The sequence below is a fragment of the Dryobates pubescens genome, chromosome 12 (assembly GCF_014839835.1).
Source record: "Dryobates pubescens isolate bDryPub1 chromosome 12, bDryPub1.pri, whole genome shotgun sequence".
NCBI classification, from domain to species: domain Eukaryota; kingdom Metazoa; phylum Chordata; class Aves; order Piciformes; family Picidae; genus Dryobates; species Dryobates pubescens.
In genome coordinates, this window is record NC_071623.1 from 24,623,426 (window position 1) to 24,695,514 (window position 72,089).

The window sequence follows — 72,089 nt, forward strand, 5'->3', positions numbered from 1 at the left end:
AGTTAAATTTGGTCTCATTTTTTGTCTTATTAGGAATTCCTTTACACAACCAATTTTAACTCATCTATTTACCATATAAAGCAAGCACAGGTCAGTTGGCATCACTAGAATTACATGGTTTTATAAAGTGGAAATTGTTACCTGTTTGCTAAAATACCTGATGATGCTATGGTTTTAAAAGGCGTGTGGCACGTGATGCCTGTGTGCATTTCTGCTCTAGCTAGCATTTTCATACAACATTCAGTTCTTAAATGTTATTGAGCAACAACCAATGAGATTTTTAAATAATCAAGAAAGAAAATGTTAGTGAGAAAAGCTGCATAGAGTAACACTGATAGTCCTATCCAGCTGATCAGGAATTGTGCTCTTCTACTTTGTAAGCACAAGAACAAGCCCAGGCTCAGAGGGAGCTCTTCTATGGGACTTCAGAGGTCTAAGGGAAGCAGTTTTCCTAGCTGCTTTCATTTATGCCTTTGAAGCCACATAATATGTAACCAGACTATGCTTCCCTTTGGGATGTCAGCCTCAGAAGTCCAGGAAGTCTCCTTCAATGCATGTCTCTTAACACCCATGGGATTAATCTGGGCACTCCCTGAATTAGCCCTGCTCTTACCAATGCACCATTGAAGAACAGCCATTGGTGGCCACATGACTTTGGCCATCAACTCCACCAAGCCTGAAATAGTCTGCATCTGCCACAAGCAGCTGGAGGACACTCTTGCACCTCTTGACACACTTGCATTTCACAGGAGGCACACAGATGTTCCTCAGCATACAGCTGAGGCAGGCAAAGGCAACTGCAACCCAGAGAATTTGAGATTGCCTCAACTGTACTCCCTGCAGATCCCAGGGAGCCAGAGGCCAAATTAGGCATCAGACCCAGATCCTTTCACAACGGGAGAGGGTATTGCTAGCATGCTTGTCTTCCAGTTATACCCATCTTATGATCAGAAATGACAGCTGAGTTTGTGCAGGCAATGAAATGAATTATTCTGCTTTAAAAAAAAATCCCTATGAAACTGTGATTCAGTTTTCTGTCTGCAATATTTTAACTGCATATTTAAATATAGTTTTAATTAAAACCTGTAATCCTCTAAATAAACAGAAGGTGGAACTCATTAGTAAAATAACCATAGAATCATAGAATCATAGAATCAATAAGGTTGGAAGAGACCTCAAGGATCATCAAGTCCAACCTGTCACCACAGACCTCATGACTACTAAACCATGGCACCAAGTGCCACGTCCAGTCCCCTCTTGAACACCTCCAGGGACAGTGACACCACCACCTCCCTGGGCAGCACATTCCAACAGCTAACAACTCTCTCTGTGAAGAACTTCCTCCTCACCTCCAGCCTAAACTTCCCCTGGTGCAGCTTGAGACTGTGTCTTCTGGTGCTGGTTGCCTGGGAGAAGAGACCAACCCCCTCCTGGCTACAACCACCCTTCAGGTAGTTGCAGAGAGCAATGAGGTCACCCCTGAGCCTTCCTCTTCTCCAGGCTAAACAATCCCAGCTCCCTCAGCCTCTCCTCATAGGGCTTATGTTTGAGGCCTCTCACCAGCCTCCTTGCCCTTCTCTGGACACGTTCAAGAGTCTCAATGTCCTTCTTAAATTGAGGGGCCCAGAACTGGACACAGTACTCAAGGTGTGGCCTAACCAGTGCTGAGTACAGGGGCAGAATGACTTCCCTGCTCCTGCTGGCCAGCGCTATTCTTGATGCAGGCCAGGATACCAAATGAGATTCATTGGTAGGTATACTATCAGGAAAAGCTTTCCTCATGATTACTTTACCTCTTCTCTCTTTCTTAGGCCCACATACACCTGCAAGATTCAAGACATTTCAAAACCTGTGATTTTTTGTTTTCCTTGATCAACCTTAATCATACAGTCTACTTTTGCTTTAAGTATAGCTTTTCATTTTGAAGCATGCATTTGGAAATCTGAACCACTCAGTGAAATATGCTGTGACTTCCCAGTGACACTCATGGAAGTAAGACTGAATTAAAAGGTTTCAGGAACATCCCATGCTCCCTGATTTTAATTCTTTATCACTCAAAACAATAACCTATCTTGTATCACAGTATCACAGTATAACTAAGGTTGGAAGAGACCCCAAGGATCATCAAGTCCAGCCTGTCTCGGTAGACCTCACGACTAGACCATGGCACCAAGTGCCACGTCCAGTCTCCTCTTGAACACCTCCAGGAACGGTGAATGCTATGCAAAACAAAAGGGGGAAAAAAAGAGTTGGTAGCACAGCAAAGGCAGCACTTCAACAGGGGTCTCAAGTATGTCTTGCAAATGTGCTCACACACTTTATACACCCTGGGAATCAAAGAGCCTCTCTACACTACAACAATGAAGGGTTTGTATACTGAAACCAAAAGGAGAAATTCAGAGATGTTAAATGGAAGTTAAAAAAGAAAAGTTTTTCTGATGGGCTTTTTTGGTGTTAGGTCTTAAGCAAGACCAAAGCTTTTCCAGAAGACCTACTGGTAGCAAGAGTGAAAATAGAAATCCAAGTATTAGTTTACCAGTGTATGTTTACTTCTTGACATGCTCTCTTAGAATGCCTACAAAATAAAGTGACACAGAAGATGGATGGAAGGGTGTTTTGTTTTAAAGTCTTCATTTCTTATAAGTGCCACATGCTTTGTCTTGATCTCATTTGTAAACAGAATCTTTTAGCCAACATTTTATGAAGTTTCAATCCCACAAACACTTGAAGGGTTAGCAAGACGCTAGAAGCTAAGCCTAACTATAAATATTTCCAGACTGGTGGACTACGTGTCTGCACCAGTTCTCTTTGTTAACATTACGTGATTGAGCTACGTGCTACATTGCTGCAACTAGGGTTGCTCACGTGGGTAAAGTGTATTAATAGTCCTAATATGGAGTTGTGCAAGCAAGGTTGTATGCCAGAGGAGCTGCTCACGTGAGCTGCTCCAGATTAGCCAGGCAGATAGCAAGTCCAGCTCCATGGTGAACTATGACAGCAATTTAAAACCTCCCAAAAACTGGAAGGCGCAGGGAGCAAAGGAGCAAAGGCAGGCCTGTGCTGCCCCTGTGCTCACACTCCTCCTGCTGATGGCTACCAGTCTGATCCAGCACTTTGGTGGCAGAAAGTAGCAGGTGCATATACACAGAGGAATGTGGAGGGCAGCAGGAGGCTTTTTCCTTCACGTTACCTGCACTCCTCGGAGAGAAGCAGATGAAGGGTCAGCAAGGGACAGACAAAAAAGGGTTATCATTAATCAAACTGGTCTAGTAAAAATGGTTTGCTCCTGCTCTGGCAGGGTAGTTGGACTAGATGATCTCTTGAGGTCCCTTCCAGCCCCTAACATTCTGTGATTCTGGGATTTGCTCCTCAACTCAAATGGAGTCTTTGCCACATCTAAGTCTGCCAAAATCTACAAAGATATCTTACACTGGTTTGGTATGGAGCAAATACTAAAGAAAGATACATAGAATTGTACTTAAAACATGACCTTGCATCATAATCTCTTGCAGCATTTCTGAACTATTTGCTTAGGTCATGTGATAAGCTGATGAATGCCTGGATTAAAGCATCTAAATAATGATCCTCATGCAAATCTCCAAATCTGCTGTTAAGTGAAGTGGCCTTTTAATGTTCTCTCTCTTGAAGCATGTATTGCTGAGTTTTTTACTTGCTTGCATGTTATTTCCATCAGTTCTGAATAAAAGAGATGCAGGCATGAGTATTTCACGCTTGGCTGGCTAGCACTTTCTCCACTTATGATACAGGTCCAGCTTGGCAGTAAGATAGAAGCTAACAGACAATCTCCATTACAGTTTCTTGCAGGTATTGCAGAGATTAATAACAGCACTAGGACTAGCAACTATTTTGGCTTTTTAAAAAGTTGCCCCCACATATCAAAAGCCCTCTTTTCACTAGAGGACAGCTTAGAGCTCTTGCAGCTTATTATTCTGTTGATGGATGCAGAAATGCATACCTGTTGCTTGATCTTGTACCCTTTTCTCCCCAGAGTTTCACTACCATTTGAATAACAAAGGCATTTACCCCTTTACTTGTCAAACAGTTACAGCTGCATGGTGGTTTGAAGGGTCAGACTTCAGAGAAAGAACTCAAACAGTAAGCTGAGGCGACTATAAATGTTGTTTTCCATTTGTGACACAAGTCTTGTGTGAGAGAGCGGCTACTCAGCCAGTATAGGCTCTTATTTAAAATCAAAACATTTAAGATAGAAAATATGAACTACAACCTAGTGTAGTTACTAAAAATATATATGTAAAAAATTTAAGACTGTTCATAATATCCAACTCTGTGCCAAATCAGAGAGAGTAGCATCTTATGATGCCACAAAATCTATAGATCTTAAAGGTATCACAGAATCACAGAGAATCACAGAATGTAGGGGTTTGAAGGGACCTCGAAAGATCATCTCGTCCAACCCCACTGCCAGAGCAGGATCACCTGGAGTAGATCACACAGGAACACATCCAGGAAGGTTTTGAATATCTCCAGAGAGACTCCACAGCCACCCTGGGAAGTCTGTTCCAGTGTTCTGTCACCCTCACAGTGAAATAACTCTTCCTCCTGTTTCCATGGACCTTCAGACCATGTGCCAGACCACAGAGACAGGAAGGCATTGTCATTTTATCAAAAAGCAGAGGAACCAAGGTCAGTGCATCAATAAATTCAAGGACCACGTCCTTGGTGTATTGAGGATCACAGAGGTTGCTCACATATTTGAAACAAATGAAATTATTACTCTTTTCTACCCTTTGCAGAAGGTGGCAGAGGGTTCCTGGCCTGCTCACGTAGCAAAATTTACCCTCGGCTGTGCTGAGCAGAGCTTTAGTTATGTGTCAGATATCTGCATGACACAAGTTGGACATTATTTACTGTAAGCAAAGGTAATAGAGTGATCTAAGCAAGATACCTAACTTTTATACAGGTAAGTGCAGAAACATGGGTAATAAAATCTCTATTTATATATTTTATCTGTAGTATTTCTGGCGGTGGTATCTTCGGACACCGCCGTAACTTATTTACAAAGCATATTTACAGGTCCTGTTATTCAATTGTGGGTAAGATATTCCACATATGAAGACAGCTAAACAATTTAAGCACAAATCTGAGAATTTACAACACAGCAATTTACACTGGAAATTCTGGTGCCACGATCTGCGGTTTCCCACAAGGGGAATTAGCTGTAGCGAATTAGCTGGGGACTCACGGCTTGCTCCTTTGTCCAGTATCTTCCCAGACGCTGTGACTATAATGCAAGTGGCTCTTGGCTCAGAGAGGGCTAAGGGGCCTCTCTCATCTCATGCCCAGTTCAAGGTCTGGAGCTTTTCCTTGGCTTGGAGAGTGCTAAGTGGCCTCTCTTGTGTGCTCCATCACCGGGCTGTAGCCTTTCCATGGCTCTTCTGGGACTCAGTTCTCTTGGGGCTTTTCCCCTTTCTGCCTCCAATGCAGGGCTCTTGGAGTGTTGGTTGTCTTGGTCCAAGTTCAAGGCCCAGGTGTGGTTTGCCTGTTAGGAGAAGCTCTTCAGCTGCAATTCCAGCAGCCTGTGGATCTTATTGCTTTCTAGGTGAGAACAAGGCAAACAGCCTACCTTCTCCTCTGGTTTAAATACTGTCCCAAAACAATGTAAGAGACTAAATCTTGTCTCTCTTGATGTGAGTCAACAAAGATAAAATCAACTTTGCACCCTGCCAAGACAATAGCTACCAAGGGAAGGGACGGTGAGTAGATGCCACTGGATAACAACTCTCTGGAATGTGCACAGACAATATCATCTCTACCCATCAGCTACCCTGGAAAAGGAGGATGGTGAAAAGGAAAATGGATTCACCACCTGGACACATACCTAAAAAACTGTATAAAAGACCTGAGCAATACCTGCTCAGGAGAAGTAAAACTGAGAAGAAAATACAAGGAGAGAAAAAGACACAGAATAAAAGACATCACCATGTAGCCAGGAAGCAGCAGACCAGGAGGAACCCCCTCTCCCTGTCCTAAGTACTACCTCCTGCAACTCATGGAGCTGAAGAGGCTGCTCAGAGAAGGATTTGGACTTTAGGATATCTCCCTCCCCTCCTCCAGCAGAGGACGGCACAGCCAACAAATGACATCTCCTCCACACCAAATGGGCAGCACTCTTCCTCCACAGACCCAAACCATCTTGCAGGGTGGGGAAGTGGTAATATAATTCCTTTCCTCTTCTCTTTCTCACTCACTCTATTTTTTCCCTCTCTCTCCCCCTTCTTCTGTTCTGTCCACTTTATTCTGTTAATAAATAGCCTCGCTGCTGATATTTTGGCTTCATTTGTGCCTCTAATTCCATAACACAGGAATATTCAAAAGAACGGAGTCTCTTACCCTCTCCAGACTGAGACAGACAATTAATGCCTATTCATACCAGAGAAACCTGATGGCTGAACCTATAGGATGGGGCATATTCAAACATGGCCAGGAGCACACACAGTTCACAGGTGTGTTACAAGGTTAATTACACATGCTACATGTTTACCTGGACCATTGGGACTCCAGGAAGTGCCCAGGTTTGCTCATTCACAGGTGTTTAACCCATTGTCTGGGTTAGGTTTTGGGGTTTGACCCTTCAGGACAACATTTCACAAGGTGTAGAAAAACAAGGCATGTTGTTAAAAAAGGGGGGGAGAGTGGAACATCAATCTAGCATTTTGAACACTACCTTGATTATTGCAGTTAGTGTAATCTCTGTTGTTTTAGATAACCTCAAGCAGGATATTGGACTATAATAGACTAGAAAATACACCAACCCCCCCACACACACACTTGATTCATAACTAAGAGTCTCATTTTTTTCCCTAGTTATTCAAGACAGATTAAAAGCTGTGCCAGGCATAAAGAGGCCATTTATCCAGCAAAAGCCATCTTCCAACACACATAGGAAAAGTGAGGAACTGCAGAAAGGGAGAAGGAGGAAAAGAGGAACCCTTTCAGAACAAGCAAACAAAGTGAAACCAAGAGGAGCCCCAAGAACTGCAGTTCTAGAAGGACAGTCCCATCCCTGCAAAACAAAAAGAAACCCCCATCTAATCCATATTTTTTAGTAAAGAATGGATCAGATGAGTCTTAACATGTACATAAATTGTTTGGGGAACGGTTAATCACTCCCCTTAATGTTTTTTGCCCTTTGTTAAACATGGTTACTGCCAACTCTTGATCATCCAGCCCGAAATTTAACTCAACTGAAAGTGTTTGTTGTTTATGTTCAAATTTCTTGACTCTTTTTTTAAGGGGTATCAGCATTATATAGGCTCTCATCACAAAGAATGACCATCACATGTCTGGGTAGAGCAGGAGGGCAATAAAAATACCACTGTTAGCAAGACATCAATCTGTTTGGAATCATCATGGCCACATCTTCTAAGTGATGGTAATTGTCTCCTACATGTCACATGCATCTTGAAGGGAAAAATTCATTAATAGGTACAGTAAAGAGATTTCATTAGGCAACTGTAACACTTCTTGCAGTACTTGTGAAATCCTCTGTCCAAAGCACACAGAGAAAGTGTGGTATCTGTTGAAACTGCAGCATGATAAAAATATCAAAATGTCAGTGGAGCTCAGGGTATGCACGAATGAGCTCCTTGCCAGCTGCTGAGGGACTCTGCAGCCAACATTACAGTTAAATTTAACATCTAAACCACTATTGCAGACATGCTATAATGCAACTTTCTGTTTTACCTAATTGCTTTTATTTTACCCCTTCTTCCCAGGGAGATTTTTTTGTATATTTGACACTAGCAGTTGCTTTGACCATGAAAATTTGGATTTAAGTCAGCTGTTCAGAAGAAATGTAGATGGTGACACAAATTCTTCAGTAAGAATACTTCTTCCACCAGAAAGTGAGATACCATGTCAGACCTCAATAGTCTTTTAAACCACTTGCCTGTGAATTTATGTGTGATACAGTCATGCCTGAAATCACATCCTTATACAGACCTCTCTCTTCAGACTTACCATGCTGTGATAACAGACTTTTGCTATGGTTTGTGACTGCTAATACCTGGAGGAGAGGTTGACATAAAACTAAATGCTAGGCCATCCCTTAGGTGCTGATCTAGCCAGAAAACTCATATTAAATATATGCACAGCTTTGCCTCCACTACTCTTAGAATGCACTTAAAATGCATTAGCTCACAGGTTCTAACAAGCACATCAATCAACAAACAGTGAAGAGGTGCTCACAGCCTTTTTTGATATCTTGGATCAGATGGGAATGCTGCAGTAGATGGTGGTACACACAGCTAAAAATGTAGCTAAGACTAAGACCTAGTCAAGACTAAGATCTGCTGTTCGCCATAGAGCTGATTTAGCTTAGGCACATGAGCCTGTGTAGACCATTACAGAATCACAGTCACAGAAGGCTAGGAGTTGGAAGAGACCTACAGAGATCATTGAGTCCAAGCCCTGCCAAAGCAGGTTCACCTAGGGCAGGCCACACTGGAACACATCCAGGTGAGTTTTGAAAGTCTCCAGAGGAGACCATGACCTCTCTAGGCAGTCTGTTCCAGTGCTCTGTCACTCTCACCATAAAGAAGTGTCTCCTCACATTGAGGTGGAACCTCCTGTGTTCTAGCTTGCCCCCCTTTGTACCCAGACAGTTACAGAGTGAAAGGTGCTCTGCATCAGTCCCATCACAACTCAGATCACCATCTTCATCACTGGATCTGACCTACTATTAGTGTCAGGAGATTAGGACTCATGCCTATAACATAAAAAGGACACTAAGAGCCACAGGTAACTAAGGCGATTTTTCAGCATTGGTCTCTTCTCCCAGGCAACCAGCACCAGAACAAGAGGACACAGTCTCAAGCTGCACCAGGGGAGGTTTAGGCTAGATGTTAGGAAGAGGTTCTTCATAGAGAGTGATTGGCCATGGGAATGGGCTGCCCAGGGAGGTGGTGGAGTCACCATCACTGGAGGTGTTTAGGAAAAGACTGGATGGGGTGCTTGTTGCCATGGTTTAGTTGATTAGATAGTGTTGGGTGATAGATTGGACTCGATGATCTCAAAGGCCTCCTCCAACCTGGTTAATTCTAGTCTAGTCTATTCTATTCAGTGGGCCTAATGCGCCATCTGCTGTTCAATTCTAAATTGTAACAGTTTCTGAAAGAAGTAATCGGTCTGCAGCATTTAAACGCATAGTCTGAAAAGGTGTAGCTTTGAATGTGTTGGTTTCCTGTTTGGGTTTTCTTTCGTTCGGTTGGTTTGGTGTGTTTGTTTAGTTGTTTGTTTGTTTGGGGGGAGGGAGGTTGGTTGGTTGGTTTTGCGGTTTCTTGAGCTTTTGTCGGTGGTGGTTGGCTGGTTGGTTCGGTTACAGCAGTTCAAGCAATGACTGACACAGAAAGGAAAGCCTCACTACGGTTAATACTGCTCAGATACTGAACGCTTGCGTGTAATCCCCACAAATCCCTGTTCTCGCACGGCAGACTAAAACGCGATCTCTTTGCTCCACCTGGTGGCTTATTTTGCATTACAACTCTTTGGTTTCTTCCTAACCTCTAGGAATGTATGGAAAAGAAAAGTTTTGCGCCTTTTCTAGGTTTTTATCCCGCTAAGTGAATTTCTGCAAAAGTTCAGCATGGTTTAGCTTTCTAAATCTTGATTTGCACAAAATATGACTGGAGTTGATATGGACAGTAAATATACACACACTTTCTTGCCTTGAATAACCCAGCTAAATTCACCGTGGTTACTCAGAGAAAGCAATTTAAGCACTTGCAAGACTAGACGTGTGACGTGTGGCAACAGTGCACATTTGTTAGGAAGCAAACCTTTTGTAAATGTTCCTTCATAACATTGTGTGCACACAGAGCAAAGCACTTAAGTGCCTGCCAGAGTGGTCACAGCAACACAGCTAGCAACAAGAATACAAGGCAGGTGCCAAGTCCTTCACTGAAACACTTTACAGGATATAATATAAAAGCCAGGAAAACTTCTGTCTTAATCACGGAGCAGTACTAAAATGCAAGCTTTACCACCGGAGCAGAGTTTGAACCCTCAGAGATGAACTGTGAAATACTCAAGAAAAATTTTTTATAGGAGAGTGCCACCTGGTGGATATGTGGAAGGCTTCTCAGACCAAAAAAAGCTTTTTTAAGGTGGCCAGGGCCTTTTCAAATCCAGAAATATCACATTCAAAAAGTAAAACCAAAATGGTACCGTAAAGGTGCACCTGGCAGCTGGTTGGATATGTCCTTGACAGATACCGATGTGGCCTAGCTCTGGTCCTCCTGATCTCTGCATTACACCATTACACTGACAAACCAAGAGGTTTTCATATTTCTAATTAGTATCTTCACAAGCATAACTACTTCAAACTGGAAAAAAAAAGTTTGAAAAATAGAATGTTTTCCCTTCAATTCTGTATCACATCCCATACTTCTAGACTTTTAAACTGGTAATTCCCTAAACATTCAAAATACCTACAACTGCTAGGTGTGTATCATATGCAGCGTGAAATTAGCAGCATGAATGAAATGCACCTTTGTTCTGAATTTTCTGTTCTAGGAAAAGCCTGGAGTCGGGTACACATTACCATATCTCAAAGATAAGGATGGCACACATCTTCCAATTCTAATGAAATGTTAGGCCTCTGTCATAAATTAATGGCTATTTCTGCTCCTGATGTATAAATGGGAGACAGTCACAGCCTCTTGAAACCAAGACTCTGTTCAAAATGTCAACCTAAACCCTCATCTGAGGCCCAGTTCTGATTGTGTTCATTACTACATGGGACAACAGCACTTTTGTGAAATAAGTAAAGGAAATTATGGTTCACCTTTTTATATTTTTAATTTTTTGCACAGCTTCAAAAAACGTTCATTTTTAAACTTGAATGACTTACAGAACCCCGTGGGAAATAAATCTATTACCACAACTTAGCAAACAATCAGGCAGTGCAGTTGACACAGAAGCATAGCTCCAAATTCATCTGGCAGGGTTTAAAACAGGAAGAAAATCCTCTAGTCTACATTTATTAGCGTAAATGGGGCGCTTCATCCTAACAGAACAGTGGATACATACAATGTTCCCTCTGTCACAAGGGTGATCTATTTTGTTACTTCCATTTTCAGGCTCCCAGTTTTGCGCTGGTGTAAAACACCATGTTGACTGACAGCAAAGCACCTTCATTTAATTCAGAAGCCCGGGAGCCTGCATCAACAGGTACATTGCTTTTGTTTCCATTCACACATTTGCTCACCACTTCTTTGCCCTCATTCTCCAAAAAGGCCTCAAGAAGAAGAAGGAAGTATTACCCAGGCTGCACACATATGTGTGTTTCACATAAAGAATTAAGTGGATTAACCGTACCACTACGGTTGGTTATGGCTTGAAAGGAAAATATTGGCTACGCCTACGTAAATGCCTCTGTTTAAGTGATTTGAAAGAAATCATTTCCCAGAAGTACAGGTGCACAGCTGACTGCAGCTATTGGCGCTGTGAAAGGGCAAGAATTGCTTTAAAGAAAGGAAAAGCCACGAACGGGACGAGGGATCTCCCTCCCCGCCAGGAGCTCCGAGACGTCAACCAGCCAATCCCCAACCGCGGGTGGACATCCACGACCCCGGCCGGCGGGGCAGGGGCCTGCGGTCGCCCACAGCCCGTCCAGCGCACCGCTCGGTGATGGCGAGGACGACGGCCCACCCCGTCCTACATCGCACAGCCCACAGCTGTCCTCGGGGCGCAGGGGGGTCGGTAGAAACGACTCTCCTGTCGCCGGGCGGGACCCGGGGAGGGGGAGCCGCGGGGGCGGGGGAAGAGGCCGGGCACCGGCAGAGCGCAGCCCGCCCCCAGCCCGGCAGCCAAGGACCGACCCTGGTCTCTGCCTGCCGCGCCCCGTCCCGCCTCGTCGGGGGCGGTTGGGGGAAGGGGCGGGAGGCGGGGGCTGCCCGCGGCCGCGTTACGCACACAGTGAGCTCAGCGGCCGGGAGCGAGGGGCGGCGCGGCGGGGGGCGGCGGGCCGCGCCAGGGGTGGGGGCAGCACGGGCAAACCCCATAAAGGGCGGCAGCGGCGGTCCCGACTGCCGCACTCACCTCGCACGGCGGAGGCGCCCTGAGTGCAGCAGAGGTAGCCGGCGCAGAGTGCTGGTTTTCGCTCCGCTCTGCAAGGACGGGAGACTTCCCGGCGCTCGCCTCCCGCTGCCCCGCCAGGCCGTGGAAGTGCAGGCGGAACCGTCCCGGGGCTGCCGGAGGGGCGAGTGGAGACTCGCCGGAGCTTCCTCCCCGGCGGCTGCTGCTGAGGACAGCTGAGGAGGCAGGAAGGAGAAACGGCAGCGAGAGAAAGAGGACTGATACAGAGAGAGAGGGGAACGGCTGCTCCCTTCGCAGCCCCTCCCTGCTGCCGCGCCCCGGCCATGGGGAAGCCGACGCCGCCTCTGCAGTGATCGCGGGACCCGGCGCCCGCCCGGCGATCCCCACCCCTCCGCCAGCAGAAAGAACTTTAGAGATCCCCAAAACCTGAACGCAAAGTATATATATTTATACAATTAAGCAAATAAAGAAATAAAAAGGGTTCTGTGAAGCCAGCGGCCGCAGCATCAAGTCCCCCGAGCTCGGCGGTCGCGATGAGGACCGAGGGGTGCCTGCTGGTGCCGGTGCTGGTGGTGCTGCTGGGGCTCTGTAGCGCTGAGCGGCAGGCGCTGGTGGTGCCGCGGCGCCTGGGCGCTGCCGGCGGCCGGGAGCGTTTCCGGCTGGAGGCCTTTGGGGAGCGCCTGACTCTGGATCTGGAGCCCGATAGCAGCTTCCTGGCACCGAACTTCACCCTGCAGTACTTGGGCAAGCCGCCACCTCCGCCGTCGGAGGACGACCTCTCTCGCTGCTTCTACTCCGGCACCGTCAACCGAGATCCCAGCTCCGCCGCCGCCCTCAGCCTCTGTGCGGGGATGCGCGGCGCCTTCTCCCTGCGGGGCCGCCAGTACCTCATCCAGCCGGCCCCCGGCACCGCGCACTGCCGCGGCGCCCACCTTCTCCGCCTCCGCGGGACCCGCCATGCTGCCCCCGCCACCCGCTGCGCCGTGGCCGAGGCGGGGACAGAAGCGGAGGCGACAATGACGGAGCCTGCCGCGCACGCAGGTACCGTCAGGGCACCGCACCGCCCTTCGCGGGGAGGGGGGGTCAGCCTCTCTCTGCCCAGCTACGCCCCCGCCCCGACTTGGGGCTGACGACGGGGCCACGGCTGGTGCTTCCCCTTCGTCCCCATCCTGAGAAAAGGAGGGAAGGATGCACTTACCTGGGTGCGGGTTTCTCCCTTCCGCCAGCAAGCGGTGTTGGGGGTTTATTCAGCCAGGGCTGCCGAAGTCTGGGGGCGGGAGTTAGGAGCGGGACAGTGGAGTACGTCCCTTAGTTGCTTTGGGTTTCAGGTTCCTTACGGTGGTACCTTGCAGCCGCCTTTCTGTTGTGTTCACATGCGCTTTCGCGCCTTCTCCCTCTCTCATTATAATTTTTTTTCCTCCTTAATGCAGAAACGAGAAGCAGAAGGAAGAAAAGGTTCGTGTCCAGCCCCCGCTACGTGGAGACCATGCTGGTAGCCGACCAATCCATGGCTGAATTCCATGGCAGTGGACTGAAGCACTATCTCCTGACGCTATTCTCTGTGGCAGCCAAGCTGTACAAGCACCCCAGCATCCGCAACTCCATCAGCCTCGTGGTAGTGAAAATCATGGTCATCTATGAGGAGCGGAAGGGACCCGATATCTCTTCCAACGCCGCTCTGACTTTGAGAAACTTCTGCAGCTGGCAGAAGCAGCACAACCCACCCAGTGACCGGCATGCGGAGCACTACGACACAGCAATCCTATTCACCAGACAGGTGAGGGAGGTGGAGATCAAATCCATCCCCACTCCTATTGCTCCCTACCGCTGGAGGCCCCCTCTGCCAGGAGATTTCCAAAGAAAGTTTTCAGAGGCAGTCCTGTGTCATTACAGCTTCAGCAAAGTAGGCTAAATGTGAAACGAACTGCTTTTTATTTAGTCAGGGTTTTTTTCTGGGCTTTGCACTGTCTCGGGTGAAATTCACGGTCCGTGCAATGGATTTCAGTCTCTCATACTTTTAAGCAGATTTAGTATGGAAATTCTGTGTTTGCTTTCTACGTGTAACTGTTGTGTTCCAAAGGCAGATTTTTTGCCATCATACCCATTGAAGTACTGAATATTTATGCTCTTTCCATAAGTAAAGGCGAACTGCCAGGGCTGGATGTTTCCTGCCAAGGTTGAGACTCTGATCTGATTAATAATGAAACTGCCTTTTTTTACAGGACCTCTGTGGTGCCAAGACATGTGATACTCTTGGGATGGCTGATGTGGGAACAGTTTGTGATCTAAACCGCAGTTGTTCTATCATAGAAGATGATGGTTTACAAGCTGCCTTTACAACAGCCCACGAACTAGGTACTTGAAATTTGAAAGGTGATTTCACGTGACTGATTGAAGCCAGCTCAGTGCCACGGAGTAAAGAGCTGCCTAGCCCTTACTGCAGGCTCACTCTGAGCTCCCTGTTGCAGTCAGGAGGAGGCAAAGCTTTGCCTTGTCATGTGGTTGAGCTGTGGAAAGCAAATCCTGACTACATGGCATTGTCTGCAAGAGCTGTGTATTTGACTGATTGCAGAAAAAAAGCATGAGAAGCCTGTGAGGGGAGCAAAGATACAGTGCTACCTGCTTAAAATTTGGCAGTGTTCAGGAGTAAGGTTATTTTTTAAAGGCCAGACTATGAGCAGCTGTAGACTCATATTTAAAATAGTATTGATAATGGATAGGACTGACTTCTTAAAATCACAAACTCTGTTCTTTCTTTAAGGCCACGTGTTTAACATGCCTCATGATGATGCAAAGCAGTGTGCTGGTATTAATGGAATGAGCCGGGATTTCCACATGATGGCATCTATGCTTTCCAACCTGGATCGCAGCCAGCCATGGTCTCCATGTAGTGCCTATATGATTACAACATTTTTGGATAATGGTCATGGTAAGATTATTAAGCTTTGCTTTCTCTCTCCTCTCTCCTCTCTCTCTTCTTTTTTCTTAACAGAGAGCGTTCTGCTGCAGCATAGTTGGCCTTTTGCAGGCTGTCAGTGCATTTAGAAGACCCATAACTCTACCAGAATGGTGGCACACACTCAAAAGACTTAGAGTACAAAGCAAGTGCAGTTCTCTTTTTGAAACCAGATTCACTGACAGCATTGTCTGCTTTTTTTTTTTTTCTCCTTAATTTTCAGGTGAGTGTTTGTTGGACAAGCCCCACAAACCAATTCAGCTTCCTTCTGACTTGCCTGGCACATTGTATGATGCCAACAGACAGTGCCAGTTTACATTTGGAGATGAGTCCAAGCACTGCCCTGATGCAGCCAGTACGTGTACGACACTGTGGTGTACTGGCACTTCTGGAGGACTACTTGTGTGCCAAACCAAACACTTCCCTTGGGCAGACGGCACCAGTTGTGGGGAAGGGAAGTGGTGCATGAATGGCAAGTGTGTGAATAAAACTGAGAAGAAGCATTATGATGTAAGTATGAAAAAAGAAATCAGAATATATCTTGGGTTGCAGAGGAGCACAGATAACACTTCAGTAGGAGTAATCAGTTAAAAGGGCTTGAATAAGTGGAGGCAGACAGCTGATAAACGTGGAGCTTTTTTATTTTCTGCAAGTAGCTTAGGTAAAACAGCATGGCTGTAGTTTTTGTGGTTTGATTTTCTTTTACTGTATTAACATTTTTGTTCTGCTTTTCCTTGTCATTCCAGACACCGGTGCACGGCAGCTGGGGATCCTGGGGGGCATGGGGAGAGTGCTCCCGGACCTGTGGTGGTGGAGTGCAGTACTCATTCAGGGAGTGTGACAACCCTGTCCCGAGGAATGGGGGAAAGTACTGTGAAGGGAAACGGGTGCAGTACAGATCATGTAACATCGAGGACTGTCCGGACAATGATGGTAAGCTTTTCCCCATTTTTGAGGTGGAAATAGGGTATTCTGTGGAGGAAGAGTATGTGCAGAAGATGATCTGACATCCACCTGTCTTTCCTCTGCCTGCAGGCAAAACCTTTAGGGAGGAACAATGTGAAAAGCACAATGAGTTTTCCAGGTCTCCCTTTGGAAGTGGACCTGCAGTGGAGTGGACACCCAAGTTTGCTGGTGTCTCTCCAAAGGACAGATGCAAGCTAGTCTGCCGAGCAAAAGGAACAGGATACTTCTTTGTTTTACAGCCAAAGGTATTTCAAAACTATACTTCTTCCACCTAGTCATGAATAGGACTTTTTTATTTTCTCTTTTTATGTGAAGTTGTGAAGCAGTGTAGAAATCTAAAATTCTTTCAGAATTCTTTTTCAAATAGAAGGGGGGTTTTGCGTTTAAGCTGGATTCTGCTTTCTTCTTCTTTCTTCTCTTCTGACACGTACAGCTTGACCAGTGCAAGCATGCATTAATCGTCCTGGCATGGTCCTCCCAGTTATTTCACACGTAACCACCTCTTCTACCCACTCCACCCTAGTTTCCTTTCCAGAGCTTCCACCAACTTGATTACATTGAAATGTGTTTGGAAAACTGAGGGGAGATCTTTGCCAAGACATTGGTGCTTTCTCATACTGGTTACTAATATGCTGACAACTTAAAATAAACAAAAGGAAAAATGTTTGTCTTGTATAGCTACTTGAATGCACTGTCATAAGATGTTGAGAGCCAATAACTACTGCAGCCATGACACAGATGTTTTTCGTAAAGCAGTAGTCCTAGAAATAAAAGATACATTGAACACTATTAAAAGCACTTTTGGTGCTATAGTTTGAGGACATGGCTTACCTTCTAGTGACATTAGAAACAATGCTCTTTCTTCATAAGAAGTAAGAAATGTGGTTTGTGGGTTTTTTTTAGAAGGGGCTGTTAATGGAAACTGAGATTTGGTTTTGCATCACTGTGGCACCATTTTTGCAAGTGAGATGAAGTAGCACTACATACCTGCAACTATCAGTGGGCTGCTTTGGTTTTTGCTTTAAAAAGCCCTGAAACTGTGTGCTGCAGGTCTTCTACCTGTCCATATTTTGCATTTTCTGTGTCTCAGCAATTTTAAAGCAATGTGCATCTTCTAATTTAACATCCTATTGCTTGTTTCCTGCAAAGGTTGTGGATGGCACCCCCTGTAGCCCTGATTCCACCTCTGTCTGCGTCCAAGGACAGTGTGTAAAGGCTGGCTGTGACCGTATGATAGGATCCAACAAGAAGTTTGACAAGTGTGGTATCTGTGGTGGCAATGGATCCACTTGCAAGAAAGTGTCTGGCACACTTGTTAGAGCAAAGTGAGTATATGACTGCTGCTATTACTTTGTTCTTGTGGGTTTAAGCTTTTGGTTTTCAAGTCAATGAGATGTTGCCCCAGTTTGTTATTGGTACTGTGATTTGATCTGTGAGAGCCATCTGACTGAAGACAGCTTACAGTTAGATCCCAGTGAAAGAAAACCCCTTAGATGTGGGCATGCCTCTGCCATAGCAATAACGTGGGATGTGGCTTTGAAATCCCTTAATCTATTCATTCCATTAAGTCAGCAGCTCATGAGCTTAACACTTCAGCTTCAAATGAATTTCAGTCTTGTGCCAGACAGCTTCTTCCCTTTCCCAGGGACGAGCAGAAAACTCAGCCTTTCTCTTTTCTCTTGAGCAGACCTGGCTACCATGATGTCGTCACCATTCCAGCTGGAGCAACAAACATTGAAGTGAAGCAACGAAACCACAGGGGCGCAAGGCACGATGGCAGCTTCCTCGCCATCAAAGCCGCAGATGGCACCTATGTCCTCAATGGCGATTACACCCTGTCAACTCTGGAGCAGGACATCACCTACAAGGGCAGTGTGCTGAGGTACAGTGGCTCCTCCGCTGCCCTGGAGAGAATCCGCAGTTTCAGCCCTCTGAAGGAGCCTCTGACCATTCAGGTCCTCACCGTGGGAGACCTGCCACAGCCCAAGATCAAGTTCACCTATTTCGTGAAGAAGCCCACGCAGCCTGGGTCAGAGAAAGCACCCAGTAGAAAGAAAGAGTCCTTCAATGCCATCAGGGAGATAATCTCCTCTGAGTGGGTGATTGAGGAGTGGGGTGAGTGCTCCAAGTCTTGTGGTTCAGGCTGGCAGCGGCGGACAGTGGAGTGCCGAGACCCCCAGGGGCGGCCAGCCACTGACTGCACCCGTGAGCTGAAGCCCAGTGACATCCGTCCCTGTGCTGACATACCCTGCCCTCAGTGGCAGCTGGGAGACTGGTCACCCTGCTCCAAGACATGTGGGAAAGGTTTCAAGAAGAGGTTGTTAAAATGTATTTCTTATGATGGCAATGTGCTGCCACAAGAAAGCTGTGAGCCCTCCAAGAAACCAAAACACCTAATAGACTTCTGCAATGTTACGGACTGCAGTTAAATACTATAAGTTGGGAAAGCTATTTTTTTTATTATTATTATTGTTACTTTGGTTTTTTCCTTCAGAACAATGCACTGAAAAAGAGGGCTAGAGGCAGTGCATGTGACTTTTTTTTTGGCATGCAGAATTCATGGTGAGGATCCATTGAGGTGGGGCAGTGCAAATGGCTCTAGTTGGCGTTGCATCCTGAAAGTCCCCTGCCAGCTGAAAATTGGATAGGATGGCAGATCCATGACACTTGTCTTCAGAAGATAAGTCCCTAGGGCATTTTAATTGCCTTCTTTTTTTAAGTATGTTACAAGCTAAGCAGTGCCCACAACACATTTAAGCAAACACTTTGGGGTTCAGTTACTTCTCCCTTCTTTTGGATTTATATTGTGGTACTGAGCAAGTCCCTGTCTCTAGGAAGGGGAGAGAAAGGAGAGCAGAAAACATAGCTAAAAATAATTGGTCAGGGCTTACCTACCTCACAAAGGGCAAAAAACAGGATTGGGAAAGGAGCTTTAATTATATCATTCATGGCTGCTATTCAGAGAATAGTTTTATATAAAAATAAAGCCATATTCTCTACCTGTAAAGAGTAAGAAATACTAAGAACAGTCAGTCAACTCCACAAATAACTATAATGTCTATTTCTTAAACCATATGTCATCCAAACGTGCCTGTCCGTTTCTCACAAGTACTCCAATGCCATTGTGGTGACATGTAATCCAGAGGCTAGAAAAGTAGAAATACTCCTGGAGTAGGTACCATCTCTTGAGTAGTTGCTATTTGTGCCTTCTGCATACTTTCCACTGGCTTTTCTGATTTGAGTTTGGTCCTACCATCCTGTCAAACAGACTGGTAGCTTTCGTGAGCATTTGAGTCATGCTTTCACAGTGAGATCTTTTACATAACCCCAGCCAATGGAAATTATTTGCACTTGAGTTAAAAAGATAGAAAGGAGGAAAAAAGAAAAAAAGCTCCCCACTATGAATGGGAACCTCTCTTTTATGGCCTCTGGTGGGTTTGTAGTGCTGAAATCACTGATAAGGCGGGAAGACAAAGCTGAAGGATAGCGGGTCCATCCACAGCAGTACGCCAGCATTCGCATAACTAACGTTTGTGCCAGTCCATAGACAATGAGAGAATATGGCTTTCCATATGTATATAGTAAAATATATTACTATAGATTTTTATATACTTCATAAGTATTATATATTTCTTTCCCTTCTGGGAAGGGTTCTAATTTGTAATAAATGCATCTAATGAGCGTATTTATTTTTATACTTCTTGTCTAATGTGACCTTCTAAGTTATCGCTTTTTTAAAAGGACATATAACAAGGATAGAGTATTTATACAGTATAATATGTTACTAGAGGTAATAAATGAAGCCTATAAATTTTGGAACTAGAGCGTCTTTATTTAACTGGAGTAAAACTGTTCCATCGAGCCCAAAGAGCTTTGCAGTCTAAGGCAAATGTTACCAAAAGAAGCTAAACTGCGTTTTTCAAAATGACTGGTAGCCTAGCCTACTAATTGACTGCCTTAGTGAAGGGGTTGGGAGAACTCTACCCATAATGTCATACACAGCGTTAAAAGGGGTAATTCTGTGTTTTATTACTTAACCACTAACAGGGTGCTCACCACTGTTGTTTCGTCTTTCACAATAAATGGGGTGCAACCAGATCGCTGCCACTGGTTTCAATAACTGCTTGCAGAAGGAGTATTGCTGTCAGTGGTGTTTCTAACCAACAAAACATGTATGGAAGCAGCAGTATACCTGCTCCACTTAACCTTACCCTATCGGGAAAGAAGCATTCACAATCCAAAAGCGTTGAGTGGCGCGTGGGTTTCATTCACACCTTTCTGGAGGGCCTTCGAATCATGCTTTTCTAATTAAAAGTACTGTGCGAATGAGCTGTTCTAATGTCATTGGTAATACGTCTTACAACGTGAAAATGCATATTAAACATGCAAGAAACTGATTTTTCACTCCCTCATTTCTGATCTCATGACCACTGCAGTCAAGGGAAAAAAATCTTCTGTTGCACTCGGTAGGATTTTTGCCATGGAATTTGAGACGTCAGTCATTTATGAATACTTTTGGCTTTGTGTCATGTAAAAATCTATTAAAACTTCCTTTGCCAATGTTTGGACTGTCTTGCAGAAATAGTTCCCACTTTATTCCACGGATAAAATCCTGGCCCCTCTAGAGCGCATAGAAAAATTTTCATCACGTCACACTTCATTGAGCGTTACTTTGTCTTTGACATGTAAAAATACTGGGGAACATTACTTAGGAGGGAGCCAACCACTTCCTGGTTTTATGAATGCTTAAGTATAGATACAACAAATAACAATGTATGGATGTGTATATGCATACACATTTTACTACAGCAAATGGATGTTTTCAAGTGGGGGAAAAAAAAAAAACAAACTCAGCACTGTATTTTTTGTTGCATTTTCTGCTGGTTTTCTTACTCCTTGTGGACTTTTTATCCTAACTTGTAAGGTTTTGGTTGATGTTGCCTGGAACGCTCAGTTTAAGGACCCAAGGAGCTACAGTCCTGAAAGCACAAGACCCTGTGATATCTACAGAATTAGTGAGGTCCCACACCTGCTGGGTGATAGTGATTGCCCAGATTTCCTCTCATCAACCTAGAAGAAACAGTCAAGGCTAAGAAAGCCCTGCAGAGGAAACATTTTCTCACAGGCTTCTCAATTAAAGCAAGCCCAAGGTTTTGACATCATCTAAGCCCTTGCAGGTAGTGCTTAAGGAGGCTTTTGCAAGAGAAAAATGGTGTTTCAGAGGCACTGCCTTTCATGCTGAAGAGAATTTGGATCAAATCAAACACAGCAATTACCCCTTTTTCAGCAGAAGGTGCTGAAGTGTTCTGCATTTCCAAAATGCTTTGGTTTGTACTACCTACATTACAACAGTCAGCCCCATAACTAACTAGACATAAATGAGGAGTCAGAGGAGTGTGAGTGATGAACTAATACAAAGTAATGCTATAATGGCAGTCTATTTGCTATGGTGTCATTCATTTCTTCGGAGCACAGACTGGGAGCAGAAAGTCAACTTGTTACCCATATTTGTAGCACAGCTAACCAAGACTGCATTTCCAAGTCATAGCTTAGTGACTACGTTTTTCATGAAATCATATTTTTAATAGAGCTGGGTTATAGAGAACATGCTCCAAATAATGTCACAGTGCAAAGAACTGCTTCCTTCCCCCCTTCAGTAACAAGAAAGTCTGCTGCTTGAGGTGACCTAGCAACAAGAAGTGAGCAAAAACAGTGGAGCATAGTTTAGCAGTGTAACAATCAAGATCCAAATTAAACACACTGCCTGCACCAAGAGTCTGTCAATTTATAGCTTTTGTTATAAAGGACTGGATAGTTAAGTGTTTTTCATGTGGACGTTCATTACTGTGAGCAGGAATTGCAACACTTTGTTACTGACACGTAAGTCCCACTCTCCAGAGCAGAAGTGGCACTGAAGTCTGTGTTGGGGTGACCATAAGCGATGGTGTTTTCTGCCAGCCCAAGAGTACTCTCTTTGGGCCAGGGCCACAGGTTCCACTGACATCCTAATGGGCTTCAGACTCTAGATGAAGACTTTTGTTTTCAATCAGGTTGTCTCAGCTGTCCAGCTTGACAGGTGGGGTGAGATGTTTCCTGTGACTAGCATCTCAGCTTAGGACAACCACATAGCACATTTGACCCAGATTTGTCAAGCTTCCTCCAGGTTCAGAAAAGTCAGGCACTGTAGCCTATTCTTTGTACCATTTTGATGACATGACATAAATGGGTTTAGCTGAGTAGCATGAGCTTGGTAGGTGCAATCTGTATCATCAAGTATTTTCAGAGGTGTGGGGAGAGGCAGGTGTCTAAATGAATGAAATGTGTGTTTCTTAAGCACCCTTGATTTCATTACTTTCAAGGCTGAGTGATCTTCCAGTTCTTGTTAAGGTCAATTTCTCTTTCTTGGCAGCGTGGAACAGATGAAAAAACCACAGTGAGTAGTACTTTGCCATTTCAGGCATTGTGAGACTTAGTAAAAACTCTCCAGACTTCAAGAGTTTGGCACTGGGACAGAACTCCAGTCTGAGGGCAAGATCTCCAGAACCCAATCTTCAGACTTCACCATCTAAGTTAGAAAATAACTGGGAGTCCAAAGAGGAAAGTTGCTCCTGCTGGAGAACTACTTTCTGGGCTGATGAGATGTAAAATAGTGGTACCTATGCTGAGTAAGCACTGTAAATGGTGCTACTCGAAAAATTGGAGTAGCTGTTTTCTTGTGGTACTGTTAAAATCACAAATAATATGATTTACTGCTTGAAATTCTATTAACAGTAAATAGGATAAAAGCCCAAACAGTCCATAATGGGGTTCTTAAGTTGCTGCATTCCCTTCTCTGTAATCTTCTTCTTGTAAAAACAAGAATATAGTGTTGCCCAAATAACTATTTTGCCACTGATTGTTATACATGAGGTTTCAGAGCAGAGAAAGGTTGGCTGCTATTATAGAAATTGGTTCTGTTTGAGCTTTAAGAATAGAAAAATAATTCTATATATCTGGTATGGAAAAACCCTGAAATTGTCTAGAGTTTCCGTATACTGTAGCAGCTGATACCTGCATTTCAAAACCACCAGTTGCCTGAGTATATCCAGAGCTGTAATTTTAATGTCAGGACATTGACTTACAGAATAAAGGCCCCAGAGTTATATATGTGAACACTCTGATTTGCCAGGTGCTAGCAAAGATGGTATTTTATCTTCTGAAAAGCAGCTCCAGATAGCTTGTAATGTGGCAACTGGATTCCTACATTAGTATTTCACAGCAGCTTGCATTCAAATCAACATCTCCAAGCACTGTAGATGTTTCAGTAGAAGTCTGGCATAACTTGTGGAGAAAAAAACAAACAAGACCTTTGCTTTTGTCATTGCCACCTTACCATGGGTAAGCGGATGCAAGATAGTGTGATGTTTTGAATGGTGTAGAACAAATAGGTAATATGGGCTAGGTGGTGGGAAAAACTCATATAAAACATTTTAACCCACTAGATAGGTCAGGGAATGGAGAAGAAAACACTCTTCAGAAATTCAGAAAAGCAGCTTCAGAAGAATAACCCAGACTCTTCAGCAAACACTCCCACCGTAATAACTGGCTTCTGCCCATCATCTCACAATGAAATTGCTTGTACAGCTTTGCTCTAACAGCCTGATGTTATTATGGGTCTCACACACCTGGGAAAGCTTTTCATTCCATGCAACTGCAAACATGCCTACCAACCACCATTTGGAGCAAAGATCAAATCCTGCATGATATGGTCACAACTGTTTAGTCCTCAAGGCAAACAGGGTGTAATTAGGAGAAGTTTTCCCAAGCAAATGTCACTGAAATACAGCGAACTGATTGCCCACCCCACACCTCCCAAGAACAGAGGCAAATCCCAAGGACATGTCTAGGCTACAACAGGACCATACATAAGCATTCAGCTGTAGAACTCATTTTGCATACACATTTACATTCTGCCCCAATTTTCATAAACAGTATGCACTGTTATAACATGTGGAGCAGAAGAAGAACAGACCAGGAGATTGCCACCTCCTAGCAGCACCCACTTGATAGCTCTTCCATGGCAACACCAAACTTTGATGCTTCCTTAATAAAACAGCAGCTACAAACATGCACCCATGCTTGATATTCCCCCTCAAAAAAACCAGCCTGTATCAACTGAAGGGAAGTCAAAGTGCAGTTAACAGGTTCATGAGTGGTGCTATGAATGTAATAGCTTAAAAAAGGTTTGTGCTCACAAAGCCTGGGGCAGACTGATGATTGCTGGAGATGAAAATTAGCATTGTTTGGACTTGCAGAGCTATTTTACAGTACCACACAGTGTAAGAGGGTCCTGTGCAAAGGAGTTTTAATGCTGGGCAATAGGAGTATATTTTCATACAGTATCTTTGCTTGTAGGATGGCAACACGTGCTTGGTACATTCAATGTGATTAAGTGCTTTGTGATATTGTAGCCTATCACCATAAACTAGTGAGATCCCTGATGCTTGGACAAGAGTTAAAGTTAAGCATCCCAAGTCTAGGTTGAACCAGTGTGACATCAGCCAGCCCTAATATACTGTACTTTCTCTATAAGAATGCTACAAAGCTAATTTGAGTTTCTACCAGCTCATGATTCTTTCCAGATATTCCATTTGAAAATTGGTATTTTCTCCAATATTAGTTACACTCAAATATAATATATTTTCCTACAAGCACAAAAAGGAGCTGCTTGTTCCAATATAGTGGGAACAATTGGAGCTAGGGAAGAGGGGAGTCATATGGTAGAGATTATAATCAGGCAAGTTGAAAGCAGTGGCCATTTTAATTGTGCATCAATATATTTTTCAGTATAACTAGGACAATATGCCTGTCTTGTCCCAAACCATTCAAATATGTACTGCCACTTTGGAAGAGTTTTTACTTATAAAACTGGAGATGAAATTAGGGATAAGAAAGTAACTGAAGTTCAGCCATTTGGATTAAAAAAATCTCTGTCAAAAAACCATATTAATGGGGAATCTTTTCTCAGGTCTTTTGTGGGTTTTGTTTGGTTTGTGTTGTTGGGTTTCTTTTATTGAAAGGAAATGAAAAATATGAAGCTTTAAAATAATTCAGTTCTGTTTTTCTTCAGTTTTCTGACAGGCAGACTGGGGGGGGGGGGGAGGGAGGGGCTGAGGGAGTGGCTTGGGGAGGGAAAGATGCTGCAATATCAAGAAAGAGGGATGCTCAAAGACTAACACTGAAGGCACAGCTAAGGCACATAGAAATGGCTTCAAAGTTCACATAGATATTGACCACATCCTGCTGAAGTCTGTACTTCATATGATTCTCACACATATGATCCACTTTTGTTCACCATGAACTTTGAATAATTATCTTAAGCAGTGAAAACATGAAGCACTCTTTAGAATGAGTCACAGAACTAGCCTTGCCCATAGCTACTTTCATAATAGATGTCTTGTGGATACAGCTCTGATTCAGCAGGGCACTTAAGTGCATGTTTACACCCATCATGATTTAGGACAGCACTAGTTAGACGTAAGAGTGGCAGAAGCAAAGCTTACCTTCTGTTGTCTAACCTCATCTTAATTACATACTGCATTAACTTCAGAGACCAAACTTGGATTAGAATTTTTTCATAGAGATAAAACTTCATTGGGGAAGGGGAAGGGGAAGGGGAAGGGGAAGGGGAAGGGGAAGGGGAAGGGGAAGGGGAAGGGGAAGGGGAAGGGGAAGGGGAAGGGGAAGGGGAAGGGGAAGGGGAAGGGGAAGGGGAAGGGGAAGGGGAAGGGGAAGGGGAAGGGGAAGGGGAAGGGGAAGGGGAAGGGGAAGGGGAAGGGGAAGGGGAAGGGAAGGGGAAGGGAAGGGAAGGGAAGGGAAGGGAAGGGAAGGGAAGGGAAGGGAAGGGAAGGGAAGGGAAGGGAATATTAACTGTGGAATGTTTTGAAATGTATTTTGGAAATTAGGTTTCACAGTTAGGCCTGGGCAGATTTAGAAGTGAATTAAATGCAGTGTAATGTCCATCTCCCTCTTCTTCCTCAGTGAACCAATAAACAATTTGGGGGATGTGCTAAAATGATGAAAATGGATGTTTTCCATTTCTCATTTTCCTCCTGTTGGAACAAGTGCAGAACACAACACAGAAGCACTAGAGGGACTCAGCTGCCTTTCATTAATTAAAAAAATAAAATGAAAAAACCCCCCACAGCACATGGTTCCTCTTGATTCTTTTAATTACTAGTGTTATTTATTTGCACTTTTAAAGGAATAATAGTTGATGTCAGAAAGGAGGACTCCCAGAGTGAATTCAGCTCCAGCTGGGGTGGATCCGAGGGGACACCAAACAGCTGCCTAGCAGAGAAGAAGGTTGGAGGCATTAAAGAATATAAATGTTAAAATCCTGCATAATCTAATTTTGAATCTGATATAAGTTAACAAAAGCCAGGCAATTCAGAGCTAGGGACATAGGGATGCATTTGCATAGGGACAAAATAATTGTACAGGTCTACTTCCAAAGCTCAGTCTGAAGTAATGGATACTACCCACAGACGGACTCTGGCTTTGGTGAGTCTAAGTAGTACACCCACAACTTTATTCCAGGTTTTAAATTAGATTCCTGCTGGTCTGACTTTAAAAACCAGGAGACTGGTATTATTTAAGTCTGTGCCACAGATGTTCTGACACACTGTATGACTGCTTTAACTGCAAGGAATGAATGACAGAGCTCCTGCCTTTGGGGAGTAGTGCAGAAGAGAGGCAGGCAGTCTGCCACTGTTCTGCTGAAGACACCCTCAGTGCTGGGAGTGCAGGAGCAGGGCTTTCCTGCTGGAAGATGGGCTATCAGAAGTTTCTGGGTGAAAGTTCATGGAAGACACTGACAGAGTATTTGTTGGGAATTTGACAGATATGGGAAACAGTCTCTGAGTTGGTTACAGCAATATGGAAATTTCTTTCTAGTACTGAGAGGGACATGTAGAGACTTGAAGGAGAAAATTAAGATGTTGGCAACATCATATAGTTAAAGTAAGCTTGTGACATCATCTCGGTGCTAGCAGTGCTTTGGGGTTTAGCAAAGCATCCTCTCTAGATAGGTTCCCCTGCCCCAGCTGCAGGTACTGACATTTCCCTTGGGCTTCAGGGTCTGTGGCCCAGCAAGCTGGGTCACAAACCAATCAAAATCCACTTCACCATGGTGTCAAGAACGATCACAAGCAGCCTGCAGCCAGGGTGAATCTGATCTGAGCTCAGAGCTAGTGAAATAACTTGCATATTTGGCATAATTGATTCTACACGTTACGGGTTTCTCTTGAGACACGTTCTTACTGGTAGCGTGCAAATTATTTGTTCAAAGAACAAAAAATAAAGGCAAGGTTTGTGCACTGCGTTCCCTAAAGATACCAGGAGATAGCTTCCCATCGGAAATGGTTGATCAGATAACTGTTTGCAAGCTACCTAATGTGGTACAACAAAGCTCCCTCTAAGGATGAATATGGCATATCTTCCACGGATAGAGAGAGCAGGTCCCAGTCATTCAGCTCAAACAGTTGTTAAATCAGGAGGAGATGAAATCCAGTTTATTGTCTCCCACAGAGATTTAGTTTAGTGACTTGCCTATGTCAGAGAACATAAAGTATTATTTCATAAACTTGCTGTGCTTACTGTTGGGGTGTATTCACCTGTCAGTTCTCAGGGAGAAGTGCTTTTCTTTTTAATGTCAGTGACAATGGAGTGTCCTTTGACAGAACTGGGTTGAAAAGTGAGGTTTGACCTGGTGTTATCCAGACAGCCCCAGCTCTGTACACACAAAGAGTAAAAGATACATGTTTGGTACATACATTTTTGCAACTCCATAGGAGAATTTTTAACTTACAGGCATGCTGCTCAGATGCTTTTCGACACAATTCACATGGCCATGTTTTTTTCCATCTACCCGAGTATCTGGCATGCCAAGTGTCAAGTGGCCTAAATCTACTTCATGTCATCCATCAGTGGAGCCTGATGTATATCACAGCCAGCCAGCTCTCCTCATGCTTTGGGTCTGCCTACGCATCTGACTAGTGAAAGCTTGTTTGCTTTTGCTAGGGGCTGTTTGACAGACTCACACAAGACCTGCCTAAGTAAGGCTTGCTCTTAAAAGCATTGCTGGCATAGTAATGTCACTGAAGAACATGCAAAAGAAAAACATAACCCAATTTGTTATAGCTGTAACAGAAAAAAAAATCCTAATGTTAAGCATTTATACTGACCTAAGTTCTTTACTCTGTTCTGAGAGCTGATCTAAACTATGTCAACAAGGAAATTTCATTCGCTCGTCTAAATTAGGTTTGCACTTTCACGTGTACAAAAATAGCTGCACTGGCTAGAGCCATGTTGGCAAATCCAGTTTCACACAGACAAGCATTTAATAGCTTTCTGTCTCTTGTGTGCTTTAGGAAGTCTCTCTTTGGTGGTTTTCATGTTGGTTTCATGTTCTTTCTATTGTGTGTCCTTTGCTGTTCAGAGGTGTGGAAGATCACAAATCTCTCCTGCTTTCCTCCCTCATTTCAAAATACAATGTGGTGGGGCTCCAAAGAAGGTTGAGTGCCACACATCTTCTCCTGTATGCCCCTATGCCCCTGCTAGTTATACACTACCTTTAATTATTTGGTACATTATTTGGTACACCTGGGGGAGATTTGAGAGTATTTCAGAAACTGGGTAGCATATGAGGTTTGCTGACCCCTCCACCAAAACCCTCTCAATCAATATAGCTCTACTCAAATAAGCATCGAAAACCTGGAAGAGTCAGAATTTCACCTCAATTGCCTTTTCAGCTGTCTGAAGATAATCAAACCACACCATATGCTTCTCAGCAGGGTCTGTGATGGAAAAGCTGACAAACTCATAGAAGACAAAGCACAGTCAGCATCACTTTAAAACCTGAGAATAGCAGCATTATTTTTGGAAACAATAAATGCTATTTTAAAAACAATTTCATGTTACACTCCTTTGAAATCCAAATGTGAAGGCAGTGTCATGCAGAAGCAATAGTTACAGCAGTCTTGTTTAAGCTTAGATTTGACATCAAATAGTCATCACAGACAAGCTTTGTTCCCTAGCAATGAGATGCCTGAACATAACAGATGCACGACTTCTTCAGAGAATTGCCAGATTATGGGATTACTCTCAGGAAAATTTCGCAACGGCATTTGATTCCTTCCTGATGAGGTGATTTTTCCACGACAGTTTGCTCTTGCAGTCTATTGGCAGTTGAAAAGAGACTGGGGAATGAAATGCTAGTGCCACATAGTAATAATAAATGCAAAGTTCAGCGTCTTGATTAAGGACACCAGCCCTATGGATACATTTGTGCTAGTAAGGCCACCTGAGTTCAATGTGATTCCCTTTATAAGCTGAGTAAAGATCAGTTCATTCCTCTTAGCAAAGTCACAGCAGGGAGGTTTGGGCCAAGAACTAGGTCACAATTATGACTAGCAACACTTATCAAGTAGAGTTTGGAATAGTCCAGATTCCTCAATCTGTTCAAACTGTATGCCGAGCAAGGATGGCACAGCCACAGGAATGGAAGCAGGAAGATGCAGAGCTGTAATACTTCTCTTCATCCCAGGCGAACAGAGGCAAGTGGCCAGGTAGCTGTGAAGGACCAAGTGGCTGTTCAGGTGGGCTTCCTCCATGCCAGGGATGCAGAGCAGCTTTGCTGAGAAAGTATTCCATATCACCCGAGGATAGCAAGTAATTGGGATGGGGAAGATGATCCAGCAGCTTCACAGACTGCTTATCCTGCAGAAAGAGGGGGAAGCAATGGCCACAAGGGTTAAGTATTTGCTCCTTTTATTAGTCAGGATAGTTTGCTATTAAATTAGGGCTACACTAGCTGAGCAAGGCTGCAAATTCAGGTAAGATTTTTTTACTTGGATTCTGAAGCAGCAGCTCTTAGTACTGACATTTTCTTTGCAGTAAGTATGAATCAGAGACCTTTCTCTTAGTTTGGTTTGGTGTGGGTTTTCTTCCTGTTTCACAAATCCAAGGGCTTTTCCCAAGATATCTCCACTGCTTTAAGAGAATGACCATGTTCTTCTCCCCAGCCAGCAGCATGCCAGGAAAACCATGCACATGAGCAAGGGTCAGGCATTCCAGGCAGGAGATTGCCTGCACCTTCCCTGCTCAGTCCATACTGACTAGTTTAAAACGACCCAGGTGGCAAATGCAAGAAATGTGCCTTGGAAGAAAAGATTGAGTGGGACACGTTGGATGCAGCCCTTGAATTAACTGCATTGAATTCAGGGCAGTGGCTTTCTCTTCTTCTCCCTGTAAAATGCTTCGTACTATAGTGCTACAATAATACAGCTAATTACACGCCAATGTTTGCTCTAAGCGTTGGAGGTTAAGATGTATTGTGATGCAGTCTTTAATTACTTAATTTCCTGCCTTTTGACTACTTACAGCCTGTGTGTTCTTTTCTGTGCATAATAAATGGCAAAACGATGCTGTTTCTGAGTTTAAGATCAGGAGGCAGAGCATTATTGTAAGTGGCTTTATCAGAAACAACTATTTTTGAGAGCAGGAAGCTCTCCTGTTTTTAAGTTTCCAATGCAAATACTGTGCACTGGTGTGTGTGTTGCACATGTTAGAAAGGAATTCTGAAAAGCTATGAGCAGGTGCTAGAAGAAATACCAAGTATCCTATTAGTAGTGGCTAGAGTAAAGATAATTTATCCCTTCTTGTTTGTATTAATCTAAAACTTTTTTAAAGCAAACATTTTGGTTGTGCTTTTTAGTTCAAAATTGAAGATCATTTTGTTATTCACTAAGGGCTGAGGACATCTTTCAAACATGATGGGCTCTACATTAGCAAATGTCCTTGTGTTATTCAAGCACAACAGCAGAGCATAAAATCCTGTCTCTGCATGTTGTACAATAAGCAGCTATAGTATCTGAGCCATATGGTCTTCTCTTTCTTCTCTATTCTTTTTCTGTGCTGAAAAGCTTGCTTGCTTGCTTGCTTCTTTTTCTTTTTATCCCCAGCCATGAAATGTGCACTTTTATTTTGAGAGACAGGAGAAAGACTGAGTTAACTTATAGGGTGAGATAATGTGATAGCTGTTTTGAAGCAAAATTTAAACTCACTTCAAAATCAATGAGATGTTTGTCCCTGTAGCCCCCTGGAAGAATTAAGCTTTCCTTATTTTCTTTGCATCTTGTCCAATACCACTTCATATGCTCCACTTTCTGAAATTCCTGAAACAACATATACATTCATTGTGTTACTCTGTTCTCTATAACTCTTTCTCCTCCACCACCTGCCATAAATGGTCAAACAGGTTTTATCACTTTGGCTCCTGACCCTCTCCTGTGCCCAAAAGATAGAATCATAGAATCAGAGAGTGGTCTGGGTTGGAAGGGACATCCAAAGATGATCTAGTACATCCCCCTCTGCAGTGAGCAGGTACATCCTCAACTATGTCAGGTTGCCTAGAGCCCTGTCAAGTCTCACTTTTAATATCTCCAGGGATGGAACCCCAACCACCTCCCTGGGCAACCTGTTCCAGTGTTCCACTACCCTCATGGTGCAGAACTTGTTCCTAACATCCAATCTAAATCTGCTATTCTCTAGTTTGAAGCCATTGCCCCTTGTCTTATCACTGCAGGCCTTTATAAACAGTCTCTCTCCATCCTTCTTGTAAGCCCCCTTCAGGTACTGGAAGGCTGCTATTAGGTCTTCCCAGAGCCTTCTGTTTTCCAGGTTTTGGAATATATTCAGTATAATGAAAATGAGAAGCATTTTGTTCATGCAGTTATAAAGGGGAAAACTGTCTTTATTCTTCAGATGCATCTGTGTGTAATAGACTTGATGGCTGACAAGCTTCATGGAAGCATGCAGTCAGCCATACTCATAAGAACAGATTTAGGTTGAAGTTTGGGGTTGATTTTTTTATTGTAACCTTGATCCTTTTCTAGTTCAAATCAGGAGTATTGGTACCGAAATATGTAAAGCCTTTACTGACCTGATTTATTATTTTTGTGTGTGTGGGTCATGCACTCTTATTTAAGAAATCTCTCCCTTTTTTCCTAGCCCTGTGTCCTCTCATTTATTATCCCTTAGATTATTCTGTGGCAAATGCTTATACTGATACACAGAGGGATGTAATGGGAAACTAATAGGACTGAAATATGGCTTAATCTGTCCCCTCCTTTCCTTCTGCTAAAATTAGGTATTTATTAATTAATTTGTTATTATGCTGACAGAACATGGATAGTAAGAGCTAATAGAAATACTACCTGTATGTGCCAGTGCTGTCACTAATAACAATCCTGCCACTAATTACTGCCTCAACCTTCTTGGGCAAGAGCCCATGCCAATTTATCTTGAATACAGTACTTGTAGACCTGGTATTCAGCTATTTAGTGTGAAAAAATGTGCACTGATCTCTGTTCCCTTTCAATTTTTCATTATTTTCTGATAGCCTGAAAAATTTTCAGGGCTTCACTCACCTTCAATGATCATCCAGCCTGGTCTTAAACACTTCCAGGGATGAGGAGTCCACAACTTCTCTGGGCAACCTTTTCCAGAATCTCGCCACACTCAGAGTTAAGAAGTTCTTCCTAACTATTTTAAAACCATTGCCCCTTGTCCTATCACCACATGCCCTTACAAATAGTCCCTCTCCAGCTTTTCTGTAGGCCACCTTCAAGTACTGGAAGGTGACTCCATGGAGCCTTCTCCAAGCTCAGCCTGTGCTCATAGGAGTGGTTCTCCATCCTGCTGATCATCTTTGTGGACCTGCTCTGTACCCTCTCCAACAGGTCCATGTCCTTCTTATGTTGAGGGCTCCAGAGCTGGACATGGTACTCCAGGTGAGCTCTCACCAGAACAGAGGGGCAGAATCACCTTCTTTGACCTGATGGCCACAGATATTTTGATGCAGCCCAGAACACAGCTGGCTTTCAGGGCTGCCAGCACACACTGCTGGTTCATGTCAAGTCCCTCATCAGCCAGAACACCCAAGTCCTTCTCTGCAGGGCTGCTCTCAATCCACTTGTCACCCAGCCTGTGTTTGTGCATGAGATTACGCCTACCCAGCTGCAGGACCTTGCACTTAGTCTTATTGAACTTCATGAACTTGTCATGGGACAACCTCTTCAGCCTGTCAAGGTGCCTTTGGATGGCATCCTTTCCCTCCAGTGTGTCAACCTCACCACACAGCATGGTGTCGTCCACAAACTTGCTGAGGGTGCACTCAATCACAGAATCACAGAATTAACCAGGTTGGAAAAGACCTTCAAGATCATCAAGTTCAACCTATCTCCCAACACCATCTAATCAACTAAACCATAACACTAAGTGCTTCATCCAGTCTTATTTTAAACACTTCCAGAGACAGTGACTCCATCACCTCCCTGCCAGTCCATTCCAATGGCAAATCACTCTTTCTGTGAAGAATTTCATCCTAACATCCAATCTGAATCTACCCATTTCTCTTTATTTTTCTATTCCCCCTAGTCCTGTCATTACCTGATACCCTAAAGTTCCTCACTGGCCCCATTTTTCCTCTTTATTTTTTTCCCCCCTTAAATCCCACCTGAGCTCTGTTGGAGGCTCCTCCCACCCCAGGTGTGGCCACTTGGCCCTCCCCACCCACTCCCCTTTTTAATCCCCCCCAGGAAGGGCAGCAGCCCTAAGCTGAGCCCATCTGGGCTGAGGATCCTCCTCTCATCACTGGTGAGTGCCCATGGTGCACACTGGGTGATGGTGGTGGTGACAACAAAGGCCGGGGGGCCTGGTGGCCCCCCGGTCAGGTAGGAAGAGGACTGATTGCCACTCCAATATCATCCACGGGTGCTGGCTGGGCCTCCTTACTGGTGCTGAGTTCCTCTGTGTGGTATCTTGCCTGGTGAGGGTCTTGCTCCTGGCTCTGGGATAGGTGCAAAATGGTGGTGGTGGAGCAGGAGCTGTTTAGTCATAGGGTATTATGCTAATTACACTGTTTTTTACCTGGAGGTCCCTTGAGTCTGCTTGCATCATTCAATAAATCTCTGCTTTTGTGCCTCAATTACAGACCATTTCTTCCCCCTCACTGCTGCTTTTCAGAAATAAGGAAGTAAAAGAGAAAAAAAATAAAAAGCAATAAAGCATGTCTGGAAAACACATTCATTTATCAATCAACTCTTAACAGCAAGCCTTCAGGAAGAGGAGCAGGTTGGAAAGTAAGAATCACTTCCTGTGAATCACAAGACAAATGTCATAAAGAACAGACAGGAAAATACTGCATCTTCTTCATTGTGGTTATGTTTCATGGTAGTAAATGCAGAGGGGAAAAAAAAGTTCAAGGTGACTTGGAAATCTCAGTCACACTTCTCTCCAGAAAGAATCACTGAGAAAGGGACATTGTGACAAGTGAATACCCACCCTTCATACAGAATTAACCACGTTGGAATAGAACAGAATTAACCAGGTTGAAAAAGACCTTTGAGATTATAGAGTTTATGTCCACTAAGGAGTGGAGGTTGTCCTTGCCCCTCCTTTTGCCATTGATATATTTATAAAAGCATTTTCTGTTGATGTCCTTTTTGATTGTCTTGGGACCTCTGGTTTCCATATCATCGCTGCCTAACTATTAAGGGGTAGTAGTCAGAGGACTGTACCAGAGTAAGCAGCCTTCTGGTAACATCTCTGACCTGTGCCCCAGGGAGGCAGCCATCTGTTCCCCTCAGGAGGAAATCACCAGTAAGAATTACCCTCCCCTTTTTTCTTTTTGAGGGAACAAGTCCTGATGCTGGGGGCAGGCTGTTTTACTTTAGGCAACATGTTGGATGGTGTCTCTTCTGTCATCAGAATCACCCACAACTTCCAGTGCCCCATATTTGTTTTGCAAGGGCAGTGGGGAGAGTGAGAGGAGCCATGAGGGTCTTACTTTGTGTCTCCTGAGAGGGACCTGCATCCATTTCCCGCTGCTTTTTGGGTCACCTCCCTCTGCTAGGGGAGCCTGCAGAGCCTGATTACTCAAATTCAACTCCCATGTGGATGGGATAGAACAGAATAGAATAAACCAGGTTGGAAGAGACCTTCAAGATCATCATGTCCAACCCATCATCCAACACCACCTAAATCAACTAAACCATGCAAGCAAGCACCATATCAAGTCTCCTTCTAAACACCTCCAATGATGGTGACTCCCCCACCTCCCCTGGCAGCACATTCCAATGGGCAATCACTCTCTCTGTGAAGAATTTCTTCCTAACATCCACTCTGAACCTCCCCTGGTGCAGCTTGAGACTGTGTCCTCTTGTTCTGGTGCTGGCTGCCTGGGAGATGTTAATGTGCTGCTTGTCTCTCTGACTTTGATAATGTTATTTTACTTTCCTACTCACAGAACTTTCTGAGCAGAAGTCTCGTTGACATCTCTTATGCAGCTTGAAATTGTTGTTTTATGCTTTCTTCTCTTTGCTTCTGTTCCTTCATTTCTTGCTGTCCTCAGTTTGATAATTGGTGTGAAGACAGGTTGAGGATAGCTGGACTCCAGACATCAGACGTCCTTGTGGATGTCTTCACTCCCTCCTCTTCTTCCTTTGCCCATTTCTCTATCAATGATCTAGAGTTGTTAGACTATTTATCTGCTTTTGCAAAAATATCTGAAAAGGTTTGGAGTAGTTGAAACTCCTTTAGACTCTCAAATTTCCACTTAGAAGTTAGGCCTGCTACAGACTTGAGTGAGGAAAATAACCTTTCATTTACAAAATAAAATCATAGCAATTGCCTATCATCTGAAGTGCTATTTTCATTATGTTTTTGAAGATGATAGCTTCCAGTCAGAAAATCTGATGACTTCCACACTTCATTGCCTTTTTTTTTTCCATCAGAGGAAACACACTCCAGTTCTGTGATTACATTTTTATTTAATTGTTGTGGTGTGTAGAGGGAGAGGTTCTTTGAATCATTCAATAATCTCCTCACTTCTCATGTCCAGCTCTACTTCTGTACATATGTTTATATTTCATCATATAATGTGAGAATAGTTGTGGTCATTGCTCATCCTGGATGAATTTCATGGTAATTGATGTTTTGGGTCTTTGTTTTCAAAAGATAACTTGCCTAAGGGGCTGTATCTATTTATAAGCTCTTCCCTACCCTAGACATCCTCAAATGCTTATCGTGTGAAACAATAAGTGCTTTGCTTCTGATATAGTAGCCATATGCATTAAGGGAAAAGGTTTGTATTTCTGCATTGCACATCTTGTTTCTGATCCAACTAAGGATGTCATGAGCAAAACAAATAATTTATTAACTTTTTAAAGGACTGGGAGAGTAAAAGCCTTCACTGTTAGTTAATCATGGGAAGAAATCTCACACAGACACAAGAGAAATAATCTTCAGTCCAGAAATCTACATGCTCAAATTATCCATGTATTGGACACATATATGTAAAACCCACTGGTAAAAATTCTCTGTCTCAAGAAAACACCATTCTTGCATGGATTTCAAGACTGGGCTTGCAGTGGCTGATACTTTCTGCTTACCTCATTCTTACTAATTTGTCTCGGTGGGATTCAGGGTTGGTCAGTATTATTTTGCTGTACTTGACTGTAACTTCTTTGAGCATACTGATTGCTATAATTCTACTGCTAAGAATGTAAGCAATTCCAGGACTTAAGTTGTGGGGGGAACAAAGAACATATATGGGGCTTGTAAGTCTTAGGAAGTGGAATGAGCACTCAATACTTTGCCAGATGTATTAGTTGCAAAGATTTGACTATTCTGGTATCTCTTACTATGTTTATTGTCAAAAAGCAGAAGGTAACAGTTCCCATAATGTCTAGTGTATTTCATATGAGCTTGCTGGAAGAGAAGTCCTATCTTGTTTAAGATTACATTCTTTCTCAATTATTGCAAGGCTGATGGTGGCATCCTCAGAACAGTCATCATTAGAAGGCTGTGTGGTACTGTACCAGGCCGTATGTTTTACTGCCAACAAAAAGTCAACACAATTTTAGGGGCTACTCATAAATGTAAATGAAAACTGACAAATCTCATGTATCACCTAGGAAGAGAGGGAAAAGGATTACTAGGGCATATATTAAACACTAAAGGGCATCAAATTACTTTTCCCAAATAATAAAGAGTCAGAGACCCTCTCTACACCAGGCTGCTTGTGAAAAAATAACCACTCTTAAAATTAATTATAAATTCCAAATATGCCATGACACAGTGGTCTGTACCACAGAAGTGTGGCATCTCAATTCATCACTCTTAAGAGAACCATGTTTAGTGTGATTTTTTCAGTCATAAACCACGGCATCTATTGCATATTATGGTTTCATTCTTACAGCCCAATCAATATTCTAATCTGTTATGGTACTTTCAGATTAGGGTTATTATTTTCAGCACATAGCAAAAATGGGGAGGAAATGGAAGAAGGGAAGTGTTCCATAGAGAGAAACATTTCACAAACAGCAGTGGCTCATCCAAGCATGCTCTCTGCGGTGCTTCAGGAAAACAAGTCATTTACCAGATGTTTCAAATTGTGTGTAAAATATACAAGGGCATAGTGGGGGAAATGTATTTAATGCTAGAATAGTCGGCTGTCTGTTGTAAGAATACTGAATGTGAAACATGATCTAGCTTAAAAATATTAAAATGCATCCTATTTTACCCTTGCAACACATAGCTACATATTTTTCCAATTACTCCCTTTGCTTGCAGGATCTGAGGAGATTTTTATGTTTGCTACTTTTTTTTTTTAGCTGTCAAAAATGAGCTGATTCCTCTCTTTCTTTTTCATCTCTCCCTTTATTGACTGTTATTGTTTCCAATTTTTCCTATGATGATGCTTTTAGGCAGAATGGAGATGTGGACACATGCAATAACTGCTTGGTTGAATATCAAAAGGCAGAGATCGTTTACTGTTCCAGCATGCACAAAGAGACCAGACTGTGGAGATTACAAACAGGGTGCCTGCTACACTGAGTCTGCTAGAAGCAAGACAGCTAAAGTGAACTTTAAGATAGGTTAGTCCAAGAAATTTGCTTCTCAGCAAGTCGTCACTGCTACAAGAGGAGAGAAATAGGGGCCAAAGAATTGAACCTTCTTCCCTTCCCCCCCTTTTTTTTTCTCCCCTTTCCCCCTTTTTTCCCCCATGCAGATTATTACTTGGGATGCTGACTTTTTGGCCTGTGATAGCTGAATGCAAATTTTTTGGTATCCAGACTCAATTAGAATAGAGGTTGCAGCCCTGTGCATACCTATCCTACAGTACCACTGGGCACATTTCCCAAGTAACAAGCAAGTCATAGCAAGCAGTGGGCAGCAAAACCCACAAAGTCTGTTTTCATGTAGATTTGTCCTGTGTATCCTCTGACATTTGATAAAGACAACATGAAATTCACAGTGGTTTTCTGTATGTTACCCATACTATGAGGGAATGGAGAGTTAAAAAGAGAAAGATTGATCCTATATCGCTTCTCAAACTGCCGAAGGGATTGCATTAAGATGTTTACCGTGTTCTCGCTGAGCAGGACACCAGCGCCCACCATAAAGGACATGGGTGCGGCAAGGATCTGCACACAGCGAGGCTCTCGTTCAGTTTGAGCTCTCATTCTCCACAGTCCCTTGTGAAGTGATGTTGCAGGGATATCAGTATGCACGTGCTGAGGAGGGAGGAGGCACAAATGAAGCCTACATGGTTGCTTTAGAGGCCTGCCGAAAGAGCTGCACTGAAACTGAGATGGACAGCATGTGGTAACAGTCCTGACCCAAAGGGGCCTCACCCTGCCTGGGAAAGACGTAACTCTTGTTAAAACCGGAGGATTAGAATAGAGTGGTAGCAGAGTAGCTGCAGGCATTACAAAGTGTCTTCTAGTAACACTGTGCCAGCCGAGTTCTCTTTTTTTCCTTACTCTTTTATTAGCCTTTCCTGAAAAGACATTACTCAAAACATGGCTAGCATCTCTTGAAGCAATAAACTTTCCTTTTGGCTATATGACTAGAAATACAGCACTTGGGGTTTGTAAATTTTCAAGAACTGGCTGATTTGCATGGGTACATTATTTCTAATAAGCACAGCTGGCAATGCTGCCAATAGTTACACTTGGCCAGCCATTTCCCTTGTAAAATCTTGCTTCTGCTGGGGCAAATTATTTTTCAGTGCTCTGAAATTTCTCATGCCAGGCCTCTGTTTCAGGGTGAATACTTGCAGTTTTATTTTACAGTTACTGATGTGGCTTTTCAATATTTCAGGGGGGGAAAAAGAAGAAAAAAGGGAGGGGGGAAGTCATCTGTTTTCAAGACAATTGGGGCATGATGCATTTTCCCATGTCCCTGTCATGCTTGTAGCAGCAACTTGACTTCTGGACAGGGAGAGCTGTGTGTGTCTCTCTACACATGTCTCTGCACTGCTTTGCTTGTGAAATTTTGCCCAAATGTGGTTAAGTGCACAAGCCTTTGAAGCATCTCTCTTCTACTATGCTAATGTGAAACTCATTAGGGTTTCTTGGCAAAGGCTCTGACGCTACATCTCCATGGGCTGGGAGTTTCAGAGTTGATGCAACATTGCATCCAGCAGTTTCAGGGCTGATGCAGCAGCCAAGCCAAGGCTGGAGCAGCCAGTGGTTCTCCTAGGTCTTGCAATCCCTCTGTAAGCCCTGGGACCATCTGGCCTCCGTATAGCAAACACAGGCATTGGCTAAGTCAGTGAGACCTGAGAAAGAAGAAGGAAGGAGCAGGTTTGATGGAGGGAGGAGGCTGAGACGTCTGTATCTCTCATCCAGAGAGTTCTACTTTTTACAACCCAAACAATGGCCTGGATGCTTTGAAAAGCTCTAGAATGTAGGGGAAACCTCTAGAATTTAAGAAAATGCAGACAAAAATAATACATTTCTCAAACCACCACCCACCCACCCCACCCCTTGGTCCGGAAGTTAGGAAGGAGAGGCAGTTCTTTCAAAACATTCCTGTGTGTGAAATTAAGACACAAACAAGGTCAAATATCAAAGCGAGGCTATTTATTAAAGACTAGAGTAAACGAAACAGAGAAAGGAAGTGTGACCGTTTGAGGCTGTGCCTTTAAGAAAGGGGCACACTGGCTAAATGTTTATAAAATATTTTGGTGTTCTAAACGAATTTCATTGGCCAGGTAAGGTGGGAGGTGAGATTGGACCCAGCACGGCTGGGACTTTCTCTCAGTTTCTCTTCCTTCACTGGTCCTTTTGGCTGGACTGCTTCTGGGCTTCTGGACAACTAAGATAAGATACTAATTCCTGTACCAGGCCTCTCTCTTTCTTTCCTGCCCTGTTAACCGTCCTTGTCTCTTTTCTACCTCTCTTGGGGGAGAAGGGAGGTAGGGGGGTGAAGGGGGCACAGGGGGAAGCCCCCTCTGTGGGGGGTCTGGTTTCTGGTTGAGTTTATTTGCTGTATATTTCTGTATATATTGTAAAATACCTGTATTTGTGGTGTTACATATAATATGTTTCCTTGTAAAATATACTCTCATTTCTCTGACTGGGTTTTAGCCGTGGTTTCTTTCTCAGTGGGGGAGGGAAAGCAGAGCTTTTCCTTTCCACCCACCACAGGAAGAAGGGGGAGGGGGGGGGCAGAGGGAAAATGGAGAGAGAGCAGGAGAGCTATTACCACCCCAGGGTGCTTTTCTGTCTTCAGCTGGGAGGAGGTTGGAGGCGTCCAAGGATCCAAGTCGCTCCGGATTGTGACATCTTTGGCCGGGAGGAGGGGAAATGTCCGAGGATCCTGCTGAGTTCCAGCATGTAGTGCGGTCCGGGATGTTTTTCCCTCACTAAGCATGCATAACTTGGGACCTTTTATACTGTTCATTTTTTGCAGCTACACCTGGGTCACATGAACACTGTACACATGGATTTCCGTGGTGGGTTCTTCCGTGTGACTGTAGGGGTCGGCACCAGAGTAGCCTCTGCCCTGCTTTTCCTCCGACCTGTTCACCCCACCCACCGCTGGGCAGTAGTCCTCTTATCAGGCGAGCCATCCACGATGTACTTATCTTTGTTGAGACATTCCTAAGTTCTTGATGTAATCATCACCACCCCAGGTGATTCACACATGCAAGCCAGAGGCCTCTCTCCCCACCTCAGCAAGGATTGGATTAAAAACCTGGACTCTGAAAGTGCCCAGGTTTAGGATGGCTCAGTTACAGTCCCAGAAATGAAGTGTTCTCCTTAAACTCATGTCAGTTTCCCCCCACCTGCTCCAGAAAGGTGTTTTGGCTTTTGATTGTTGTTTGTTTGTTTTCTAATTACATGTGCTGGAAGGATCATTTTGGGATGTTTTCAGTCTAATCAGTTCAGTAAATCAGTAAAACTGATTATATGCATTACAGTTGCAATGCAAACTTTAAAAGATAATCTTTCTTGCTCTTTGAGGTTATGAGAGATCCATGTGAAGACTTCATAGTGAAGGATAGAAGTAAGAATACTCAAGATAGTAGTCAGCCCTAATTTCCTGTAAGCTTGTTGAAGACCACTGCCCTCACACAGGTATGGCAAGGGAAGAATATTATCTGTCTGAGGTATATATAAATCACTGAAGAAACAGCACTCTGAATCGAATTGTTTTCCAATGTGTTGCAAAGATATACATCAAAAAACTTATCTAATCAATCCAGTCAGTCAGCCTCACCTTCACCCCTGGAAAGGTGAAGGAGCAGCTCATTCTGGAGGTCATTTCTAAGGACTTGGAAGAGAAGTAAATAGTTAGGAGTAGTCACCAAGGAGACATAATGCTTGACTAATCTGATAACCTTCTAGGAGGGGTGACTAGCTGGACAGATGAAGGAAGAGCAGTGGATGTTGTGCACCCTGACTTCAGCAAGCCTTTTGACACTGTTTCCTATGACATTCTCATAGGTAAGATCACAAAGTGTGGGTTAGATGTGTGAACTGTGAGATAGATCCAGAAGCATCTGAACAATAGAGCTCAGAGGGTTATGATCTGCAGTGCAGAGCCCAGCTGGAGGCCTGTAGCTCAACCCCAGGGTTGAGCACTGGGTCCAGTCTTGTTCAACATCTTCATCAATGAGAGGATGGAGTGTATCCTCATCAAGTTTACTGAAGACAAAAAAACCTGGGAGGAGTGGATGACACACCAGAAGGTTGTGCTGCCATTCAGTGAGACCTGGACAGACTGGAGAGTTGGGTGGAGAGGAACCTAATGAAATTCAACAAGGACAAGTGCAGGGTCCTGCACCTGGACAAGGATAACCCCATGCATCAGTACAAGTTAGGGGCTTGACCTGTTGAAAAACAGCTCTATGGAGAAGGACCTCGGAGTCCTGGTGCTCAGTAAGTTAACTATGAGAGAGCAATGTGCCCTTGTGGCCAAGAAAGCCAATGATAACCTGTGGTGCATTAAGAAGAGCATGACCAGCAGGTCTAGGGGAGTTGTCCTGCCCCTCTACTCTGCCCTGGTAAGGCCTCATCTGGAGTATTATCTCCAGTTCTGGGCTCCCCAATTCGAGAGAGAGAAGGAACTACTAGATAGAGTCCAATGGAGGAGGGCTACGAGAATGATTAAGGGAATAGAACAGCTCTCTTATAAGGAAAGGTTCAAGACTTTCAAAACTTACCTGGACATGTTCCTGTGTGGACTGCTTTAAGTGAACCTGCTTTGGTATGGGGATTGGACCAGACGATCTCCAGAGGTCCCTTCCAATCCCTACCACCCTGTGATTCTGTATCATTACATTAGAAAGAACCAAGTTATACATTCAGAGACCTGATGGAGAATTTGTGCAAGCTGACAGTTTACCATGGACTAATACTTATGGTCCTTGAGATCCCAGAAGAGTCTAAATATTTATGTCTGAGTTTTGGGGTTTTTTTTTTGCACATGAAACAAGTACAGTGGTACTTTTTCTAACAAATGGCACATGTGAGAGAACAGAGCCAAATTATTCTAGGAAAGGAGCTTAAGACTGACTTAATGTCTATTTTGTTCTGGGCTTTTTATTATTAAAGAAAAAGAAAGAAAGCAAGATGGCCACCATGTCAGGAGGCTTTGGGGGAAGAGAGAATACTTGTAGTAAAGGGAACTGATGGAATGGTTATCAAAGATAGGATTTAGGCTGTCAGAAAAACCCTAGTGTTTGCCTGAGGTCTGCTCAGCTGGTCACCTTGGACAGTGCCACCATTCGCCCTGTGACCCTTCCCATTCTCCTAGGCAACATCAATCCTGGTGAGAAATGGGTGGAAACCAGTGTCATCTAAAAGAGAATAATACAAGAAAACAGTCTTCAGGCACAAATTAGTTTTAATTTAGCTGTTGTAACACATTGTTTCAGAGAACATGGGAACTGCTGTGTTACATAGAGACCTGATCTATTCTGATCACAGCCTGACTGTATAACTCACACTGATAAATAGCTTCTTTTATACTAAACATCTGTGGGAAAGGCTGCTTCCCATGTTGGCCACATGCCTGCTAAATAAAACCCAGAGGAAATTGACCAGGCAGTTTTGCATGCCATTGTGAGAGAGGTTAAGGTTCAGCAATGACCTCTGGTCCCTTAGCCCTTGAACTGATGGAGATAGATGCACCATGAAGTTGGCATACTAAGTCTTTGCTTTGCTATAGGAAGGCCTTGACCAGTTAGGTTATTCTTTAAAAGGATTAGGTATCACAACTATGAAAATGTGGTTTAGGTGTCCAAAGTCCTATTGTTTTCTTTCCCATCAAAAACAGAGATTGCAAAAAATGCAGAATACAAATGTTAAAATGCAGAAGCCAGACTGAAATGTTTTTTTCAACCTGGTTGATTTATAGATGGGAGTTTTATTCATAGTAACTTACCAGTTGCATAATTGGCTGCATGCAGAAATCTGTAAAATTATAGACCAATCATCTTTTAAAACAAATTTATTCATCTCTATAAAATAACCCATGACCAGCTGTGAAGCAAATACTAACCAGGCTCTAAAGACAGATTTCAGTGATGAATGATCCAATTAACAAGAGTGCAGAACTCTTTCAAAACCCCTTTTTCATTCTTGGTGGAATTTCTTGGTGCTTTCACAATGGGTCCTATAACAAACCTGTCGAAGGGACTGCAAATAGAAAAGTCACATTGCGCTGTGATTTCGCAGTTCAGCTTTTGACAATGGAGAACAGTGTGTGCTCACACAGTCAGAGAACTAGGGAGGATAGAAACAATTTCATAAAAGGAAGTTAGTTCTGTTGTGGACTTAGTGGCAACTCAGACCTCAGATTCTGTAAGTGCTCTGGAACCCATTTACCTTTTTACACACAAGTGAAACCGTTGAACACATCTATGCAGTAGGTGAAGCTAAGCTTCTGTATAAATTTTGAGATGACTGGGCATATATCTCTATGTGGTTACTCCCAAGGTTGGGTACTTGGAAGTGGTGAGAAATTCTGTTTCATTCAACCTGAAAGATGTAAATCAAATTTAATAGCTTAAGGGTCTTCAGAGAAAGGAGGCTGAAAATTGAGGGAGTGTCTTGTTTGAAGCAAACAGAGATTTGCTTTGCTTGCCCTTGTGCAAATTTCCCTCGTTGCTTGATATTAGCAAATTGGTTTTCCTGCAGAGAAGTGCAAAGAAACAGAAAATTCTGAAGAGGTTATTTATGGAAAGTAAATATTGAAATTGCTTAGTACAAGATCATGTTGAGATGCCTGATTTTGAATGTCACTCAGGTCTTAAAAGGAAAGAAAAAGCCTGTTTCATATGTCAGCTTAAATACAGACCAAACAGGGTCAAAAATACTGAATACTTCTCAGTAGGTATTGCAAGTAAGCTGGTAAGAAATGTTTGCTTATGTATAATTGGTGATATATTTTACCTATATGTGTAAAAAGTGATCGTGTTCTAAGCAATGAAGTCTAACTCAAGCAATTATAGATCCTCACTTGTTCAGATATAAGTATAATGCTTCCATCAGCAGTGTTACCCAATTTGGAAGACATCAGAGAAGGCACAGAATGGGAGCTCTTGTGTCCCTCTCTGCCTGTCCTTGGTTTTGTGGGAATTAGTCAGACCTTAAACAATGTTTGTGTTTTTCATCAAAGATAAGCTCCCAGGCGAACAGGCAGAGTGTGCAGTAAAAAGAGAACATAAACCATGTAGTGGAACTGCTGGCACCCAGAGATTTTTATCAGCCTTTTAATTTTTTCATATGTCTCTATTTGCAATATGCCTCTTTATCATTCTTTTTTTCTTTCATTGCTGAATCTTGGCACTAGTAAATACTACGTAATACCGGGTATCTTCATGTCCAGACTGAGAATTGTTTTGCCCTAATGGTTGTGTTTGCATGTCCTTTATGAATTTGCACTGTTTCTGTCAGATACAGTTGACTTCCAAGTGATGGCTTCAGGAGAGCAATTATCATGAGGGAAACTCAGTCTTTACAATTATCCAGGCAAATACCAACAAATTTTTTCTTCTATGTTTGTTTCATGTAAATTCTTAGAATAAAAAAGCTTTACAGCTAATGTGCGATCGGAGGATTTGAAAGCAAATCAACTGATACAAAAGCAACAGTTTCAGCTTCCAAAAAGTCACTGATCTGTAGAAGCATTCATTGAATCCCTGAGCAAGGAAGCTTTTAACTGTGGCTTTCTCATAACAGAACACGGATATGGTAGAATAGGCCAGAGGTTAGGAATAATTTGGCCCTCTGAAGAAGTCACTTGGGTAATACAGACACTTAGCACATTGCCATGTCTTAATTTGTCTCTAATTTTGGCTCACCCTGTTTCTCTGTGAACGAAACTATGCAGTCTCCCAGAAGCTTTATGATTTAGATGCAAGACAGGATCTGTTGCAGTCTCCTTCTCTGAGGATGAAGCATTATTAGTAATACAATTTTTTTGCCTGTCTTGTTTGTTCAGACTTACAATTTATTCTAGGCTTTGTTTTGTATTGTGTTTATCTCAGTGGTTCCCCAGGCTCAGATGAAGCCACCGTAAAGCAGTACCATATAAACAAAGTCCTGCTCCTTCATCTGCGTAATGCAATTACAAACAACCTGCTGTAAACAGCATTGGCACTTGGTTAAGTTACCAACACTCCCAGAAATCATGTTAAAAAGTTGCCCCAGAAATATTACCAGCCCTAGGTGCCTGAAACATATCTTCCACTCCAGTTTTACATATGTTGTTGTTACTTCACTGGAAGCTGCACTCTGTGACAGGCTGTGCTCAGAAATGCCTGGAGAGATATACCTTGACTTTGTTGTGCTGAAGATGACTTTGCTTTCAGGGACGTGAGACATTTGCAGCACAACAGAGCCATACTAGGGTAAGTCCTGAGATCAGACCTTCTATTACGCTTCATTTTTTAGCAGATGCTTTGTTGTTTTCTCGAGGTTGGTGCTACCACTTTAAAAACAAGCATCCCAGGAATTTTCTTCTGAAACAGTCTTCCTCTCTCCAAATCCAGTTACACTATTTCAGCTGGGTCTTTTTCAAACCCCCTGGTTTCTTTACTGAATTTATTAAAACACGTGGCCCTGCCATGGGGAAAGCAAGAAGAGTTTTCACAATGTAGGCTCAGCTCTGCTCCAGCAACCCTCATGGCTCAGGAGTCTGGATGGTTCCCTTTGGAAACCACAAGCAGGCAAGAAAGAGGCAGCCCTGCAGGGGATGGGAGAAGGTGCCAGCTCATCTCAGCTGGCCAAGGCCTGTCTAGCTCAACCCATGCAGGATGAAGAGCGAGCTGGGATGCAGGGAGAGGTAGCACTCAGGAAATCCCTCACCTCCCTTGAGCAGAGCCAGGCTTGTGCCTCAGGCTGCATGGCTGCATAACCCACCAGGCTGCTTCCAAGGGTGCAGAGACAGGAATGACCCTCATCTTCTGGATTTGCTCTCCATGACTCTGGCAGCACCTGAGAGCAGGCTCTGCCCTGCATAGGGATAATGACTGGAAGAACTTGACAAGACAGACATGGGGGTAATTGCAACAGGAAAAAGGAAGAGGACGGAGGATGTGGAAGTGGAAACCAAACTTTATCATTTGTAGAAGTTTAGGTAATGAAGTACATTTTAGTTTAGCAACATGAAAAAAAATTCAGCACTCCAGATGCTACTCCCTTATCATCTAAATCTTTAAATTAACAAAAGCAACTTCCAGTCAAGGTTGACAACTAGTATTGTCCTGTGATAGTCTTTGCATCATTTCTGAGTGGAGGGCAATAGTGTCAGCACAGAAGCGCCAGTGTCACAAGATGCCATGAAACCTGTCCCACAAGCAGATGACTCTAGCGTGACTGCAAAATGGCATGCCTGCTTGTTCAAAATGCAAGATGCAGGAGAAACCTTCATCAGAATTGTCATCAGGATTTTGTAAGAAATCATTTCAATTTAAAAGCAATAAATACCTTAATTAATACCTTATTAATTAAAAAGAAAAGCCCTCAGTGAAGCACTTCCATGCAATTTCCCTCTCTCGCAATGCTACTCTCAAGTGTCAATTAGTATTTGTGTTGTAGCCATGTATAAAGACTCTCTTGTTGTGGGTAGTGAAAGAGGACAAAAATGAACCATGTTGCCTTCTTCAGAAGAGTGGACATCTGTTCCTAGAAGACAGTTTTAGGACAATTTTGAATATGGTAGAATTAAATATATTCCCTAACTTCAAAACAAAGTACAAGATAGTCTTATGCAATTTGTATTTTTGCTCTCTGCAGAATGCTGTTATCTGGGTTTAAATGGGGGGTGCTTCAACATGTCTGGTTTGCGTTTGCTGGGGTTTTTGGTTTGGTTTGTTTGGTTGGTTTGTTTTAATTTTAGTTTTAAATAAGGCTCTTTAATTTGTTTTCAAAGGCTTCTCAGTCTTTCCTAATGTAGTGCTCTGAGCAGCCATAGGGGATGCTACTGAGGTGCTTCATGCCACCGGGCATAAAGACCCTGCCTAGCTCCCTGCGAGCTCCCACGTATACAGAGTGACAGCAGGCACCACACAGGCTGACATATTCCATGAGGGTTTCAGTAAACTTGGAAGCACCAGTAGGTTCCTGCAGGACATATAAATTGGGTGGGTAGAGTAGAGTAGAGTAGAGTAGAATAGAATAGAATAGAATTAACCAGGTTGGAAAAGACCTTTGAGATCATCGAGTCCAACCTATCATCCAATGTCCTTTCTCTACCTAGGTGTCTTTTTGTCCACGCACTCAGCAAATGCCATGTGTAACATTTTGCATCACTTCATGGCTTTGCTTTTTGGCAGAAACAAAGAAACAAGTAGAGAGGCTTTCAGAACCAAAACTTGCATTCATTTCTCTTGTGAAATCCCCTAGAAATTTCCCCCACAGTTGTGCCACACACAGTGAAGGGAGGGTGACGATGTCTGCTTCTGACAGCTATCACTGTTTCTTGCTTCAGCAGAGGGTTTTATCTTAGCAGCGGAGAAGAGGCTCAATGTTTATAAAATCCCTGAATCTGGGTCAGGAAATATTTCTGCTTATTGCAAACTGATTTCTCCATCTGGTGTATGCTGGAGGTGTTGAGAGCAACGTGTTGCCGCACAACTGCCCTCCCTTCTGATAATGAGCTGTTTAGAGGCCAAGAAGAAAACATTGGGGCAAAACTACCAGGAAGGCAAGCAGCTCACTGCATTAACTGCTACTTTCCTGCGATCCTCTTGCTTAACCTGAAAGAAGAGAACACACATCACCAACTCATGTATCCAAAGGAGCACCTGCCAGCACCCAGAGTCAGGGAGCAACATACTGGAAACTGAGCGCATGACTGATCCACCAGTTCACAGAATCACCAAGGTTGGAAGAGACCTCAAAGATCATCAAGTCCAACCTGTCACCACCAGTTGAGGGTAGAGCTTTCTGTTCAGGAGCCCTCAACACAGAAATTACATAGATCTGATGGAACAGGTCCAGAGGAGACCCACACAAATGATCAGAGGGCTGGAACACCTCACCTACAAGGACAGACAGAGAGCTGGAGGTCTTCTGCCTGGAGAAGGGAAGGCTCCAGGAAGACCTGAAGAGACCTACAAGAAGGATGGAGAGGGACTATTTGCAAAGACCTGTAGGACAAGGGAAAGTGATTTTAAATTGGAGAAAATTAGGATTAGATGGCATGTTAGTAACAAGTTCTTTACCGTGAGGGTAGTGGAACACTGAAACAGCTTGCCCAGGGAGGTAGTTGAGGCCCCATCCCTGGAGACATCCAAGGTCAGGCTCGACACGGCTCTAAGCAACATGATCTAGCAGAGGATGCCCCTGCTCACTGCAGGAGGGTTGGACTGTATTACCTTTGGATGTCTCTTCCAACCCAAACCATTCTATGACTCACTGGTACCTTTTCTTCCTCCTATATTACTACCTGGCAGCATGGTAAGATCCTCTCCCCAGTAATACTAATTGTTACACCACACAGAGATGGATTTGACCTGACCCTTTGCAAATCCAGAAAAATGATGTGTTAATAGGCCCAGCTGGGGACTGAGATTGTGGGAAGGAGATACAGACTCAGCTTCAGCTAGTATGTCTTAGAAACACCTTTCTGGTCATAAGCCCAGTCCTTACGGGGTCTGGCACACTCATTACTGGGGAAGATACAGTTTCACCCTCTGAGCTCATGAAGAATAATCCCTGGAAGTTTTCTTCTTGATTTTTGTCTGAGGGAAAACTATGAGGCAGTTTTGCATCTGTTTTCCTGAGCATTGAATCACTTCTACACCTCAGGTAGATGAGGAAGAAAAGTTAGCAGCTCAAGAGGAGTGAAGTTTGCCTTTGCCTCTACATTGCCAGTGCTCAGGGCTAGTGTTATGCTTCAGGGAGTCATTCTCAATTCTGTACCATGGAAGCAGATGTCGCCACATGCAGCATTTAAAGTTTCCCTATCCCCATTGTCCTCTGAGGTTTGTTCTTATTGTCCAAATCAGCATTTTCCACTTCCCATCCTAGAGGCAGCTGTAGTTTGCTACTGAACGAGCTGCACGTTTTTATTTCAGTTCATTTTGTGCAGAAGTTACCTCTTGAGATTAAAAATACATCAGAAATCAAGATTTTTTATGTTGTTGTGATTGCTTTCCTTTTTAGAAGTTGCATGCAGTAAATCACTTAGTCGCATTTAATAAATCATGTCACCCAAGCATCTATTTTGTTTATGCTGTTTCTTATTTCACCTTGGCTCCCTTTTGATTCTAATCACATGAAAATGCACAGAATCATTTACTGCCTTGAAAATGAAATGTTCTTTGGAAGAAATCTTCATTGCTCAGTCTAACAAGAAATACTGCTGCATGTGACTGTTTGGTTGCATGTATATTAGAACACCATAGAATCAACAAGGTTGGAAAAGACCTCAAAGATCATCAAGTCCAACCAGTCACCCAAGACCTCATGACTACTAGACCATGTCAAATCCCCCCTTGAACACCTCCAGGGATGGTGACTCCACCACCTCCCTGGGCAGCCCATTCCAATAGCTAACAACTCTCTCTGTGAAGAACTTTCTCTTCACTTCAAGCCTAAACTTCCCCTGGCAGAGCTTGAGAGTGTGTCCTCTCGTTCTGGTGCTAGTTGCCTGGGAGAAGAGACCAACCCCCTCCTGGCTACAACCTCCCTGTTGAAACAGATATTTTGAAGATAAGGGAGTTAAGGGTTGAAGTCTGAAAAATCTTTTGCTTTTTTCCCTCCATTATTATTTGTAAAGACAAATTATCTTTTAAAGAGCTGTGGCATGGAAATGCAAGGAATCTGTTGGGGTTTTTTCCTCTTTATTTTCCCCCACTCTTGGATATGGTGTCACAAAATCAGACCTTGGATCAGTTCCTTTCACTGATCTAGTGAGGTTGAAATACAGCACAAGTTACCAGTGCAAACCAGAATGCTGTACCTCAGAATGGTCAGTGGAATATAGAAAACTCAGATGTGTCAAATGTAAGGAGGACATTTGAGCCCAGAGTTCCCAGCTGCCCTCCTTTAGGCTGTGGAAGATTGCCTGCTATTTTGTGAATGGAACGTGAACCATGTGCATGAGTCTGTGTGTCTGTGTCAGTGCTTTTGTTTATGAGCTTGGTCACTGTTTCCATTTCAGAAGAAATAAGATAAATCCTTTTGACATTCCGCTCTTTCTCTTCTTGGCTGTAATTCATGGTTAATACTTCAGATCTGGCAAAGACTTTTGTCTGCCCTAATACTACATTTCTCAACAAATAAATTATTTGCTGGTCTAAGTTTGCCAACTCTTGTCAAGACTGCAAAGGTTTTTACACATTTCAAACCCGAAGCCTGTGTGATTTTTTTTTCCCCCAGCCCTCTATTGTTCTAGTAAAAGATATAGCCTCTCTCAACAAGCTTTTCCTAACATCATAGATAGAGGTGGTTCTGTAGCTGCATATGAGTAATATTGGTTATACCTTTATTTCTGTAATGTGACTTGTTTATCAGGTGCACAATAGCAATCAGCATAATAGAAAAGTGAACTTTTTTGTTTTAAGGACTAAAGAAATAAATAGAGCATAGTTTATTACCATCTTCTGTTAGCCTCAGTAAGTATATGCAGCTTGAAAAATCATTCTTCTAGGATGTATGGTTTTCTGCATGCTTCAGAAAGTTAACGTGAGAGTAGCTATTGGCATCATTAACAAGTCAGCGCAGGACTATCCACTTGCCACTGTTAAAACATTCTACTTTGGGCAGCAAATTCTTCAGGCAGGAACACAATGGGGAATAGATCTGTTACCAATTTCTCATACTTTTTTAATATTCTTCCTTTTGGGAATACTCATCAGAGTCTTTATCCCTCAACAGATACCACATTTTCCACTTCCATTCTCCATGACGTGGAAGACATTAGGCATGTAAGATGAGTGAGTTTTCAGAGGGGAAGCTTATTAGTTATGCCAAGCTGAAGTATCTATGGAGAGCAATGATGTATTCTGTGCTAGCTGATAAAAGCTAGAAGTTAACTTGCTCCTGCCAAACCATGTCATGTAGTAGGAAGGCAACAGAAGAAGCAGACCACCCAGAGGCATATTTTTTCATGGATTTCAGAGGAATGTCCTGTATTGTCACTTTTTGGTTTAATTGTAACAAACTAATCTCTTGCTTCCCGCAAGCTGGATTAGGCTACCTGCAGTTTTCAAGCAGAGGACCACTACGAGCCTATTTGTGAAAGTAAACAGAACTGGAAGACATGAAAAAAAAAGAAAAAAGAGAAAGTAAAAAGCTGAACTGCTTGCTCCTTGGATATGTTCAGAAACAAACTACACCATCACTTATTTTCATTTGCTGCTGCTTCTCCTTTCTCATGCTGCAGCAGTTTTCTTCTAGAGTAGCCATTTTGCTGAGATTGTAACCAGGGGTTTCTCCTGCTGTTGCCTGAGAAACCTGGGATGAGCAGTAGCAAAAACTCTTAGAGGTCCTTAATTAGCTCGTCTGAGGTTTGGGTTGTGGGGGTTTGGTTGTGGGTTTTTTCAAGTTGTTTTAAGTGCATGTTAAAAGGCTTCTGACTCTTACAGTAAGAGCCTTGAGAAATATCTTTCATCTGAAAGGCAAAAAATGCTCCTGTGAAAATCTGGCCAGCATTTTATTAGACTTCTCTTTGCAGCTGTTTAATTGCAGCTAATTAAAACATTGTGCATGTTATTTTGGATGTGACCATCAAGAGCTCTGAAAGAGCAGAATAGGACATTGAGATGGCACTGAAGTTTTGTGGAGTTTTTTGGTTGGTTGGTTCTGGTTTTTACTGGGAATGTATAGAAATCAACTGTTTGCAGACAGTCTGAGTTTTTACTTTTCTAGATATACATCAAAGAAAACCATACTCAACCCTGATCTCTTTTTTTATTACTGCTTGTTGGGGGGTGAGGGGAGGCAGGAGAGGAGAAGAAAAAGGTCTGTACCAGGGCTCTGTGGTGATTCCTGTCGTAGAATCATTGAATTGTCAGAGTTGGACAGGACCTGAAAGATCATTCAGTTCCAACCCTCCTGACATGCAGGGACACCTCACACTAGATCAGGTTGCCCAGAGCCACATCCAGCCTGGCCTTAAAAGCTTCCAGATATGGGGCTTCTACCATGTCCCTGGGCAAGCTGTTCCAGTGTCTCACCACCCTCATGGAGAGGAATTTCTTCCTAACATCCAATCTGAATCTACCCACTTCTAGTTTTGCTCCCTTTCCCCTAGTCCTATCACTACCCGACACCCTAAAAAGTCCCTCCCCAGCTTTCTTGGAGGCCCCCTTAAGATATTGCAAGGCCACAAGAAAGTCTCCTCAGAGCCTTCTCTTCTCTGGATTGAATACTCCCTCAGTCTGTCTCCATAGGAGAGGAGCTCCAGCCCTCTGATCATCCTTGTGGCCTTCTCTGGACACGTTCCAGCACATCCAGATCCTTCCTGTAACAGAGGCTCCAGAAGTGGACACAGTACTCCAGGTGATGTCTCACCAGAGAGGACTAGAGGGGGAGAATCACCTCCTTTGACCTGCTGGCTATGCTTCTCTTGATGCAGCCCAGCACGTGATCAGGTTTCTGGGCTGCAAGTGCACACTGACAGCTCATGTTGAGCTTCTCATCCACCAGCATCCCTAAGTCCTTTTTTTCAGGGCTGCTCTCAGTCCAGTCACTGCCCAGCCTATATTGATGCTTGGGATTGGCCCATACAAGGTGTAGTCATCTCAGTGCTTTTGTTACTGGTGTTTGTTGGCCACATTATTGGGCAGTGAGCAGTGAGGGAGGAAGCAACAGCTCTAGGACAGAAGATCCCAGCTGACATGAAGTAATTGAAACTGGGGTGAGAGTTGTTCACCCAGGTCAGACTGATGAAACATCTGTAAATTGTAGATAAGCAGCTTGCAAGACCCCAAAGTCAGAGGCGCCTCTTAGGTCAGATATGCAAAAGAGAATGAATGCCTTTGCTTTGCTGTTTGATTTTGGGTTTGGTTTTGGTTTTTTCTGGTTTCAAAGTGCTTCTCAGAAAAAGTGTACACAGATCACTCAAAAATCAGATTAAAGCATAATGATTCAGGTGACTTTATTTTATTTTTTAAATTATTTTCAGACCAAGTGTAGATTAATGTTTACAATGAACTTCAGTGGAACTTAGGCAGCTTGAGCTCATTGCTCAAAAGCAGGCTGAATGAATTTGAAAATGCTGGTCAGTTTCCCCTCAGCAACCCTCAGAATCACACAGAATCACCAAGGTTGGAAGAGACCTCAAAGATCATCAAGTCCAACCTGTTACCACAGACCTCATGACTAGACCATGGCACCAAGTGCCACATCCAATCCCCTCTTGAACACCTCCAGGGACGGTGACTCCACCACCTCCCTGGGCAGCCCATTCCAATGACGAACGACTCGCTCGATGAAGAATTTTCTCCTCACCTCCAGCCTAAACTTCCCCTGGTGCAGCTTGAGACTGTGTCCTCTTGTTCCGATGCTGTTTGCCTGGGAGAAGAGACCAACCCCCTCCTGGCTACAACCACCCTTCAGGTAGTTGTAGACAGCAATAAGGTCTCCCCTGAGCCTCCTCTTCTCCAGGCTAACCAATCCCAGCTCGCTCAGCCTCTCCTCGTAGGGCTTGTGCTCGAGGCCTCTCACCAGCCAAAGCACAGCATGGTTGCTGCTTATGTGTAGTACTTAATGTAACAGCACTTTGGTCATATCACAGTTAATAGCACCAGTGCTGCTGTGAAGAAGTTCACAGGTTCTGAAAGGATCATCTGGGCTTTCTGAGGCAGAGTCATTTGCTGTAGCCAAGCAAGGGGTTTGCCAGACTAATCACTACCAGTGACAGATGCTTTTTCTGGGTAGCTATTTTTAACAGAACAATCTGAATACAGGATATTTGGTAAACATCAACATCTGATGTTTATTTTATCAAAATAAAAGCTCCCACATGATTTGTAAATCTGTAAATAAAGCAAGAGGTTCCTCAGCATTGAAACCTGATTCATTATTTGCTTGAACAATTGCACAAACAGCTCAAACCTGCTTATGAATCTGAAGCGTGTGATACAGAAGTTCTATTCTCTTCTGCTCACTGGCATCTAATTGCTGAAATGCTTGAACTTCAGCCACTATTGGAGGCAGTTGCATAGGAAGTTAATGGCAGCAGCTTGGCTTTCTAATCAAATATGGAAAAATGCTTTAGTTCTAAGGTGAACATCTAGACTTTCCTGGTTAATTTTCATCTAAGCCTCTCAAATTGCTGGCTTGTTGCTTATCTTGAAATATTTAGTAGCAATTAGAAGCATAGAATTGTCTAGGTTGGAAAATACCTTTAAGATCACCACGCCAAATTGTTAACCCAGCACTGCCAAGTCCACTGCTAACCATGTCCCTAAGCACCACATGTACACCACTTTAAAATACCTCCAGGGATGATGACTCCATCACTTCCCTTGTTCCAATATTAGATAACCCTTTTAATGAAGAAATTATTCCTAATATCCATTCTAAACTTCCCTCAGAGGAACTTGTGGCTGTTCCCTCTTGTCATATTGCTTGTTACATGGGAAAAGAGACCCACCCCCACTTCACCACAACCTCTTTTCAGGTAGATGTAAAGAGCAGAATTCTTTTCTCCAGGCTAAACAATCCCTGTTCCCTCAGCCACTCCCCATAAGGCTTGCTCTCTAAGCCCTTTGCCAGCTTTGCTGCAGTTCCCTGGATACACTCCAGCACCTCAAATGTCCTTCTTGCAGTGAAGGGCCCAAAACTGAACCCAGTATTCAAGGTGTGACCTCAACAAAGCTGAGTACAGGGTTGCAATCACTTTCCTAGGCTTGCTGACCACACTATTTCTGATATAATCCAGGATGCCTTTGGCCTTGGCCATCTGAACACACTGCTGGCTCATGTTCATCCATGAACCATATTCATCACATTCTGTTTCTTTTAAGTGCAGCCAATAAAATACACTAGTGCAATCTCTGCATGGCAAAGAGTAGGAAAGCGAAGTCCAGGGGAGCGCTCAGGACAGAGAGGCACTGCACAGGTAATAAATTCTAGCCTAAGGCAACTGCATGCAATGCACAGACCTTGCTGAAACGGGCCCAGCTGGTGTCTAGTCAGGGGAAGTTGCAAATGGCTGCAATCCATTTAGACATAGGGAGGAAAAAATCATAGAAAGACACACACAGACAGAGTTCTAATGGTGACACGTTTGCCATTTTAGCCTTACTTAATCTGTAGAATCAGCTGGCTATTACAGCAAACAGAATCTACTCATTTATCTAATTATATCCAGTACAAATTTAATTAATCACAAGAAATAAGCACAACATTTATATATATGCACAGAAGACACTTAATTAACAATTCCATCTTAAGAATGTGACTAGGGTTTTTTTTACCAGTGACAGAAGAGTGAATATGTAACTTTTTTATGGTCCAAACCAGATGTGTGTAGGAGCAGAATGTTATGTCAGCATTACAGCACTGACCTCCCTGACTCCAAAAGCAGTGTAAGAAAGGTAAGAACGGTCTTTTTATCAGGGCCTGTTGCACCAGGACAAGGGGCAGTGGTTTTAAACTAAATGAGGAGAGATTTAGTCTAGATATAAGGAAGATATTTTGTACAGTGAGGGTGATGCCATGGTTTAGCCTTGAGGTCTGTGGTGACAGGTTGGTTGGATTTTTGATGATCTTTGAGGTCTCTTCCAACCTGGGTATTTCTGTGTGATTCTGTGATGAAATAGTGGCACGGCTGCCCAGAGAGGCAACACTGGAAACACTGGAATCCTTGGAAATATTGCAGGTGGGGCTGGATGGGGCTCTGAGCAAGCTGATCTAGTTAAACATGTCCCTGCTCAGTGCAGTGGGGTGGGACCAGAGGACCTTTAAAGGTCCCTTCCAATCCAAAATATTCTATTAATCTACAATTCGTTAAAATCTTTGCAGAATTCTCCGCTAAATTAACAATTATTTCGGAAGCTCTGACCGGCATGGTCACTGACAGGGAGAGGGGACCTGTAATTCCCGAAGAGGCAGCTCCCTACTCCGTCACCACCACGCACACGGTGGCTGAGGGGCCCCGTCCTGTGCGGAGGGAGAGCTGCAAAGGCGGCAGCGCTGCAGCCGGCGGCCGCTGGAGGGCAGGCAGAGCGCGCGTTCGGCGGCCGCCGCTCCCTGCCGGCTTCGCGTCCCGGCATCCGCTGCCGCAGCCGTCGCCACAGGGACCCTTTTTATTTATCTACTTCAAACTTAATTCTATATTAAAAAGTCGCATGTGAAGTGTAAGCCGCCTTTCACGTGCCAAACACGATCTGCATTTCAAAAGCCTCTGGAATAAAGGCTGGAAGTGAATTCTAGTTCAGCTGGCGTAGAAAATTGCGATGAACATTACATACATTGAGTAAATTTAAGTGCACGTTTGCGAGGGGTAAATAAATTAATTTGGGCTTTCAGCTGCATTGAAACATTTAATATCCTTGATGAGAAAGGCAATCCATCCATACACATTTCAGTAAATCCTTTCCCATATTACTAGAAGCTATGATTTAATATCTGGTATCACTACATCCTTGGCCTTGGTAACAAAATCCAGATTTGTATTTCTTCTACCTAAATAGAGGTGAATGCACCACCTGGCTTTCCTGGAGCAGATGTATGGCCTGGGCTGGATGTCCAGGCTGGGGTTCTCTATCTCCTCCAGGAGACGTGGGCCTTTTGCAGGTGCAGAAGTGAATCCCAGGTCTCTCAGCTGCTGCAGCCTGACCCCTGCCCCACTGCATGGGACAGCTCCACCGCGTGGGCAGAGGGGGAAGCCTATGGCTACCTCTGGGCAGGATTTTTGCAGGGACCTGATTTCAGCTTGCAGTGATGCAGAGGAACGCAGGAAGGCAGCCTCCTGCCGCGGAGGCTGGAGGGCAATCCTCCTCCATGTTCACAAGACCTTTCAAGCCCTTTAATAACTCGGCCCCAGGGTTGATGGCTGCTGCTCATGACTTCCTCCTCAGATAGCCAACCCATTCCCTCAGCAGTGCACCTGAGCAGGAGGTAAGGGTCAAAGGATTGAAAAGCTCACTTGGGAATGTGGTCCAAGGGGTTCAGTGGTGTGGCATGTGTCAGGGCCTGGCTGCAGCCGACCATGCTGGTCCCTTCTGAGGGACACCTGCCTGGCCCATCACACAAGCCCTAAGCTAACATGGTATTGTCTAGAAGTGTCACAAGTCATGGATTTGCTCCCCAACACCCTCCTCCCCTTTGGCTTTCCTTCTCCAGTGCCACATAGTGCAGACATAGGGCTCCATGTCTGCACAGCCCAGCACATTTACACTGCACTTGCATCAACAGAGAGCAGCCGAGATGCAGCTTCAACAAACTGGTTCAAAGAAAATGTTTTAAATGGAAAATGTTTTAAATAGGAAATGTTTTAAATGTTTTAAATAGAATAGGAACACTAAGTGTTGAGGTATATTGATTTAGAAATATGCATTTTTAATGTCAGTGAGGACTTCCATGATTAAATAACATGGCCTCCCGTTTAACACAGCCGCTTGAATTAATTTGTGCTTCAAGTTCAAAATGAGATATAATGAGCTATAAAAGTGCATAATTAGAAGGCCCATTTCATCTTAGATAATCTGGTCATATCAGCCTTCTTAGCCCAGCTGAGTGAGTTGACTAATTAAATATAAGAGCTGATCAGCAGGCACGGACTTTCAGGGGTTTAGTTTACTTATTTGGTAGGGTCATGCATAGCTATTCTATACACTTCTCAATGTTTTTCTTTCAGAAACACTAATGGTACTACTCCTGGGGAAAAGAGAGGGTTTTTAAAGAACAACAGAGTAAAATATTTAGCAGTAGCCTTCTAGAAGATTCAGAAGGTGCATATGAATTTTGAAGAGGCTCCTATCTTAAATTCTTTGACTGCTATCTGTGATGTGGAGGCTTAGGGAATGGTATCCTAGGGGGCAAAAGCCCTTCAAAGCTGAGAGATGACTTTTCTCCTTTTGGTTTTGGGGTAGACTATGGTTTGTTTGGGTTTTTTTAATTTTTCATTTTCAAGTGCATCTGTACTGCAAAATAATGCAGGGGAGCATGTCCTACAAAGTCTGTGCCATTCTGTCAGTTTATATGCACTTCCCCAAGCCTGCATTTCAGGAATAGCGTATAGAAACAAACAGTTCCTTTATGATTTTGCCATTGGGAAACTAAATTCTAAACTCCTGTGGTCTGTCACTCTTCCAATATTTTATCTATATTTCCTGATCTAGTGAAAGAAGTCCCTGCCCATAGCAGGGTCTTCAAAATAGGTGATCATCAAAGGTCTTTTATAACGTAGATTATAAAACTCTATGATTCAAAAACCTACTTTTTTTCCCCCCCTTTTTGTTTTTAACAACAGTTTTGGAAAATACACTTTTCCTGCTCTTTTAGATTTGATTACCATTTTTGCAAAGTTGTTATGTGGTGAGAGCCTTCACCGCTTGCATATAAGCTAAGGAAGTAACTAGAGGTTTGATAGCCATTCTCTGCACTTGTTAGCAGTTCAACATTACCTTCCCAATTCATTCCCACAGGTGACAGACATCCTATGACTTGGTAGTTAGCTTCCAGGCTAACTACCAGTTAGCTTCATGGACATCTTAGGTGATTATGCATATATTTTAACTGAAGTAAACAAGTAATTGTGTGCATTAAGATAATTCCCATACTCCATCCCATTCTGTCTCTGTCCCTAGCTAATTATGAGCTAGCTTTTGAACTATCTGTTGTTGTCAGAAGCAAAGAGAGCTGATTAAAAACAAGATATTTCTCATTGTGTCACCAGTTTGTCTTCTTTCCCCATCTCCCAGAATGTATTTCATGGAGACTTCAAACATTTCTGAATCCAAAGGTGGAAAAGAAGAATTTGTACTTTGCTTTGACAAGCTGAAAAGGAAATATTTTGACTTTTCAGTTTTGTCCTGCATTAAACTCAGCTGGCATCTGAGCCCTGGAAGTCCGCTCATGACAGAGAGGTTTCTCCTTCCCCTCCCCTAACCCCTTCCCCTCCAGGTGGGCAAGGAAGAAAAGGACTGAGGAGATAGCTGAGGTAAGGACAATTTACTACTCTATTGCAGGGATATCAAATTGCACAAAAGAAACCAGAAATACCAGTGAATGCAACAGCATTGGACAAGACAAAACCCAAACCTCCCACACCCATGAAACCGAAGGACCAGAAAAAGGGACACACCACTGCCCAGAAGCTGGGGAAAAACTGTGATGAAGAGGTTATTAATTATGATTTGTGGAATTTGAATTATGAAAAATAAATTTTAGTAATATTAACAATTGTTAATAACTGGTTAATCACTGTTTTATATACAGATTGTAGTGCATGATTGTGAAATACATCCCATAACTGGTTTTGTATGTACAATTTCAGCCCAATTAGAATAGTTACAGAATCAATTTTGACTGAGGGGTGGGTAGTGCTGTCCCACATCCCTCACCCCTTCTAGTGCAGCCAGTCAGCTTAAACCAATAGAAGTTTGAAATGTTACTTGGTAAAATAGCCCCTTCCCACCCTCACTAACTGGCTAGTAGGTCTGCCCACCAGTGAGTCCTCAGCATCTATAACTGTCTGCAGATGATTTCCTTTGAAGTTTTAGGGAAAGTGACTGAGTGATAGATGAAATCTACTCTCTTGCTGGAGTGGTGACTTCTTCTACACAAAGACATTTAGGAATAACTCAATAGTAGACTGAACAACTAATCCATCAAGCTCCTATTCATCAATCTACATAAGGATTGTCAGTGTCTTCAACATGAAGGTGCTATCAATGTTGATGCAAGGGAAACAGAGAACTCCTCTCTGAAATACAAACTTTGTCAATGAGGCTGGATGTGCATGGTATGTACCCAGCAGTGGACTATTGTATTCTTTCTGCAGTGCTACAGAAGCCATCAGAAAAAGAATAGAATAGAATAGAATAGAATAGAATAGAATAGAATAGAATAGAATAGAATAGAATAGAAATGAATTGAATTAACCAGGTTGGAAAAGACCTTTGAGATCATCGAGTCCAACCTATCACCCAACACTATCTAATCAACTAAATCATGGCACCAAGTGCCCCATCCTGTCTCTTCCTAAACACCTCCAGTGATGGGGACTCCACCACCTCCCTGGGCAGCTCATTCCAGTGGCAAATCACTCTTTCTGTGAAGAATTTCTTCCTAACATCTAGCCTATACCTGCCCTGGTGCAGCTTGAGACTGTGTCCTCTTGTTCTGTCACAGGTTGCCTGGGAGAAGAGACCAACCCCCCACCTGGCTACAACCTCCTTTCAGGTAGTTGTAGACAGCAATAAGGTCTTCCCTGAGCCTCCTCTTCTCCAGGGTAAACAATCCCAGCTCCCTCAGCCTCTCCTCATAGGGCTTGTGCTCCAAACCCCTCCCCAGCTTTGTTGCCCTTCTCTGGACACCTTCCAGCAAGTCAACATCTTTCCTAAACTGAGGGGCCCAGAACTGGACACACAGGGAGGATGACAATGAAACACCTGACAGTGTTAGTGGTCTACTGGGCAGCACTCTTGTCAGTTACAAGAAAATTGTGTAATGATGGAAGTATATTCATAATTTTCTAAACATTAGGTAAGTATATTATCCATCTCCAAGCTTATTGCATAGGAGATGTTCCTTACAGAAACAAGCAGCATGGTAACTTAATGGGGCTATACTGACAGGCACTTAGAGAATACTTGGGAGTACGAAGCTATTTCCTTCCTTGCCCTCTGATCAAGACAATTTGGTGCTTGATGTGTAGTCTCAGATGTGTGGACCAGCCTGCACTGAGATGGCTCTGGTAATGTGCCTGCGTATTCTTTTGGGGAAATGGCTCTACAATTCTCTAAGATGTTTTAAGTTTTCTTATAATAATTGCTTTCCCCTTATTGGCACTCCAGTTGTTTACATCAGCAGAGCTAAGAGAAGTCCTTCTGAACATTTTTTTAAACTTGGCAAGTGCAAAGAAGCAGCTTTGTTCCAAATTGTGAGGAGAAGTATATGCATTGCTTAACAAGATTCTCTTTGCTCAAGGTAAAAAATTGGCAGTTTGAAGCTCTCAGGTCACATCTCGTCCCATTTAATAACTCAGAGGGTTGGTTATACAACTGAGTTCTAAACAAGTGGACATGTAAGAGTCCCCAGTATAATATTCTGCTGACTGAGAACAGATCATTTGAAACAAAATGAGACAGATGCTAAAGATAAAAATATTTTTGCAAGACTTGCTAGGATTGTGGAGGAGAGAAAGTTAAAACTAATTAATTTGATTCAATTAGTATTGAAAATGAACATAAGGATATTTTCCACTGCTGTTAGTGAAATGGCAGAATAATTTAATCATAAAAGAGAAAGCTTAGGGAAGGTAAATAAAATGGAAACCATGTCATATGTGTTGTGTCCATTGCACCCAGTGTCTCAGATGCCTTGCTTATGTTGTGCATGTACAGATCATCCACTCAGCATATGCACAAAGGTTTGACCTGTCCTTGACACTCATCCCAGTGTCAGCTTGCACATGACCATCTCTCTCTTGTCCAGGATACCCAGCTGCCCTGAGGTACTCTAAAAGTACTGTGGGCAGAACTGCATTTCTGGGCATGTCTTGATGCACCAGGACATATGATTACAGTATCACAGTATCACAGTATCACTAAGATTGGAAGAGACCTCGAGGATCATCGAGTCCAACCTGTCTCCACAGACCTCATGACTAGACCATGGCACCAAGTGCCATTCTGGGAATCCATTTTCAAAGTCAGTAATGGAAAATCCTGCAAAACATCCTGGTTAACTTCTGAAAATCTTCCTTTCTCACGGTTTCAGGTGAAGGTCAACTTTGCTGTCTTGAAGCTTACATACACACACACACACAAAATGTTTCAGGAAGGCTATTTTTATAAGCTGAACTGCTCTCTCATATTTGGTTGATCACAAGAGATGCTGTGCTGAGCTCCACAGCCTCCCTTTCAAAACATCTAGTATCTTTTTTTCTCCCTGACAGAAAAGCACAGTGGGAACTGTGGGTTTAGTACTCACTGAGACTAATGAAAACCCTCCTGCTGATATCTGGACTGAGGATGAGGCTTTAAATTAGTTCAGTGTATTAAAAATGAACCCACATTAGTAGGCAGATATGGTAAATTTCATGCCATATCAGTGGAGATAAACAAAATCAAGTCTTTTTAATTTCATCAGCTTCCCTTCCTGAGGAATATATATTTTCCAGCTTCACTGCAGCAAGGCTGATCTGCTACATTCAGTGTATTACACACACCAATGGATTCATGTATTTGAGTATTAAGGCCACAGTGTCCAAACCTGCCTGAATGAGGCAAAACAGGCTACCACCCCTCTACTAAGAACAAGATCTGTTGCTGCAGTGATCAACAGAGCATTAAATATCACATCTTATTACCGTGAATGCTAAATAAATACCATGAGTAAACATTGGGCACTGAATGCCTTCAGATGAAATGACTGATCTGAGAAGCTGTTTTAATTACGGGACCTCTGACAGTGGCCAGGGGAAACAGTATGATGGATGAATCAGAGATGAGCAGAATAGAAAGAGATTTGGTGTGTTCTGAGTGTGGCTATGGCAGTGAGTATGGGTGCAGCATGTGCCTGGGCTGTGTGACTGGTGTGGGCATGGCTCAGGACACAGGCAGGGATGTTGCAGACAGATTTCACATTTGCTTTCCATGCCTAACTAGTGGTTATGTGGTAGGAGGCAGGGGCTGCCCTGAGTTTTAATTTGTCAAACCAAGTAGGAAATAACCTGAAATCTCTGATGTTTGCAAATGTTAATCTTTCCTTCTGTGGTGGGCTAACTACAGAGACTGCAGTGTAACAGCCTTAAGCGACCAGTGGCAAAGTATTTCTGCCTGCCTCAGCCATGTTAGCATTTCTGTGCAGGAGTCTGCATGACACAGCTTTATCCTATCTCTCTCCTGCCTTGTGAGATGAAAGAGATTTGCATTCAAGCTGGTAAAGCTCTGCTCTCAGTGTTTCTGCTGCTATAGTTAGCCTCTTTTAAAATGGTTCTTTCCAAAATGATTGTCATTGGGAAATCATTAGATTGTATAATTAATAAGTGCTAACATATATTTGGCTTTGGATATTGAGTACATTTAACATTCTGTTGAATGCTTCTGAAGATGCAGCTATTTATTACAGCTATTTCTTTAAAAGAATGTGATTCTTTGTAGTTACCTCATACACGTTTAAAAAGTAAATGATACCCTAGCAGTAAACACATGTGGTAGTTTGTGCAATAATTATTGGCATATAGAAAAGACTTTCATTATATGATTCATCAAAAAATCTTCCTACATTTACAAAATGGATCCTTTATAAAATGTGAGGACATTCTTGACACCTACTGAAATACTGCTGAATAATCATCATCATCATAGTCCAGTGTGAAGCTACTGGACAGTTCAGAGAGACTGGAATTTCTCCAGGCTTTAGTGCTTTTGAAAAGCATTTTTTGTTACAAAAGACCCAGTACAGTTCTCCTGACTGATTGGTGATAGTAAACTAGATGATAGGGTACTAGAGCACAGCCCAGGCAACCAGTGCTAGAAGGTAGCCCTGAGCAGAATGTTGCTTGACATGTTGTCCAGAGATCACTTCCAATCCAAATTATTCTATGTTTTTGTGATTCTATGTTTGTTTGCCCCTCAGGCAAGCCTTATTGTGACCTCTGATTTTGGATTTTTCTTTGTATTTAGGCACTGTAATTATTAGGCACTTTGGGGAGGTGGTGGAGTCACCATAACTGGAGGTGTTTAGGAAGAGACTGGATGGGGTGCTTGGTGCCATGGTTTAGTTGATTAGATGGTGTTGGATGATGGGTTGGACACGATGATCTTGAAGGTCTCTTCCAACTTGGTCTGGTCTATTCTATTCTATTCTATTCTATTCTATTCTGTTCTGTTCTCTTCTATTCTATTTCTTGCTCAGTATTGCTGATTTTCTACAGTTTAAGTAGAAGACAGATGATTTCTACATACAGGAAAATTTGACATCTTAAATGTAGATATTATGAATAAGAAACTTAATATGATTCCTGAAGTAGTTTAACTGCAGTGCAACTGCAGCTGCAAAGTTCCTAATTTGGATCTTAAGTCAGAGATTTCTTTGTGTTCTCTTGTATGTTGTAAAATCAAATGTTTTCCAGCATACAGAGAATGATTGCTCCCTAGCCCTTCTTGTGACATTTTTTAACTCCACATTCACTTTGCCTGTATCACCTGTGAGTTTGTAGACGTTTTTGCATCACCCTCCAGCCACCTCACCTCTCAGTTGAACTCCCTCTCTCCAACAATGTTAAAGGTAGCATAACAGTGTCCTCTAGTTTTTGTTCTCTGTTCTTTCCTAAAATTTCCTGACCTTGTGGTCATGTTTTGGTCAGCTGAGATATATTTAGAGAACCATCTGTACCATCTAAAAGGTCTCTTATGAAATGGCTTTCTTTCTTGAGGTATATGTGGTGTTAGAGTTATTTCATTTTACAGGTATTTAATTTCTATTGAATGTCATCTGCCATTTTAAAAAATCACTATGCTATGAGATTCCTCTGCTGCTCTTTAGCTACATTGAAATTTATTTTCATATCCTTAGTGAATATTGTCACTTCATTTTCAATTTCTTTTGAGGTCAGTTATGTCTGTGTTGAACTTCACAGAGTCTATGCATCTATTCTTGCTGGACTCTGAAGGGAATTAAGAGTTTTGAACATTTGGTAACAGGAGAAATGCACTGGTTGTTGCATGTTGCTCCTTGAGTATCATCAAACATACCTCTCCAGTCACAGGACTACAGACTTCTAGCTTTTCTGGCTGTAGACCTTAAACCACCTCTCCCATTACTGTGCAGTCCAAGGTTGTTCTTTACCTTTCTTCTTCCCCATATGCAGCTTCCAGCCCTATGAATTCAGCTGGTCCAGCCTCAGCTGCAGATCCTCCCTTTGGAGCTATGACAACTGGCCAGGTGGCATAGGCAGCTTCTTCAAAATGAAGCACAATAAAATCAGCATGAAGTGAAAGTTCAAGGTTAATAATTTATTTTTCCTAACCGGAACTCGATAGCAATGTCTGAGGCAGGTTCGCCTTGATTCACCTCTGCGTCCAAATTTGCCACCTTTTTTCCCCTCTGCAAGCCTTCTGGATTATACTTGCCTTCTCCTCTTTTCTGCAGAGCCAGTTCTTAACAGATTGCTTAGACTTAATTTCTCTCAGGTAAATAAGGACTCTTACAGGGCAAGGCTGAGGCTTTCTCTGTGGTTATAAACACGGTGTATCAGACGTAAGGGAAGCCTCCTTGCGAAGGCTATTGTTTTGCCTTCCCTAGTGATGCACTTAGGTAGTCCTGTACAGCTGTCTTTCATTTAACTCTGTTCATTTTGGCAAAGGGTTCTGCAACACTTTACAGTGCAATCAGACCAGGCACATTATTCCTAAAAGCACCAGAGATTTATAGTACAATTCTTCGGTTCACCTCACTGCATTTGGGAAATCACACCGGTCGGTTTTATAAGCATGTCTGCTGCTTGATTGACGTTACCCTCCCTGGCTCCACCATTTTTACTGAGTTTCATGGCTTCACTTTTTGCTTTGTTATCATACCTCCTGGATCATGTGGATATGAGAATCTCATTTATAAAAATTAAAATTTCCAAACCTCATGAGCCTGGAAAGAAACTGGAAAGTAAGAAGGCATTTCAATCTCCAAAGGGAAGCACAAGGACCAGAAAGTTACTAGTACAAATTCATAACTTGGAATTAGAAAGACTGAAATAAGGTGTTTCTTAAAGCTGGGTATTCAGCTTCATTTGCCTTTTCAGAAGACAAGAGGAGAGAGAGCTATTTGGCAATGCAAAGCTCTAGCATGGAAGTGAATTTTGTTTTGGGGTTATTTTTACAGTGCGTTTCTGTTTTGTTCAGGCAGCTCGAGATGAATTAAACATAGGATTATTTTTGTTCGTTTGTTTAGTGAGAGATGTATCTGAAGAGACTGGAAAGAGAAGTACCTCAGGAGGCTATAGAAAGAGAGCATTGAAATGCCTGTTGATTGATAACCAGTCCAGAATGTAATTGCATTGAATGCTCATAAACCTCCTCAAAATATCACTCAAACAGAGGGATGAGACAATGATGATTAATATCTGGTTGTCCAGACTACTATTTGGCTGTGGCTTCTTCCATATTTTCTTCAGAGGTCTTACCTCTATTGGTTTAGGTTAAGGTATTAAAAATGTTTCTGATGTGGAAGTTATTACTTCTGCTAAAGGAAAATTGAGTCCATTATTTGAAGGCTCCTACCTGTGACTTTTTTACCAGTCACTAAAGAAAAATACAGGCAGAAAAACGTAGAGAAAAATACTTAGTAGTGCAGCTCCAGAACAGAAAACTGAATCTAAATGCTTGAATGATCAGAATTAGGTGTTATTACCTCATTTTTTATCCGTCTGTGGATTTCTCTGTAACAAATTTTCCATCAAACTGTGTTCAAACCTCATCTTTTTTTACAAGCATTGTAAATATGGATTGTTTTAAAAGTGTTGTTCTAGCACTGCAATATAATAAAATGCATAAACATGTGCAGATTGTGAAGGACTTTGCATAACTTGGCATAAAGGGAGCTTTTGGATAAATTCAATGGTGTCAGAGCCATGTCAGAATTCACTGGTCCATCTCTTAATTTTTATGTAAAAAAATCAATTTTATAGGCATTAAGAAAACCTTTGCAGCAAACACTTCTAGCAGTACATGCACTGCGCTCGTGGCAAAAGCCAGCCTCTAGTCTTGCAGTAGGACAGTATCAGAAGTATTATTTGGTTTTGCAGAAGTGCTTCTATATATCTTCCCTTGATGTTTAAATCTAACATAGCCATTTATGGCATTGTACACTTCTTCCAGGAGATACTTTTCCTGCAGGGAACTCTCTCTGGTGTTATAAAGCAAAGATGGATTAGCTATCTTCCATAGTGTTTCTGCAAGTAGCAGTCAATGTGGTTTCAAATATGGAGAACTGCTATTATCCAGTCTTCCACTTCTTGTCAGTTTGGGAAAATTTCGTTGATGCTTTCCTGTGAAGACTTGCATGAGCAGGACCAAAAGGAAAGAAAGAGAGTATCTCTGTGAATGCAAAGCAGGAACATGAAGTGTTAGATTTCCACTGAACTCCAGCTGTGAAATGATGTACAACAAAGGAGTTTTCACATTTTAGTTTGTAATTAAAGTTCTTATATGCCATATCTTTGAGACATCTCTAAATGGGGCTGTGCATCCACCGTGCACTTCACATAGCAACTAGCTACTTGTTGAAATCTGGAGGGAAGGAGGAGGCTGTTTCTCTGCCATTTCTTCTTGCATTTTATGCCATGCATCTTATTTTTCGTATGTTTCTGTGGAAGTGAAGAGAAGGTGTGGTAGAAATGAAACAATGAAACTGGAAACGTTTACAAAGATGAGAGTGAAAAAGATTTCTTTACAAAGCCATAAAAAGCTGGCACTCTTACTTCTGTCTGTTGTGATGTGGAGCATTGATACCATGAAATTGCTCTGAATGCTGACTTTTTATTCCTATGTTTTTCTCAATCTCTGTTGGGGTATTTTGACAAAGGTTCATTAACAATCCCCTGTGATCAAATACACAGAGCTGTTCAGAAGAGAAGGAAGTATGCACTTTGTGTGACGTTGTTATTACAGTCTCAGTGCCATCCCCTCTGAGTCGCTCTCTTCCATTAAACAGAGAAAGTAACATTCAAATGAGTGAGGGGATGCAGTTTATTTTTACCTTATTTTTTCTTATCTTGTCTTATTTTTACCCATTCTATTCAAAAGTTTAGCGTGGTGGCACACTGTAAATTATAAAAAGGCCCAAATGGACCTAAAGTCCCATTTATCAGTCCCCAGAACAGTGTAGCAACTCTTGATATGCTCCAGATCTCCATCAGCAGTATCTCTGGTGCCCAGATGGATTAGCACCACTTAACAGTAATGAGCCATCCTCAGCAAGACCCCAAATCAGAACCCTCAGCAGCAGATCTGCCAAGACAGCAAGCCAGGTCAGTAAAATGAATCCCTGTGAGTGCCTAACTATTACTAATTTGCATGACTGAAAATGTAAACTTCCCAAAGCTTTTAAAAAGCTATGAGAAGAGAAAGACAGAATGTCTAGACACTTAATAGAAGACAGGAAGGGAAAGGAAGTTTCCTTATATAACAAGGACTCATCTTCTTTCTCAGTTTTGCCCATGTTATTTTTAAGATAGACCCAAACCTGGGACAATTACATGAAACAAAACTATACAAGGCAGACAGAAATAGTAAGGCAGAGAAAATTACTTTTTTATCTGATTACTCTTTTTTTTTTCTCAGATGGTTCAGGTTTTCACTGTAATCACGTTTCTCCCTTACTCTGACCAAGAGAAAAAAAGGGGCTTTGCTGATCACATGTGATAGGATCATCAAACTTGTGAAACAGAATTGTGTGAACTTGGGATGTTAGGTGAGAAATTTTACTTGAAACTGAAATGCTCCTTAAACAACTTTGGAAAGTCAGTAGGCACTAGACACAGATAGATCAAGACATTCTTAGATTCATAGAATGGTTTAGGTGGGAAGGGACCTTAAAGATCATCTAGTTCCTGCCCTGCTGCAAAGAACTTCCTTCTAATATCCATTCTAAATCTACCCTCCTCAAGCTTAAAGCCACCATTTCCTCTCATCCTATCACTATAAGCCTTTGTAAAAAGTCCCTTCCTGGCTTTATTGTAGGTCCCTTTCAGGTACTGGAAGGCTGCTCTAAGGTCTCTCTGGTGCCTTCTCTTCTCCAGGCTGAATGGGCCCACCTCTCTCAGCCTGTTCCCATAGGGGAGGTGGCCCTCCTCTGGACCTGCTCCAGCAGTTTGATGTCCCTCTTATGCTGAGGGCACCAGAACTGGATGCAGTACTCCGGGTGAGGTCTCAGGAGAGCAGAGTAGGGGGGCAGAATCACCTCTCTCATCCTGCTGGTCTCACCTCTCTTGATACAGCCCAAGACACAGTCTGCCTCTGGACCACAAGCACACATTGCCAGCTCATGTTGAGTTTTTCATCAGCTGACACCCCCAAGTCCTTCTCCTCTAGACTGCTCTTGACCCACTCCTCGCCCAGCCTGTATTTGTTCTTGGGATTTCCCCAACCCAGGTGTAGGGCCTTGCACTTGCCTTGTTGAACTTCAGTCTCTAATAAGAGCTTAATAAATCATTGTTAGCTCATAGATGAGGCTTAAATTTGGGGACAACTCTTCTTCCTTTCACACAGAATATTTCATTCTGGTCCAACAACACTTCAGTGACAGCACTTCCATTACCTAGGTGTTGTTCCATCCTAAAAATGAGGCTATGTTGAAGATGTATTTTCTTTTCAAGTTCATCCATGTTGCACTTCTCAAGTGGCAGAGTTCCAAGGAAAACCATAATGTTTTACTTTACTGTGAAGACTGATCTGTGCTTGAGAAAAAGAAGGACTGATTTTAAATGTACAGGTAACAAGTACTTAAAAGCAGAACTGAAGGCTAATTTGAAGCTTACAGTTCAATTCAGTGACAATTCCAGGGAGGGTTGAACAGATGATCTCTAAGGTTCATTCCAGCTTAAGCCATTCTATGATTCTGTGATTCAGTTTCCTAAGACAAACTTTATGTGAATGCCAACTGACTTGCAGGAGTTGCTGCAGATAAAAAACTATAAACCACTGATAAGATAAAAGATATGTAGGTTGGCATTTTTCATACTTTACATCTGCACCTCATACTCAGAAATTTTCAGTTGTATCTGAGCAAGATGAAATATCTGTGTCTCATTTAAAAACTTATGAAGACATGTCATAGAGCCCAATTCCTCTTCTGTTCCTCCCACTCCCAGTCCAAAAAGCAGAGGGGAAAAATGAGATAAAATAATCATATCAAATGCCATATATGACTAAAAACAATTTATGAAGAGGGATTGATGACCCTAATGTGCAAACACGTGCAGCTAAGGCAATTTGCAAACCCAGAACAAGCAAATAGAAGCATCAGCTCAGTGCCATTCAAAGTAAAATGGCCTGGGTTTGCATTGTTCAGTATGGTGCCATTTGCTTTGCATTTTGTTTTTCCAGCCTTTAAATAGCTCACATATTCTGCTTGAATTATCTGGGGTTCTTGTTTTACCTTTTCTTTTGCTGAGAAGTTTTAATTTAGGTCATTTAGTATAGCTTGTACAGAAAAAAAAAAGAAAAGACAAAAGCTTTGTTGCTGTAGAGTAGTGCTTGCTGTGTGATCTTTTCTGAAATTAGTATCATAATTATTGTTTGTGGTATCGTGCCCTGTGCAACAAATGAATGTGTTGTGTGAGTATCAGGCACTGTGTCCTTTTACAACCGACATGAATACAACAGAAGGGTAATGAGTATGAGCAGGGAAGACTCAGACCTGAGGCTGCAGCATTTCTGAGTTTCTTTTTTTTTTTTCCCTTTTTCTTTCTGAATCACTGTAGCAGAAGCAGATACTCACACAGCTATCTAGTCTATGCAGGGCCAAACTGTAGGCCACGCAAAATTCTGCATATGATCACAATGGAAAAGATTACTTGCTTAATGTCAAATCTGTGCAAATCTCTAACTCTTCACTAAACAAATAATTTGGCTGTTTAGAGATTTAATCTGCTTAACAAGAGAGAGAAACTGGTAAATAGACATTATTATTTTATTCCCTGTACCAAAAATGGCAGACGGGAAGAGGAGTGCTGAGCACCCTCCTGCTGTTCCCCTAATGTCTTCCTCAGAAGCAACTTCTTTCACTTTTCTTTTTTTTCCCCCTATTGCCTTTCCTTACCCTTGTGCTATTACAATTTCCTATTGTTCTGTCTTTCTCTTGCAGCAGCTACCCATAGGCTCTAATTGGTAGCAGGAGCTACTGTGCTGGTCACAACACAAATACAGGTGAAGAGCACTAACAAATTAGTTCTGGCACTGAAAAACTTCAGTGGGGAGAGCTAACTGTTTTCTATTTCTTTTCATTACTTCATTCACTTCTTTGAGAGTAGAAGTGATAGGCTATTAAGGAAGTGTGAGATGAGCTCAGCTTCATTTCAGCTACAAGAGATTTTGGAAATGTCTAATATGCTGCTG

At 42.9% G+C, this 72,089-nt stretch overlaps 1 protein-coding gene across 1 annotated transcript; it reads left to right on the forward strand.

Annotated features, from left to right (window-relative positions):
* Nucleotides 1-12,600: 12,600 nt before the first annotated feature.
* ADAMTS1 (ADAM metallopeptidase with thrombospondin type 1 motif 1) lies at nucleotides 12,601-20,223 on the forward strand. Its single transcript, XM_009905692.2, has 9 exons — nucleotides 12,601-13,119; nucleotides 13,509-13,855; nucleotides 14,301-14,433; nucleotides 14,840-15,007; nucleotides 15,258-15,544; nucleotides 15,781-15,967; nucleotides 16,070-16,245; nucleotides 17,150-17,325; nucleotides 17,688-20,223. Exons 1-9 carry the CDS (start codon nucleotides 12,612-12,614, stop codon nucleotides 18,427-18,429), a joined length of 2,724 nt encoding a protein of 907 aa, XP_009903994.2. The 5' UTR covers nucleotides 12,601-12,611; the 3' UTR covers nucleotides 18,430-20,223.
* The last annotated feature ends 51,866 nt before the right edge of the window (nucleotides 20,224-72,089 follow it).

Bases quoted from the DNA above. Each gene is read 5' to 3' on its own strand.
- ADAMTS1 (XM_009905692.2), top strand. From the start codon at position 12,612: ATGAGGACCGAGGGGTGCCTGCTGGTGCCGGTGCTGGTGGTGCTGCTG. The intron at 15,545-15,780 runs GTAAGTATGAAA...TTGTCATTCCAG, and splicing joins CTGAGAAGAAGCATTATGAT to ACACCGGTGCACGGCAGCTG. The intron at 16,246-17,149 runs GTATTTCAAAAC...TTTCCTGCAAAG, and splicing joins TCTTTGTTTTACAGCCAAAG to GTTGTGGATGGCACCCCCTG.